Source organism: Ovis canadensis, chromosome 13 (assembly GCF_042477335.2).
Source record: "Ovis canadensis isolate MfBH-ARS-UI-01 breed Bighorn chromosome 13, ARS-UI_OviCan_v2, whole genome shotgun sequence".
In the NCBI taxonomy this organism is placed as follows: domain Eukaryota; kingdom Metazoa; phylum Chordata; class Mammalia; order Artiodactyla; family Bovidae; genus Ovis; species Ovis canadensis.
In genome coordinates, this window is record NC_091257.1 from 21,566,575 (window position 1) to 21,638,663 (window position 72,089).

The window sequence follows — 72,089 nt, forward strand, 5'->3', positions numbered from 1 at the left end:
CTGCTGGGAAAGGCTGTTTGATAACAGAACGTGAGGCTGTGCTGTGGCTCCTGACTGGATGCCTGGCCTTCTGTCGGGAGAGAGTCTCCCTTAGAGCGTGTTGACACTTCTCTGAGCCTCCACAGGCGTCGAGCTGGGCTCTGGCCTCCCCAGGGGTCCACCAGCCATTCCCAGGAATCAGAGCCCTTGGTCTCCCAATGAGCGCTGTTACTGAGCATGCAGGTCTCTCCAATAATGAGATGCCAGGAGTTTAGGGATCATGCTCAACACACAAATGCCACCAAGCCAAGGGATGCCGAGCATGAGAGGGTCGTCCGTTCTGGAGGGTATTCCAGGGAGGACCGTCACATCCTCCCCAGCAGCGGACAACTACATCTTCAGAGCGATCTCATAACACATGGCATATCCCCCGTATCTTCTGAAAGCAATACCACTCTCTGTCACTTCTCCAAGAGTACTGGTGTGTGTGCCTTGGTGTGAGTGCAGGCATTATGTTGTGGTCACATACCTGGATTTCATTTTTGAAGTTTTGTCCTTGGTCACTGGTTTTACTTGAGAAGGACTGGATCTGAGGTGAGCACGGACAGCACATGACCAAGAAAGGAAAACTGCTACTCGGCCCCCAAACCCTGACTTTCTATAAAGTCACTAAAATGTCTGCAACAACCTTAAATTCCAAAATATTTCCCAATATATGCTCCAATGTCTGTTCCTTAATGTGCACTTTGTCTTACATTTGTTCACACATTTCTTCACTATTGTTTTTGATGGGGTAATATTTTCCTTCATCTTCATACTGCAGGTTGATCAAGTGTATATGTGGTTTGTGTAGACGTGGATTGCATGTATGTATGTAAGTGCACGTGTGTATTCATGAATACGTGCATATGCTGTGTTTGGGGGAGAGTGAATGGGTGTGATTACAGGTGTGCACTCGAGTTGTGTGTGTGTAAGCAGTGTGTTTGTGATTGTGTCAGGTGGTACATGTGTGCATTGAAGTATGTGTATCTGTGCTTGGGATGTGTGTGCTTTATAGTTGGGAGACTATGTGTGTATATGGAGTGTGGCTAGGTATACATATGCGGTGTGGGGTGCAGCATACATGGAATTCATATGTGTTGATGTGTATCTATATATATTATGTTTGGGAGTGTCAAGGGTGTATGTAAAATTTGTGTGTATATGCACTTATGGGTGCCAGTGAGTTTATGGACTATGTGCTGATATAATAAAGAAATAGTTTAGGAGAATAAGAGAACATTGTTTTATTACTTTTTTAAAAAATCTGTGTTTGAAGTAGATTTTGAATATTTGTTTTCATACACAAAGCAGTTATTCTAGTTTTTAGCCAAAGGCAGCTGTCTTGGACACCTGGGAAAATGCCCAAAATAATACTTTCTAAAAGCAATTTAAAATTGAAATGGACATGCCATTTTTTAGGTGTCCAAAGGGATGACAGAAGATAGTTGATGGTGTGCTATTTGAGACAGAAAAAAACTATTAAAATGTTTGACTGTAGCAACAATAAAATACTAATGAACCAGAAGAACAGATGGAAATTGAAAAGCATGTGTGGTGTCAGAACCCAAAATACAGCGATTTGTTAAATTACAGGGTTTGTTCCCCTGAGAGGGGAGCTGCAGTGTGCTGATAACTTGATGACACCCAGGATTCTTCCTGCAACACAGCAACGCCATTTTCTGCCTGCAACCTGCAAAAACGAATTAATTACAGAGCTTTGGTTACCAGGTTAGGACCAAGTGTTGCTGCCCAATTTCCAAAGACTGAACTTTCTAAACTGTCACAAGAACAGCCTTTTCCTAATTGTCTGCTGACTATTGTAGATGGTTACAGTCTGCTGTAAATTGCTCTTAAGGAAAATGTCTCATGATAAATGGCTAGCTTTTTGACCATTTGGAAAGTCTTTTCTGTTACAGCTTTGAAAATTCTTGAGTCATCCAGACTTCTTTAGTGGACTGAAATTTGTCCTATTGAGTTGTACCTCAAAAGATAGTGTGTAAACCAGAGGGGTGAATGGCTCCTGGGAAGGGTTTTACAATAGTGCCAGCTGGGTGTTCCAGGCTAGGTACGTGATGGAGAAAAAATATTTCTCTCTGTTCTAAACAAAAGACCCCAGGCTACTTCTTAAGAAAGATGTGAGATTTTAGAAGCTTCCTGAGCACAATTAAGTGGGAAGTAATGTTCTGCCCATTGCAGGAAAAAAAAAAAAAAAGTATCCTTTTTGTGTTACTTTTTCCCCCAGAAGTAGTTGGGAGTTGGAAACCAAAATGAATGCAGGGAGCCCAGTGGGGAACCGTGAAGGCGCAGACACTTGTCTTGAGGCTCTGGTGGGTTCTCTGGGCAACATTCCTATTGCCAGAGAAACAAGCCCTCTAGTGGCCAGTGGAAACATGAATGGATAGAGCCACACTGGAGAACAGCTTGCTGGAATCTTCTAAAATTGCAATCATAAACAGTCTATGCCCACAGTATCTTGCCTAGAGAAACATCCACAAACCCCAGGAGGATGGTACTAGAGTAGCCAACAGAGCATTGTTTGCAATAGCAAGGAATTGGAAGGGAATTTCATGTTTGCCAATAGGAAGGACTGGGAAATAGACAGTGTCTTTAAGTTATTGAATTACTGGCAGCACTTTATATTGGATGGGTTTATATGAGTTACCATATGACTTCCAGTGTATGGCACTGAGTTAAATAAAAGCAAGTAGCAGAAAAAAAAAATAAAAAGGAGCAGCTCCTCATTACTCATGAGTTCCTCATATGCGAATTCACCTATTCATTGAAATGTATTTTTAATTCTAAAATCAGTACTCATGGAACAGTCACAGACATGCATGGTGGTGGAAAATTTAAGCTGCCTGACATACACGTTTTCAGCTGAGTTTAAGCAAGATAACTCTGCTTTCCTGTCTCAGTTCTCATCCTACAAATCAGTGTCCTAGTCAGTCTATCAAGTGTAGATTTTCGCCACACTTTACTGCTTGTCACTGGTCATTTTGCTGTTTGAAACGCCCCCCACCAAGATAGTGCTGAAGTGCTGTCCAGTGTCCCTAGGTGCAGGATAGCTGTGATGAGCCTTACAGAGAAAAGACACGTTAGATAAGCCTCATCTGGATATGAGTGACGGTGCTGTAGACTGTGAGTTCAGTGCTAATCAATCAGCAGACTGGGCCACCCAGAAAAAAGGAGAGGAAATTCACCAGGCTGTTCATAATTCCACTCCAGAAAGTTGTTATGTTAGTTAAGATCTACAGTGCTATGGAAGAGATAGAAAAGTAGCCAAATTTGTGGATTCATGAGCTGATGACCGTTAAAACTGAGGAGTAGACAGCATTGTTGTGAGGCTGAGAAGCAAAAGACATTGATGGTCCTGTCACCCAGGGTCAGGAAAATGTCCAACCCTTCTCAGCAAGTGCTGGGGGCTTGTGAATTTCACAAAGCAACACCACAGTGAGAAGTGTTACATTTGCAGATGCTGTGAAAGATTTCTTTTTTCTTGCTAAGTGTTATACAGGAAAAAGGGTAAGTAAAAGGGTAGATTTTCAGTGATGCTGAGATTGACTTGTTTTATAAGAATATTGGTAAACAAAGCTATATAGCACGAGTGTCCCTTTGGTTGATCATAATGTTGTGAGCAGAGACACTCAGGAATGTCACCCTGCCTTTCCTCTAGGAACAGATATTTCAGTATCTGCTAATTCAGGGCCCTTGACACCTTGGAAGGAAAGTTATGACCAACCTAAACAGCATATTAAAAAGCAAAGACGTTACTTTGTCAACAAAGGTCCGTCTAGTCAAGGCTATGGTTTTTCTAATAGTCATATATGGATGTGAGAGTTGGACTATAAAGAAAGCTGAGCGCTGAAGAATGGATACTTTTGAACTGTGGTGTTGGAGAAGACTCTTGAGAGTCCCTTGTACTGCAAGGAGATCCAACCAGTCCATTCTAAAGGAGATCAGTCCTGGGTGTTCATTGCAAGGGCTGATGTTGAAGCTGAAACTCCAATACTTTGGCCACCTCGTGCAAAGAGCTGACTCATTGGAAAAGACCCTGATGCTGGGAAAGATTGAGGGCAGGAGGAGAAGGGGATGATAGAGGATAAGATGGTTGGATGGCATCACCGGCACAATGGACAAGGGTTTGAGTGGACTCCAGGAGTTGGTGATGGACAGGGAGGCCTGGCGTGCTGCATTTCATGGGGCTGCAAAAGTCGGACACGACTGAGAGACTGAACTGAATGAATGGAACCTTACAAAATATAACTATGGCAAATGATGAGCATATACTACAAATATTTGTCTCTATGTGTGTTGAAATATCTCATACTAACTGAAAATGATTCCCTAATAAGTGAAGTTCCATTTAATTTATCCTAATTTCTCCAGTCACAAATCTAATACTTCCAGATCAGATAATATTTTCATTACACATCTTAGTTATGTTATATTTTTATAATTTTTTGTTTGGTCTGGTTTGGTTTTTTAATCTGTTAAAGTGAAATCTCTCAGTCATGTCCAACTCCTTGCAACCCCATGGACTGTAGCCTACCAGGCTTCTCTTTCCATGGAGTTCTCCAGGCAAGAACACTGGAGTGGGCTGCCATTTCCTTCTCCACTTAATCTGTTAATCCTTTGCTATTTTTTAATGTCAGCTGTCATGGGAACTGTGACTGATACTTCTTTTTTTTCTAATTGTTTTAGCTATTTTTTGAAGTTTTGAAGGGTTTACTTCTAGAAATTGGCTTTTTGTGTAAAAGTGGAAGGTAATTTGGCACTGACTGTATCCCTGTATGAATTATCGTAATTGGGAGGCATACACTCAAGTGTGAAAGGATGGGATGGCTAAGAATTGTTATTTCCTAAATGAGAACTTGGATTTTTCTTCCTTCTGCAAAAATCTTATAGGGCTGTTTGTCAAAGGAACCATTTGCAACCTTTTTGAGCATTGCAGTGTATGTCTATAATTAAGGCAAAATCTGATAAATAAGTAGGTCTCCTTTAATGCACACAGGTCCCATCCTTTTCTAAGAATCTAAGAATTATTTTTAAATTAACTTGGAATATAAATTGAAAATTGAAGAGTAATAAAAAAACAATAATTTCTATTTCACCTCTGCCCAGATTTCCCATCTCCAACCAACTCTGGCTGTGGTTTAGTGGACTGTGAGGCAGTCTAACTGCTTTTCTTGATTGTAAGTTACTGGACATTCAAGGAGATGATGCATCTACCTTGGCAAATATATTATTAAAATCTTTGAAATATGCTTGCACAGAGCAATGGAAACATTACTGCACAGATAGGAAGGAAATAACCTTATCTGTGTTGTAACACCAATAGGACTGTCATAAATATGCAGTTATCCTGAGATGCTTGGTAAGCAGATGGGGTGGAAGAACAGTGGATGGACCTTCTGGAAAGAGAGCAAGGGTTTCAAATGCATAAATGAAAAGTGATATGCTGCCATCTCTCTGTATTGATCCTATAGGAACTAGGATTCTAGGGACTAGAGACCTGGGAGAAAAAGGGGACGGGGTCATGTAGCAGCCAGTCAGTGCCTCACTTGTACTGACCTCATCTTGTACCACTCTACTGCTTGCCTTCCAGTTTCCAGCATCTGAGAAACCCTCAATCTCCGAAGCCCGCGTGGCTTGCTAGTGCAGCTGGCCAGAAGTCCTATGGAGTGGATACCACCCTACCCCAGCAGTCCTTAGGCAGTGAGTGAGGGCTGCCCGCCTGCACTCAAGGGCAGACCTCTGGAGTATATTCCGCACTGGCCCCCAGGGCTCCCTGACTGGATGGAGCTCAGATGCCCACACTGAATCTCTCTCTCCCTTTGGCCTCTTTTCCTCCCTTGTCTCCCTTCCCTATTCACAACCTCGTTTCCTAGGAATCACCTGTCCCCCTGAAAATAAACCATTTGCACTCACATCCTTATCTCAGTGTCTGCTTCCAGGAAAACCAAGGATATAGGTTTGCCAGGTTCCAGAATCCTCTAAATGAATAGATGCAGGCCCCTTATATTCACAGCTGGTGTCACAAATGATACAGAAAACCAGAAACAGAGATCAAAAAAGTATTGTCAATGAGGGGAGTAATCAAAAAAGTATTGTCAGTGTCACAAATGAAACAGAAAACCAGAAACAGACATCAAAAACGTATTGTCAATAAGGGGGTACTGGGTGAGTCCCAGCTGCAACTAGCTCCAGCCAGCTTGATGTCATTTGCCAATGGGACCTTCGGTTTGCCAGATCTTCTAATAGGAAATCTGATGTTTAAATGTTCAAAACTCATTCAAACTTTTTAAAACCTCAAAGCACAATACAAGTTTGGAAAACTATGAGGTCTGTCAGTGAAAGCAGAGCATGAGCACAACCTCTGACAGAGCAATTTCACTCCTGGGTAGTTAAGAGAACTGCATACTTGGAAGCATGAAAAGACATGTACTAGAATGTTCATGGACGGACTTGAATGTTCATGCTATATTCATAACAGCTCCAAACTGGAAAGGGCACAAATGATCATCAACCGTAGGGTGGATAGATATACCGTGCATATCCATACATATCCATGTGATGGGATACCATGCAGCAAGGGAATGAGTGAATCATTACTACCCACCACAATAGGAATACTCTCAAACATCACATTGAACAAGTTATAAATAGGATCACTCCCTGAATGATTCCAATATATAAACTACATAAATAAACAAAATTAGTCTATGATGCTAAGTGCCAGAATAGGTTTCTCAATTCCAAATCAGTTCTCCTACTCACCAGCCCCATGGTCCTCATGCATAAGGATGGAGACGTTCTTCATAGTTAAATTCTTCCTGCCCCATTTAAGGTGTAATTCTTCCTGGGATGGGTGGTAACATGAATCTATAAGTCATTACACCTTCACATGAATTAGACCCCAACATTGACAGAAGACCTGCTACTGAGCTCATAGTTTTGCTAGGAACTGTAGGCATAGGAATGGAAAAGTCAAATCCCCACTCTGTTGGATGTGCAATGCCTAGACAAGCCACCAAACCATATTCTAGTACATAGGTCTTAGTTACTGCTCACCCCTAAATCAGTTGATGACGACAGGGATCATGCTCATGAGATCACATTCATTTACTTGTGTCATTCAGATGGTACCTTTGAAATGGAAATTGGAATTGGAAATTGGATGCAAACCTTTAAGACTACTTCCATATTACTTTGAGTTCCCTTAGAAACATACTCTGAAAACAAAGATTTAAATGTAAGTAGCCTATCTTGGGAGAAGGCAAAGGCACCCCACTCCAGTACTTTTGCCTGGAAAATCCCATAGATGGGGGAGCCTGGTGGGTTGCAGTCCATGAGATTGCTAAGAGTCGGACATGACTGAGCGACTTCACGTTAACTTTTCACTTTCATGCATTGGAGAAGGAAATGGCAACCCACTCCAGTGTTCTTGCCTGGAGAATCCCAGGGACAGAGGAGCCTGTAGGAGGCCGTCTATGGGGTCGCACAGAGTCAGACACGACTGAAGCGACTTAGCAGCAGCAGCAGCCTATCTTGGGGGTTTCCTAAGTGATTCAGAGGTAAAGAATCCACCTGCCAATGTAGGAGATGTGGGTTCAATCCCTGGGTTGGGAAGACCCCCTCGAGAAGGAAATGGCAACCCACTCCAGTATTCTTGCCTAGGAAATCCCATGGGCAGAGGAGCCTGGCGGACTACAGTCCATGGGGTTGCAAAGAGTCAGACATGATTGAGCAACTAAACAACAACAAGAACCTTATCTTGGAAGGAATTCTGGAAAATTCTAGTAAAGGAGTGAAGAATGAGGCAGACAGGGGAAGGCTGAAGGGCAAGTGGCTGGGATATTTATACACCCTTCCTATCAGTGTTAGATGAGGACTGATTATGATTCAGTGTTAGATGAGGACATTGATTCTCTGTAATTTTCTGTATGGCAGAGAAAGCCCTAGAGGTTAAAGAAAGTTCTCAGAGTACGGAAGGCAGGAACCGACAATCGGAGTCAGATGAAATGAAATGTTGGGCAAAAGAAGCCAGAACCCAGAGTACATACTACACATTATAGGGGCAGAGCATTTACAGCCTCTGCTCTGACCACCCATTCGAGGGAGTTTTTCAAATGAAAATCTGGGTGCAGTTAAACGGAAAGAGACAAAATGAATGTTGGACATTCACCCAATAAGTGTCACTATGTACTCAAGCTACAAGTCTGTCATTAAACAATGAAACAACCACGTGTGGAAAATAGCACCCTTCTGCTTGTCTTGAAGTGCTCACCAAGGTCACCATGCCACGTGTCTACACTCGCCCTTGGGCAGCTAGCTTCCTGATCACACAGTCAATGCTTAGAAGAAAAGTGACCCCAGAATCTGCCTCACTGTGGGATGTCAACTCAAAAAAATCTTCACCAGTGCAGGAATCCAACTTCAGTGCACCTTGCAGGTGGCCTCCAACCTTTCCCACCAGTGGGGAGCACACTCTCTCTCAAGGCAACCTCTCCCGTCAGTAGAAAGTCTTGCCTGTTACATGACTGGCATGATGACTGAGTTCTGCATCCATATGACTTACTCTGTGTTTCTCTCTGTTGCTCTCTGACCCATCACCCCGCCTTATACTTGCCTTGGTCTCTGTTCCCACCTCTGCAATGGCATCTCAGGTCCATGCACAAGGGCCTTGGATGGGCACTATGTTCACAGCATAGACGTTGGCAGGGGGGTGGTATTTCTCTTTCATTTGATCTTCATCATGAGGATTTTTAGATGAGGTCCATGAGATTCAGAAAGTTTAAGTAACTTGGCTGGGATTCTACAAGTGAGAGAAGTGAGATTCAAACACAGAAGTATCTGACTCCAGTATAACACTTCACTCACAGAGTTCCTGGGGGGGGGGGGGGGGGGTGGTGAAGGTGTGTGTGTGTGTGTGTGTGTGTGTGTGTGTGTGTGTTCTGCCTACCACTCCCAATCCAGTCAGCCGCACTCTGTTTCCCACACCCATCACTGACTCCAGATCTACAGTGAAACCAACCTCACATCAGCAGCCCTGACTCTTCCCTTCCCAGCCATCAACATGCTCTTTTGGGGGTCCCAGGCTCCAGAGCCGATGACTTGCCACCAAAAGAGCAATGGGTCTTCCTACTCAAATATTTGGGGTCCTTAGTGGCTGGATGATGCAGAGAGGCAGCTGTGGAGCCATAGGAGAACTAAGGTTCTCTGTGGGATTCGTGGTGCTACCCAATCACATCATGTAAACACAGGCCCACTCACTCAGCCTGTGGCTGCACTCAACCTCAGACCCCACCTACACTGAGACTGGTCTGCCCCAAGGAACCAAGACCTCTGGCCCACAGTGAAGACCAGCATTGCCCCGGGGTCAGAGACCCCTGCCACGACTCCTGTTTCAGATTCTGCGTGTCCTTCCTCTTTTACTCATTTTTTAAGAAATATTGTTTTTATTTATTTGACTACACCAGGTCTCAGTTGTGGCATCAGTTCAGTTCAGTTCAGTCGCTCAGTCGTGTCCAACTCTTTGTGACCCCATGAATCACAGCACACCAGGCCTCCCTGTCCATCACCAACTCCCGGAGTTCACTCAGACTCACGTCCATCGAGTCAGTGATGCCATCCAGCCATCTCATTCTCTGTTGTCCCCTTCTCCTGCCCCCAATCCCTCCCTGCCAGGAGCCAGCGTGAGGAATTCCACCCATGACAAGGTCATGCAGCAGAGCTCTGATGGCAAGGCTAACCAACCTCAGGTTTTCCCCCTGGAATTTCCTGAGCATCCACTCCCCAAAAAATAAGAATCTGCCTGCTTTTCCACTCTTCTGACATTCTCTGGAAAAAGTCAATTCAGGGCTTTAGTCTTCTGCATTTGAAAGAGTGTTTCCATCCAAAAACCCCTCTGATGGCTTTCTAGCCTGCCTGCAGGACTCGTACAGCTGCGCATGTGATTGTTTGAGGCCTCCTGACCACAGGAGGAACAGGAAGCTAAAAACATCCTAGGAATGTAGGGGCTTCCGAAGAGTCAAAATCATTAGAATAGGACTGACTAAAGGTTTCATTTGTTGAGCCAATATTTGCTGCCAAATTTTCATGTCCTTTATTTTTAGATATAGTTGGTATATAGAAAAACAAGCAGTAGACCTGGTATTAGCAACATTAGATCTTTGAGTTAAGTACCTTCTTTGTTATAACCCACTGCACCTTTGTTCTATAGAGATATAACTTTAGTGCTTTAAGGAGATGCAGATTAAAGAAAAACACTTCAGGAGAAACGAGATTAACATTCATTAAGAAAGAGAGCCAAAAAAGTGTTAGCAAGCCTCCTGGCCAGAAGATAATGTAAATCACCTGAGACCTTTTGCATACAAAAAAGATATACAGAAAGGGTCAGGACTGCATGACTCTGTATCTTCCATTATGTAAAATTTAGGGTATATAAACACCTTTTAAATAATAAAGTTGGAGGGGGGTTTTGCACAAGCCTGTCGATTCTTTCTCTTGCTCCCTCCCTCTCCTTTTCAGGCTGATCCCTTGGAACATGGAGGCTCACTGTGTCTACTTACTTGTCCTGGCTTCTAAGATCCATAAGAGAGAGAGCCCAAGGCAGGGCACTCTCCAATATTCAAACAGACCCTGGCGGCCTAACGTAGACGGTGCAAGCTCCTTGTCTGGGACTTCATTGGTTTTCCACGTAACCCAAGTTAATCAGCCTCTTCTCTCCACTTAATTTTTCCTACTTCACTATTTCTTCCTAATCTAATCTTATATTAATAAATAGATAAGTCTTTCCTCGCCGACTCCGTCCACCCTTCGAATTCCCTGGATCCACCAGGGCTGGACCCCAGCACCTCCCAGCATCAGAGTCTTTTCCAATGAGTCAACTCTTCGCGTGAGGTGGCCAAAGTACTGGAGCTTCAGCTTTAGCATCATTCCTTCCTAAGAAATCCCAGGGCTGATCTCCTTCAGAATGGACTGGTTGGATCTCTTTGAAGTCCAAGGGACTCTCAAGAGTCTTCTCCAACACCACAGTTCAAAAGCATCAATTCTTCGGTGCTCAGCCCTCTTCACAGTCCAACTCTCACATCCATACATGACTACTGGAAAAACCATAGCCTTGACTAGATGGACCTTAGTTGGCAAAGTAATGTCTCTGCTTTTGAATATGCTCTCTAGGTTGGTCATAACTTTTCTTCCAAGGAGTAAGCGTCTTTTAATTTCATGGCTGCAGTCACCATCTGCAGTGATTTTGGAGCCCAAAACAATAAAGTCTGCCACTGTTTCCACTGTTTCCTCATCTATTTCCCATGAAGTGATGGGACCGGATGCCATGATCTTTGTTTTCTGAATGTTGAGCTTTAAGCCAACTCTTTCACTCTCCTCTTTCACTTTCATCAAGAGTTGCGGCATGGGGAATCTTTAATTGTGGCATGTGGGATCTAGTTCCCAGATCAGAGATTCAACCCAAACTCCCTGCATTGAGAACATGGAGTCTTAGCCACTAGACCACCAGAGAAGTGCCTCTTTCTTCCCCTTTTAGTATCAATAAAGTCACAGCCCTGCCTTATGGATTCTGCAGACAGATGTGCTAACCAGACTCTACAGTCCAGTTGTCTACGTAGAGAGTTTTCATCCTCCCTGGAAAGTGATGGGACAATCAGAGCTATTTCTGGAAGAGGTTCTTCTTTTCAGGGTAAGAGTGAGAAGTTTTAATCAGACACTATGCACTCTGAGGCTCTGTCTTAAACTATTGATGGGGCAAAGGGCTTGTGTCTCAAACTCTCTGAGCATCAAGCCCCATGTGGATGTGAGGATGACTTTCACCACTTGCCAGGCTGCCCTGAGGATTAAGTGTTATGATACCTGCAGAGGCTCCTTGCATACTCTGCATGACCACTGAAGTCATTTTTCTTGTCTTGCTCTCAAAACAAGTCCCCACGATCATTCCAGTACAGAAAAAAGAATGTTGAGATCAGGGTTCTCTCTCCCTCAATCTATCTTTCTGGCTTACATATTTTTCAAAAGTATTGTATGAGACAGTGACACTAAGCTTCTTTGGCAGAGTCTGCGGGTAACAGGGATGTGTTTTATGAAGGACAGAGAACACCTCTGCTCCCCCTCCTTGTCCCCTGCATTGGTCTTAGCCATTGCTCAAAAGTGTGCTCTATCTACCCATTTGCGGTCTGTTAGACTCCGCTACAAAAATCTGCCTTCGCCCCTGCCCAAAACGATCATTTTCCCTTTCCTTGCTCCCTTCTGGACTCTCTTTTTCTTTCCTGCTGTCAAACGAAGGCTTGTCTTTCCCTCCCCCAATCTATTGATCTTAAATTCAGTCTCTCACTGCTATGATTTTCCTTGAGCATGTAGGTTGTTTGACTTACTGCATGCCGTGGGGGATACAGATACCCCACAGATGTGAGGCTAAGTGGAAGGTGTATTGTGTCAAATGGAAAACGCCTCCCAGTTGTCATGGGGATGGTAGTGTTATTTTCCTGAAGACCTCTGGCCCTGAAACTTGGTTAAAAGTTAAGATTTTTTGAGCATCTTACTGAAGCAGGACTCTCTAGAAGGAAAAAAAAAAAGGGCCCCATCAGGAACTCGTGGATGAAATTCACAAACTGAACACACCTGGGTAATCAGAACCCAGATCAAGTAACAGATCACTGACAGAACTCCACTTACCTGCCCATCATTACTCTCACAAAAGTTACCATCATCTGACATCTGGCAGCATAAATTAGTTTTTGAATCTTGTACAAATGAAACCACACATTAATGTACTCTGTTCTGTCTGCCTTCATTCCTTAAATACTGTTTATGAGATTTATCCATATCTGTTTTATGTCATCCCCTGGAGAAGGAAGTGGCAACCACACTCAGTCAACCCACAGACTGGGTGACTTCACTTTCACCTTTTTATGTCATAGTGGTTCACGTTTTCTCATTGCTGGACCATGTTGCATTGCATAAACATGACACAATTCATTATCCATTCTATTGTCAGTGAGCATTTGGAAAGTCTCCAAAGCAAGGCTTTTATGAGAAGTTATGTTGTGAAGATTCTTGCACATGTCCTCTGTACACACACGCGTTTTCTTGGGTACACAGCTAACAGTGGAATGGCTGGGTCCCGGATATCCCCATATTCAGCCATAGCAGACTGCCAGTTTTCCAAAGTGGTTGGATCATTTTATCCTCCCATTGTCATGACATAGGGGTTCCAGTCACTCTGTATCCTGACTAACACTTGGTATTGTCTGGGGATGTTTTCTTATTTGCTTTTTTTTTTCTTTTGCATTCTGCTGGATGTTTAGTTGTTTCTCATTATGATTTTAATTTTCATTCTTCAAATGAAAAATGAAATTGAGTACCTTTTCACATATTTATTAGCCACTTGGATATTCTCTCCTGTAAAATGAAAGTGGAAGCGTTAGCTGCTCAGTCGTGTCCAACTCTTTACAACCCCATGGACTGCAACCCACCCAGCCTTCAGGCAAGAACACTGGAGTGGGTTGCCATTTTCTTCTGCAGGGGATCTTCCTGACCCAGGAATCAAACCCGGGTCTCCTATGTTGCAAGCAGATTCTTTACTAGCTGAAACACCAGGTCTATTCAAATCTGTTGTATATTTTTTAAATATTGTTACTGTCTTTTTCTTAGTGATTCAAAGATTTAACATGAGACTGAAGTGAAAAGAGTTGGTCACCCTTTTATGGGTTTTTCTATCACTCATCCTAACTTTACAATAACTATAGATGTCTTCAGTCATCTCTAACGGTGTCTCAAGTTGTTAGACATTTCTAGAAGCAGTTTATTTTTTATCTTTTTTAATTTTATTTTTTTACTTTACAATACTGTATTGGTTTTGCCATACATTGACATGAATCCAACACAGGTATACATGACTTCCCAACCCTGAACTCCCCTCCCACCACCCTCCCAATATCATCTCTCTGGGTCATCCCAGTGCACCAGCCCCAAGCATCCTGTATCCTGTATCGAACCTAGACTAGCGATTCATTTCTTACATGATAGTATACATGCTTCAATGCCTTTCTCCCAAATCATCCCACCCTCTCCCTCTCCCACAGAGTCCAAAAGTCTGTTCTTTACATCTGTGTCTCTTTTGCTGTCTCGCAAACAGGGTTATCATTACCATCTTTCTAAATTCCATATATATGTGTTAGTATACTGTATTGGAGTTTTTCTTTCTGGCTTACTTCCCTCTGTATAATCGGCTCCAGTTTCATCCACCTCAGCAGAACTGATTCAAATGTATTCTTTTTAATGGCTGAGTAATACTCCATTGTGTATATGTACCACAGCTTTCTTATCCATTTGTCGAAGCAGTTTAATTTTATTCAAAAAATGTACTCTGAAGCACTCTGAGAAGTATGGAGAATCAGAGACCTGGCTTGGCTGTTTCACTTACTAGCTCTGTGACCAAGGGTAAATCTTTGTATGTCCATCTGAAAAAAATAAAAAATTTGGGTTTGATATCTTTCAATCCTAGGACTCTATTAAATAGTAATAAGATCTATAGTTATGGGGGGTGAGGAACAGGAGAAAAAGGAGACTAGAAACTTACAAAACTTCCACAAAATTGGCCAGCCCTGCTTTTAAGTTAAAAGGACACTAAACACTCTAACCTTAATAATAGTTTCTTCCATGCTCTTGCATATTTTAAATTTTACCAGAATTGTAAGCTTTCCATGTTAACAGAAGAGAAATTATATATCAATATGCTCTGTTTATCCTTCTCCTCTTTTCTTTTACGGAAAATAATACCTAGATCAGAGTTAACTAAAAACAAAAAAGTCAAAAAAACAAAATTGTGTTTTTCTGCATGTGTGTCTGAAATGGAGCTAATAGAAAACACACTATCCCCCATTACCCAGCAGTATGCACTCTCCTAAGACCAGCCTGTGGCATCTGACCTCCATCCTCCACACTTTTACTTAAGACCCTTGTAAACATCTAAACCACAAGCCTGAAACCTACATCTCCTTCCTCCCGCTTCCCACTAGCAGCTTAACTCCAGCTGCCAGATGACGAGCTCTGTTTTGGCCTCACTCTAACCATCAGTGTTTAGAAACTAATATTTAAAAATGTCTTCACAATCTCAGAGAAAAGAAAGGTTACATACAATAAGATACAAAAAGCCCTAAGCATAAAGGAATTTACTAATAAATTAGACAATAAAATTAAGAACTTGGGTTCATGCAAAAATGTATTAAGAAAATGAAAAGGCAAGGCACAGTGTGAAGAAAGATATCTGATACATGTGTAACAAAGGGCTTGTATCCAGATTATAAAATAAAAAAATATTATAAATCAATGCTCCTTGACAGATAACCCAATGGAAAATGGGCAATAGCTTTGAACAAAGACTGACAAAAAGAGGATAAATAAATTCATAAGCAGATACGGCTTCATTAGTAATAGAAAAGTGCTTATTAACACTTCAGAGACATATGTACACCAGCCTAGTTAGTGTTTAAACATATCACAGTACTGAATGTTGAAGAGGGTATAGAACAAAACAAAAATCTCATTCTTTATTGCTGCTGCTGCTGCTGCTAAGTCGCTTCAGTTGTGTCTGACTCTGTGCGACCCCATAGACAGCAGCCCACCAGGCTCCCTGGTCCCTGGGATTCTCCAGGCAAGAACACTGGAGCAGGTTGCCATTTCCTTCTCTAGTGCATGAAAGTGAAAAGTGAAAGTGAAGTCGCTCAGTCGTGTCCGACTCTTAGAGACCTCATGGACTGCAGCCTACCAGGCTCCTCTGCCCATGGGATTTTCCAGGCAAGAGTACTGGAGTGGGATGCCATCGCCTTCTCCGCATTCTTCACTAGTGGAAGCACAAATCAGAACATCCACTAAAAAACAAACAAAACAGCTTGGGAGTATCTACTCCAGTTAAAGATTAAAGATACATACAATCTGTGACTTGGTAATTCTGCTCAAATAGCCTATAGAACTGCATACATATGTGCTCCAAAACCTGTGTACCTGCTAATAGGTTTATCATTTACTATTCCCTGCATTATTCTCTGCAGCAAAAGGTTAGAAACAGCTTAAATGCCTGTCATTAGTACAAGATAAGCTATTCAATATTATGTATTCATACTGTAGAGTACCATACAGTAATGAAAATGAGTGGCTAAAGTTATATGGGAGAAGACAGATGAATCTTTAAAATATGAGAGTAGCTAAAGAAAACAAATGAGGAAGAATACACATTACTTGATTCCACTGACACGAAATTCAAAAAGAGGCAAAATTTGACTCTTTAGGGATTTAGTGACTGAATAACATCAAAATATTAACAAAATAGCACCTGATACAAAGACCCAACTGATTGGAAAAGACTCTGATGCTGGGAAAGATTGAGAGCAAGAGGAGAGAAGGGGACGACAGAGGACGAGATGGTTGGGTGGCATTATCGCCTCAGTGGATATGAGTTTGAGCAAACTCCCAGAGACAGAGGAGGACAGGGAGGACTGTGTGCTGCAGTCCATGGGGGTCACAAAGAGTTGGACATGACTTAGCTGCTGAGCAACAAAAACACTAAAACAGTGGCGACCTCTAGCCGGAGGAAAAGTTATGCAGGGCAGTTTCTGGACCGCTGGCAAAGTTTTCATTCTTGACATGATGGTAACCTTCATGATGAATTCTTACATTGTTTAACAGTATTTTAGGCACTTTTCTCTCTATACTTTATTCCATTACATTATATAAATTAAAATAATGTTTTTCATGTTTGGCATTTAGTAAGCACTCAATAAATATCAATTACTATCATAAACACATGACAATACTATATTTTTATCCTACTTTGTACTTTACAAAGTGTTTTTCATGAAAATCACCTCATATGAAAATCACCTCATTTAAACCCAGGCATTGTTATTATTGCTGTGAGAAATCTAAGGCTTAATCTTCACATGTGTGCGCACACACACACACACACACACACACACACACATACACAAACGACCATAGAGCATAGCTGGAACCACAATTCTGGTCTTCTGGTTTCAAATCTGACCCCTGCTTTCTAAGCCATGTTGGTTAAAGGGAGAAAGATGAGTAGAGAGCTTGACAATTTAAACTCCATCAAGAGCTAGTACTTTTTGACTGTGTAACCTGAGTCAAAGACCTTGATGTGTATGTGTTGGTTTTCCCATCTGTCAAAGGGACATAAAGACTTCCTACTCTGCACAGAACTTCATGAGAAGCTGAGATGGCAGAAATGCATTTGTGTTGTGATGTGTGTAAAAACGCTACACAAATGTAATGGGTGTTATTTGGATGTACTCTGGCCTATGCTTTGAGGCTGAGCTGAATTCACTGTCAGTGCTAAATCAGCACTGATACAAGTATCTCTCTCTCTCTCTCCTCTCAAGGCTTCCACCTATCTGCCTACCAAAATAAATAAATAATGGGGAGATTAATCTAATTGGAAGGCTTGCACATTGGGCCCAATTGAAACCAAGCCACCCATGCCCAAGCCAGGCAAATGTAGCTGGAAGCAGCAGAAAGCCTACATCTTTTCTTTACTAAAAGTGGATACAAGGCATTTTCTCAATGCATCAGCCTGAGGTTAAAGTGCACAGTCTGGGAAATTAAGCTTATTCTCAGCCAACTTTCATGGAAAACAATCTCTAGGACTATCTCATGTGTCTGCTGATAGAGGGGCATCAATTGGGAAGATTACGTCTGTTATCAAGGGAAGCAATGAACTTTCCATTTACATTGAACTTTTATAATCTGATGAGAGAAAAGGTGCATTTATCTAGTCTTTTAAAAAGGAAAAGGAAACCCTACAGATTTGTCCATTATACCTGCCAAGAATCTAAAGTGAGGTCAAGACAAAAACAGATTACTTTTGAAAGTGTTAATAAGAGTTTATTGAGAGGCCTGCAAGCCAGATCTCCCTCTGTGGGTTTCTGAATGGCTTTGGGAGCTGGGCTATTCTTAGAGTAATGAGAAAGAGCCTTATCTCAAACCATAGGAAATTCAAAGACTCCTACGGCTTCAAAAGTCTTATCGATGCACTTTAGTAGAACTAAAAGCCAGCATGGTTACTAATCACAAAAACCTGTCCAGTGTGGGGCATAGGGGAGAAGCCTTAAGAAGTACAGACATGCAATTTCCAGTACAGCTTATTAACAGCACTGAAAAGGACCCTCTAATTGTTCATGACTAAATCGTGTTCTAAGGCAGTACCAGCAATATAAGTACTAGTGAGTTAGAGTTATGGGTTATAGGTAATAGGTATCAGACACTGACTCTGACTTATTTAAGTAATGGGGAATATATTGGAAAAATATTGGGGATTCAAAGAATGAGTGAGTGGTTGGGTTTTAGAGAATGTAGGAGCATAGTTCAGGAAGCAGGAAGCAAGAGGCACACCAGTGGTTTCCAGTCGGAAAACTCTAGTCAAGACACTACCTTATCATGTATGATCTGTCCTCACCGTGTTCTTGGGTCACTGCCTCAAGATTAGCCCCAGAAGAGAACAACTGGTTATTTGAGTCATAAGTAATCTCCCTCTCCCCTAAACAACCCTATAGAGGGCACAAGAGAGATGGAATATGGCTCTACTCAGCTTAAAAAATAGGCACTGGATACCTGAGCTTGCTCTCCCACTAAGACTATACATGGGCTCATAGGGAAAGAAATGGATGCTGTATTGGTCAGTTTTTTGCTTCAGTTATGCTGAATAACAAGCATTCCAAACTCCAATGGTCTACAGCAACCAACATTTCTTTTTCTTGCTCTTAGGTCTGTGAGTAGACTAGGATGGCTTTGCTTTAGGTAACAGACTGATGAGGCTGCCTCCAAACCACAGAGCAGAGTCACATCTGCTCCACTTCTCTGCCTCCTCCTTGGCTACTCCAAGCATGTTACTTTCTCATATTAACAGAAAACCACAATAGCACAAAAGGATAAGTTGCTGCTCGCCTCATCTCTGCTCATATTCCTTTGGTCAAAGTCCATCAAATGCTCAAACCCAAATTTAGTAGGGCAGCCAAATCTACTCCACCCCAAGGAAGCACAGAAGGAAAGTGAATAATATTGGTAACAATAATGCAATCTCACACGGATACTAAATAAGCATCCTCTACACATACGTCTTAGTCACCTCACTAACAACTCCCCAAAGCTTCCATTCTGTGTCTAATCCAAGTCATCAAATAAATATTCATGAAAAAGATCCTGGTCACTGTTGCTGGAGGATACACGCTAATTGTCCCTCTATGTGTCCTTCAGATCTCAGTCCTGCTTTCTTGGTTAATTATAAACATGCTCTTTTTTCCCCCTTTTAGATAATGAATGCCTTTAGGGCAAAGCATGTAGCTTTGTGAGGATCTTTGCAGATGCTTGGCTTGTCGTTGTTTCCCTTGAGTCGCTGGTGAACGAACCAGGGTGACTTTTGCCAGTCACTGTAGTTGCACAGAGTCCCTCAGCCTGAGAAAAGGGTGGCATCTGTGACCCAGGGAAAAACCAGTGATTTGGATAAAAGTTAGTTTAGACTTAACACCAAAGTTTCATAGCCAGCATGGAGGAAAGACAAGTCATTTACCCCCTCAAATCTCATATCTGGCTCCTTATCATCCCAAATCCTGACTCCACCCACTGCCAGTCAAGGTCGAGGGCACTTCAGCAAATGAAGGAATTGCCCAAACCCGCATTTAAGGAGGCGCTTCTGGTCTCTCCTCCTTTGTACTCTGTCTCAGCATCCTGTCCTCACCAAGTGGCTTCCTCCTTCTTGAAGTCGTACAGCATTCTTTCAGGTCCTGTTCACCATGAACACTATCCCAGGCCAGATACTCACTTTTATACCATTTACCATATTCAGTTCTTACAACTTCTACATTAGGCAAGAACAATCGACATTTTTGACTGCTTTGCTTGGCAGCTCAGCCTGGACTTTACCTGTTCTGCACTGCTTACATTGTTGGAGAGGCACATAAAAGTCTGAGTGTTAAAAGTGCAAATTCAGGAGTCGGACAGCTTGAATTCAAATCCGATTCTCCACCCTTACTATGTGTGTGAGCTTGGACCTGGTTCTTAATTTCTGTGTGCCTCAGTTTCCTTTTCTACATGGACACTGTAATAGTACTGAACTTATAACGTGTTGTCAGTATTGGACAGGCAAAAACACCCAGAACAGAACAATGCTTGAAACATTACAGGTGTTTGATAAATGTTTGGAAGACCCATTGACCCTTCATCCATCTGCTTGGCACCTTACCCCATGACCAGACTCCCCCATTAAGGACAACCCCGCAGCTGGGACTGACACATGATTCTGGTAGATGGGCCCAGACAGTTGGATCTGTACCGTGTCATCCAGAATGTTTGTGCTCCTTCCCACCTTGATCAAAAGAAAAAAATCCTTTGTCTCTTCTGTTCAATTTTTCTCTCTCACATTGTAGCATTTTTTGTTCATTCTCCTTCAGCACCTGTCTAGACGTTAGCTAGTTTTTGATTATGGATTTGATGGCTTAAGCCAGTTTATTATTTTTATTATGAGTTTGACAGCTTGGAATTTTTGTTCTTAATTGGGACATTTATATCTCATTTTCTTTATGAGAAAAATCTAGGAATTATAGTTTTAACATCATAATAAATAATATTAAAATAAATGGCAAGCCATGAATTGGGAATTAAAACACCTAATAATTGGGCTGGAGAAATATAAAAATGCTGGGTTCAGTGAACCAGCACCAGTCTAATTTAAATGTCTAATTAAAAGTTACTTGAAGGCACAACATACACAAGCTGCATTGCAATCTTCTAGGGCTGGGAAGGAAGCTTGGTAACCAGAAGAAAAATCAGAATTGCATGAAGAAATGGGGATGGACTGTAATTTTTAAGCAGGGTGCTCCATTTTAATCAAGGCATGTCCTACTCTACATCCCATTACCACTTCATTAAAATACTCTGTCCCCGGTGCTGAAACTGCTGTTAGTTGTTTAACAGCAGAGAAACCATGCTTCAAGCCAGGAAGGGAGGTAGCAACACCCGGCTGCAGGCAGGAGCTTTTGTTAGCTGAAGCACTATTTATCCAGAAATGCCTGAGAGTTACAGAGGAAGAAGAAGAAGAAGGACTGTGATTAGGCAAGTTTAGATGAGAACTGATTTGACAAGAACAAGCCTGCCGGTCTGCAGGCTAATTCACAAAGAGGGCTATTCATAGCAGCAGGCTATTTAGCACGTTGTCAGATATGACATTCTAGAAATGCAGCATGATCATTGGTACAAATAACTAATGAACAGTGACATATTTAGATTGCCTGTGTAAAGGTGGCTGGATGTGTGCAGCTAGACAAAAAGAACTCCATCACCACATGAGGGGATAAAAAAGAAGAAGAAAGCCCAAAAATGTCCGAAGTAAACTTCTGAAGTTGGGTTTGTTTTCAGAAGTTGCCGATTCTGGCACTGTCAGTTTGCCATTGTCGCCTCTGTCTCTCGGTCTCCTCATCCATAGTTCAGGATAATAATTGCACCTACACTTTCTAAGACTCAACCTGAGATCAAAGGGTAAATTCTCAATAAATATTGCCTATCATTATTAGTATTTTTATTGACAAATATTTTTCACTCTTAAGGAAGTATGAAGTGTAATCATTTGTATAGATATCGCTAAACTGAACCTACATTCTAAACTGAGCACCATTTATAGTTAAATGGTACCTCTGCTTCTGAAGGAGGCAATTTCTTTCTCTAAATATTTTTCCTATGTTTCAGAGGTCAAAAATAGATTCCTACATTCCCTCAAAGATGTCTCATGTTTTCTTTTCCTCCCATTTTTTTACTGTCATCAGTTTCCTCATTCATTCATTTATGCATTTTTAAAAATATATGTTTATTTATTTATGTATGCTGTGCTGGGTCTTCATTGCTGCACAGGGCTTTCTCTAGTTGTGATAAGTGGGGCTACTCTCTAGTGGCTGTGTGCAGGCTTCTCATTTCAGTGGCTTCTCTTGTTGCAGAGCATGGTCTTTAATGCACTCAAGCTTTATTAGTTGCTGCATCTGGGCTCAGTAGCTGTGGTGCACGGGCTTAGTTGCTCCTCCCCATGTGGAACCTTCCCAGACCAGGAATCAAACCTGTGTCCCCTTCATTGGTAGGCAATTCTTAACCACTGAACAACCAGGGAAATCCTTCATTCATGTGTTTTTAAAAGCCATTTTTATGTGCCCAGCTCCTTTAATGAATCAGGCATTGTGCTAGGCTAGGTTGCTAACACATGTAAATCAAAGAGTTTAAAGATCTGTCATGAATGAAAAGAACTGCCTTAAATACAACAATCTCCAATATATCTCACATTAACAAGTGCACATACATGTTAAATAGGTTTGTTATTATCTCCATGTTACAGATGAGTAAACTGAGGCTTAAAGGAGAGAGGAGGAAGGATCTGTCTTTAAGCATCTGTCTTCAGGTCTCAGGGCAGATACTGCAATGTCCAATCTGTGCTTATACCTCATTCAAGGGGTTCCCTTTCTCAGGACCCTACAAAGGGAACAGTTTGGGGAAATGGAGTAACTTTGAGACTATGAGTGTCCAGTAAAGGACAAAGTCCCAGCTCCTCCTCCTTCCCCACAAGACACTGCCAACAAAAAGAAAAATCTCTGCAGTCAAAACGGGGTGTACACAGCAGATGAATTATCCCTTATCTTTACTTCAATTCCTTTCTTAATGAATAAATGAGTAAATCAATAGATCCCTAGGTCTTTGGCACCCCTTCTTATTCCATGCAAGTCTTGTTTTTCTTTTTTTAAGCTGAGCAACCCAAACAACCAGAGGCCATTTTCACGGTTTACCATCTAACAAAACACAGCAGTGGTAATTAAAACAATCTGGGGGTAGGGAAAGGAGATCTGTCACTGCTGAGACTATCAAGTCAAGAATAAAGTGCTCTGGGAGTGAGGCAGAAACACTGACAATTTGTTAGATCTAACCCCAGACTGACACAGAATAAAAGGATGAGGCAGAGACTGTTGCTGGCAAATGTCAGCTTTGCATGAACAGCCCATGGAAAAACCCTGAAAAGCCACCCATAGTTTTCATCTTCTGCCAAAGTCAGGAAGGAACCAGATTCCCTTTGCACAAATAAGAATTAGCTACTCTGTAGTCACTGGTTAAGGTCAGCTTTGGAAAGAATGAACATATCCCCAAGCCAACTTAAAATCAAGGGTTAATTAAAAAAAAAAAAAAAACCTTATATCCTGACTTTAAAGTACTGTAACTTTAACTTTTACTAGATTTTAAGAATAGTGCAAGTCTTTCAGGGGCACAGTCTCCTTTTCCTTATTCTAAGGTATTTCATCAAGTCCGCATCCATTGGCTGAATCCTTTTAACCCTCCAATTGGGGTGAAATTGCTCAATAGCTCCCACCTCCAAATTGAACCCCATAAAGTAAAATCAGCAAGAACTACCTGGCAAGACTCCCTACTGCCCTTGATTCATTTTGCAGGATAGATTTCCCCAACCAAGTAAAAATCATGAAACCCAATGAATAATTTTTGGGTCTCTGTATCTCACACAGCTGTAATCTTATGGCAAGGAGATCACCAATGATTTGAGAATGCTCACACAATAGGAAAAATAATCATTGAATTTGGAGCAGTTCTTCTAATATCATTTATTTTGTCATGCTGATTGGCTAAAGGATATAGATTGGACAAATTACAACAATAGCAACAGCAATAATTGTAGATAACCACTATGAGAAAGGCTCTGCTATTTATGGTAAATATTGTCATTATTTTACCTCAAAGCACTCCTGTGAAGTAGGGACATTTATTACCTCTATTTAACTAGTCAGAAAATATCCACATTGATTTAAGATGATGGTGGCATTCAATGCACAAAAAAACTAAAATTAAAACTTTGGTTTTACTGCCTTCACAAAATTTGAATCATTTGATTTACTATAACAAAAATATAAGCATAGTATCAATAGGCAGTATAGGCTACTTGCGTATACAGAGGATTTCCAGTATTTAGAAATTCAATAGTTTTTAGCCAGATAGAACTAGAGCAGTTAATTACCTTTGTCTAGTTCCATGTTGAATAATTTTTGAAGAAAAGCAGTTCTAGTCACAAGAAAACCTTCTCAATAGCATCATTAGATACAGATACTGGAGAACAGAAAATGTTAAGGAATGGAGCCAGATAAATATGCACTGTAAAATTGGCAACTCTAGGAGAGTGGAAGGTGGAATTACATATGCTTCTTTTCCCACACATTTGCTAAATCTTTATTTTATAAAAAGACTAATAAAAATGCAAGAAGCTATTAACTTTGCCAAAGAATTGCAGCTATTTTTGCATAAGCAGTTTGTTCCTTTAAATTCAAGAGTCTAGAGTAAGTGCCTACAAAGACACGCTTCTTAGATCTCTGCTTTCCCTCCTTAACTGTTCCTCCTGGTAATTTAGCCAGAATCTGTTGTTCTTATTGGCACTGTCCAGCCAACCAGTCCAGAGTCAAGGGGAGCAATATCTTCAGAGAACACAAGACAGTTCTAGGCAGGATAACCCCGGATGTACATTTCAGAGCAAGAGGCCCCAGCCTGAGAGAGAGAGAGAGAAAACAATCCAAGGAGGAAGAATGAGTCAGGAAAAAGAGAAAGCAACTCAAGACAGAGAGAGATGAGGTACAAAGTAGGGTAGAGGCAAAGAGGCTCAAAGCTGTGGGACAAAAGTAATTCAGAAGCAAATCTTGCAATTATCAGAGTCTAATCAATAAGTCTTGTATAGACCTAGTTGGCCTCATACTCATTGTGTAGACTATGGGTCATGCTGCCTGTGTAGGGCACCCAAACGGATGGGTCACAGTGGAGAGGTCTGACAGAATGTGGTCCACTGGAGAAGGGAATGGCAAACCTCTTCAGTATTCTTGCTTTGAGAACCCTATGAACAGCATGAATGGGCAAAAGATAGGACACTGAAAGAGGAACTCCCCAGGCCAACAGATGCCTGATTTGCTATGGAGATCAGTGGAGAAATAACTCCAGAAAGAATGAAGAGACAGAGCCAAAGCAAAAGCAGCACCCAGTCGTGGATGTGACTGGTGATGGAAGTAAAGTCTGATCATGTAAAGAGCAATATTGCATAGGAACTTGGAATGTTAGGTCCATGAATCAAGGCAGATTGCAAGTGGTCAAACAGGAGATGGCAAGAGTGAACATTGTCATTTTAGGAATCAGTGAACTAAAATGGACTGGAATGAGAGAATTTAACTCAGATGACCATTATATCTACTATGGTGGGCAAGAACCCCTTAGAAGAAACAGAGTAGCCCTCATAGACACAAAGGAGTCCGAAATGCAGTACTTGGATGCAATCTCAAAAATGCCAGAATGACTTCTGTTCATTTCCAAAGCAAAGCATTCAATATCACAGTAATCCAAGTCTATGCCCCGAGCAGTAATGCTGAAGAAGCTGAAGTTGAATGGTTGTATGAAGACCTACAAGACCTCCTAGAATTAACACCAAAAAGATGTCCTTTTCGTCAGAGGGGACTGGAATGCAAAAGTGGGAAGTCAAGAGATACCTGGAGTAACAGGCAAATTTGGCCTTGGAGTACAAAATGAAGCAGGTCAAAGGCTAACAGAGTTTTGCCAAGGAATGCACTGGTCATAGCAAACACCCTCTTCCAACAACACAAGAGAAGACTCTACACATGGACATCACCAGATGGTCAACACTGAAATCAGATTGATTATATTCTTTGCAGCCAAAGATGGAGAAGCTCTATACAGTCAGCAAAAACAAGACTGGGAGCTGACTGTGGCTCAGATCACGAACTCATTATTGCCAAATTCAGATTTAAATTGCAGAAAGTAGGGGAAACCACTAGACCATAAAGGTATGACCTAAATCAAATCTCTTAGATTACACAGTAGAAGAGACAAATATTCAAGGGATTAGACCTGATAAACAGAGTACCTGAAGAACTATGGATGGAAGTTCATGACATTGTACAAGAGACAGTGATCAAGACCATCCCTAAGAAAAAGAAACGCAAAAAGGCAAAATGGTTGTCAAGGAGGCCTTACAAATAGCTGAAAAAAGAAGAGAAACTAAAGGCAAAGGAGAAAAGGAAGATATGTCCATTTCAATGCAGAGTTCCAAAGAACAGCAAGGAAAGATAAGAAAGCCTTCCTCAGTGATCAATGCAAAGGAATAGAGGAAAACGATAGAATGGGAAAGACTAGAGATCTCGTCAAGAAAATCAGAGATACCAAGGGAACATTTTGTGCAAAGATGGGCACAATAAAGGACAGAAATGATCTGGACCTAACAGAAGCAGAAGATATTAAGAAGAGGTGGCAAGAATACACAGAAGAACTATACAAAAAAGATCTTCATGACCCAGATAACCACAATGGTGTGATCACTCACCTAGAGCCAGACATCTTGGAATGAGAAGTCAAGTGGGCCTTAGGAAGCATCACTACAAACAAAGCTAGTGGAGGTGATGGAATTCAAGTTGAGCTATTTCATATCCTAAAAGATGATATTGTTAAAGTGCTGCACTCTAAATGCCAGCAAATTTAGAAAACTCAGCAGTGGCCACAGGACTGGGAAGTGTCAGTATTCATTCCAACACCAAAGAAAGGCAATGCCAAAGAATGTTCAAACTATGGCACAATTGCACTCATCTCACACGCTGGTAAAGTAATGCTCAAAATTCTCCAAGCCAGGCTTCAACAGTATGCGAACCATGAATTAGCAGATGTTCAAGCTGGATATAGAAAAGACAGAGGAACCAGAGATCAAATTGCCAGCATCCGCTGGATCATCAAAAAAGCAAGACAGTTCCAGAAAAACAACTACTTCTGATTTATTGACTACACCAAAGCCTTTGACTGTGTGGATCCCAACAAACTGTGGAAAATTCTTAAAGAGATGGGAATACCATACCACCTGACCTGCCTCTTGAGAAATCTGAATGCAGATCAAGAAGCAACAGTTAGAACTGGACATGGAAAAAAAAAAAAGAACTGGACATGGAAAAACAGACTGGTTCCAAATCAGGAAAGGAGTATGTCAAGGCTGTATATTGTCACCCTGCTTATTTAACTTATATGTAGAGTACATCATGCGAAATGCCAGGCTGGATGAATCGCAAGCTGGAATCAAGATTACTGGGAGAAATATCAGTAACATCAGATATGCATATGATACCACCCTTATGGCAGAAAGCAAAGAAGAACTAAAGAGCCTCTTGATGAAAGTGAAAGAGGAGAGTGAAAAAGTTGGCTTTTTAAAGCTCAACATTCAGAAAACTAAGATCATGGCATCTGGTCCCATCACTTCATGCAAATAGATGGGGAAATAATGGAAACAGAGGCAGACTTTATTGGGGGAGGGGTGCTCCAAAATCACTTTAAATGGTGACTGCAGCCATGAAATTAAAAGACACTTGCTCCTTGAAAGAAAAGTTATGACCAACCTAGACAGCATATTAAAAAGCAGACATTACTTTGCCAACAAAGGCCCATCTAGTCAAATCTATGTTTTTTCCAGTAGTCATGTATGGATGTGAGAGTTGGACTATAAAGAAAGCTGAGCACTGAAGAACTGATGCTTTTGAACTGTGGTGTTGGAGAAGACTCTTGAGAGTCCCTTGGACTGCAAGGAGATCCAACCAGTCCATCCTAAAGGAAATCAGTTCTGAATATGCTGAAGCTGAAACTCCAATAGTTTGGTCACCTGATGCAAAGAACTGACTCATCACCTGATGCTGGGAAAGATTGAAATCAGGAGGAAAAGGGGACAAAAGAGAATGAGATGGTTGGATGGCATCACCGACTCGATGGACATGCTTTTGAGCATGCTCCGGGAATTGGTGATGGACAGGGAAGCCTGGCATGCTGCAATCCATGGGGTCACAGTCAGACATGACTGAATGCCTGAACTGAACTGAAACATTAAGTCTTGTGTAGACCTAGATGGCCTCAAGGACAAATCATAGTCCTTGACCAAAGAGGCAAGAGGTCCTAACATCTTTACCACCCTCATTTCCCAAAGGGAATCATTTTGACCCTTGCACTGATTGATATTTTAGTAAACCATGTTCTGCCCTGGAAGTCAGTGAAGACTTTGCATTCACAGACAGAGTGACAAAGACAGGGCTTGTAAGTAGTAATAGTGATAGTAATGATAATAATAGTAATAGTTTCAAAAGTAATAATTGTAGTTTTAATAATCATATTTAATGAGAGTTTATGGCGTGATTTCACTGTGTTGCATGCTTTTACTAGCATAATTCACTTAATCCTGACAACTCTGCTGCTGCTGCTGCTGCTGCTGCTGCTAGTCATGTCAGTCGTGTCTGACTCTGTGTGACCCCACAGACGGCAGCCCACCAGGCTCCAACGTCCCTGGGATTCTCCAGGCGAGAACACTGGAGTGGGTTGCCATTTCCTTCTCCAATGCATGAAAGTGAAAAGTGAAAGGGAAGTCACTCAGTCATGTCTGACTCTTAGCGACCCCATGGACTGCAGCCTACCAGGCTCCTCCATCCATGGGATTCTCCAGGCAAGAGTACTGGAGTGGGGTACCATTGCCTTCTCCCCTCAAAACTCTGTTTCACCCATTTTGTAGAAAAGGAAACTGAGCCACAGAGTTAAGTTCCTTATCTAAAAATCTACAATTATCATAGGCTGGAGTCAAGATTAAAATCAAAAACCACAAGTCTGTCTAAATATGGGGACTTTAAAAAATATAGGATGGAGTTCCAAAAGATGGCGGAGGAATAGGATAGGAAGACCACTTTCTCCCTCACAAATTCCGCAAAAGAACATTTCAACGCTGAGCAAACTCCACAAAACAACTTGTGTAGGCTGGCAGAGGACATCAAGCAACCAGAAAAGCAGACCATTGTCTTCAAAAACAGGTAGCAAAAAATATAAAAGATGAAAAAGGAGACAAAGGAGGTGGGGAGGGAGCTCCGTCCCGGGAAGAGAAGCCCGTCCCGGGAAGGGAATTTTAAGAAGAGAGGTTTCCAAACACCAGGAAACACTCTCCCTGCCGAGTCTGTGGCGAGCATTGGAAACACAGAGGGCAACATAACAGGAAGGAAAAATAAATAAATAATTAAAACCAAGAGATTACAAGCCCACCAGTAACTCCCCGACGGAAAAGCAGCACAGACGCCTGCATCCGCCATTGGGAAGTGGGGGCAGGGCAGGGACGCACGGGAGGCGCGGGCTGCAGTGCTTTGTAAGAATTGGGCAGGAACGCCCCACGCGCAACCAGAACGATCTAACTTGGGCTAACAAACCAGACTGTGGGATAGCTACCGCACGAAAAGCTCGAACATAAGACACTGCCAGGACCAAGCACAGAACAAAGGACGGAACGGAAAAAGCCGGCTGCAGACCATTCCCCGCCGGGGACAGGCAGCCAGAGCCGTAAGGACTGGAAAGGGGCAACTGCAGACCTGGAGAGACTCTACTTACCTAACTTCAAGCAGGCTCCTTTGCTAAGACTTCTGGGGGTGCTGGACAGTCACCATCTGCCTCATGGGGGGCGCCAGCGGTCCACCCAGAAAGCTGAGCAGCAGCGGCAGAAAAGGTGACAAGTTGCAGCGATCGCGCTCGCCAAACTCTTGAGCTACTCGGACCTGGGAAGGGCACAAAGCACAATCCCAGCCGAATCTGTGCCTCTGAGGGCTGCCTGAGTGCTGAACCTGAGCGGCTTGGACCGGGGAAGTGCACGCAGCCTAGGGCCGGCCCCAGACGGCTCCCGGCTGAACATCGTAGAGCTGGAGCGGTTTGTGCGCCGCGAGAAGGGACAGGTCAAGCGGAGCAGAGATACTGTGTGCGCACGACAGTGCTATTTGTTTGCAGCATCCCCCCTCCCCACAGCGCGACTGAACTAGTGAGCCTAAAAAACCGGCAAACAGAAGAAGTTAAACAGAGGGAACCACCTTGGAAGTGATCCCACACGGCCCACAACATCAGAGAAGGGTCAGATATATTTTTACTATTTTTAAAATCATTCCTTTTTTTTCTTTTTTTTTTCTAACTTTTTTAAAATTGTTAAGTCTTCTATTTATCTTCTAATTTTTATTTCTATAACCTACTATTACTATTTTTTTAAAAAAAAAGACTTTTTTTTTTTTTTTTTAAGGCAAACACCATATATAGTCTTTGGATGGTTGATGGTGGTTTTTGTTTTTTTTAAAATAATTCCTGGTTTTTTTCTTTTTTTTTCTTTTTTTTTCCTCTCTCTCTTTTTTTTCTTTTTTTTTCTTTCTTCCTTTTTCCTTCTGCTTCTTTTCTTTAATAATGTATTTCTGAAAATCCAACCTCTACTCTAGATTTTTAATCTTTGCTCTTAGGTTTTTGTTGTCAATTTTGTACATTTAAAAACCCAAACTTCACTACCCAAGTTTACCTGAGAGCGAGATTACTGGCTTGACCACTCTCTCCTCCTTTGGACTCTCCTTTTTCTCCACCAGGTGGCCTCTGTCTCTTTTCTCCCCCATCTCTTCTCTATCCAACTCTGTGAATCTCTGTGTGTTCCAGACGGTGGAGAACACCTAAGGAACTGGTTACTGGCAGGATTTGTCTCTCTCCTTCTCATTCCTCTCTCTTATCCTCCTGGCCACCTCTGTCTACTTCCTCCCTCTCCTCTTCCCTGTATAACTCCATAAATACCTCTGAGCGGTCCAGACTATAGAGCGCACATAAGGAAGTGACTACTGGCTAGCTTGCTCTCTCCTCTTTTGATCTCACCACATCTCATTCCAGTTACCTCTAACTACCCCCTCCATCTCCTCTTCTCCTTGTAACTCAGTGAACCTCTCTGAGTGTCTCTCAATGTGGAGAAACTTTTCATCTTTAACCTAGAAGTTTTATCATCAGTGCTGTATTGATGGAGAAGTCTAGAGGCTACTGTAAAAATAAAACTGAAAACCAGAAGCAGAAGGCTTAAATCCAAAGCCTGAAAACATTAGAGAACTCTTGAATTCAGGGAACATTAAGCAATAGGAGCTCATTAAATGCCTTCATACCTACACTGAAACCAAGCTCCACCCAAGCACCAACAAGTTCCAAAACAAGACATACCACGCAAATTCTCCAGCAACACAGGAACAGTCCCCTGAGCTTCAATATACAGGCAGCTCAAAATTATTCCAAAACCTTTGATGTCTCATAACCAATTACTGGTCACTCCATTGCACTCCAGAGAGAAGAAACCCAGCTCCACCCAGCAGAACTCCAACACAAGCCTCCCTAACCAGGAAACCTTGACAAGCCACTGATACAACCCCACCCACAGTGAGGAAGCTCCATAATAAAGAGAACCCCACAAGTTACCAGAATATAAAAAGACCACCCCAAACACAGCAATATAACCAAGATGAAGAGACAGAGGAATACTCAGCAGGTAAAGGAACAGAAGAGTTGCCCACCAAACCAAACAAAAGAGGAAGAAGTAGAGAATCTACCTGAGAAGGAATTCTGAATATTGATAGTGAAAATGATCCAAAATCTTGAAATCAAAATGGAATCACAGATAAATAGCCTAGAGACAAGGATTGAGAAGATGCAAGAAAGGTTTAACAAGGACCTAGAAGAAATAAAAAAGAGTCAAAATATAATGAATAACGCAATAAATGAGATCAGAAACACTCTGGAGGCAACAAATAGTAGAATAACAGAGGCAGAAGATAGGATTAGTGAAATAGAAGATAGAATGGTAGAAATAAATGAATCAGAGAGGAAACAAGAAAAATGAATTAAAAGAAATGAGGACAATCTCAGAGACCTCCAGGACAATATGAAACACTCCAACATTCGAATTATAGGAGTCCCAGAAGAAGACAGAAAGAAAGATCATGAGAAAATCCTTGAGGAGATAATAGTTGAAAACTTCCTTAAAATGGGGAAGGAAATAATCACCCAAGTCCAAGAAACACAGAGAGTTCCAAATAGGATAAACCCAAGGCAAAACACCCCAAGACACATATTAATCAAATTAACAAAGATCAAACACAAAGAACAAATATTAAAAGCAGCAAAGGAAAAACAACAAATAACACACAAGGGGATTTCCATAAGGATAACCCCTGATCGTTCAATAGAAACTCTTCAGGCCAGGAGGGAATGGCAAGACATACTTAAAGTGATGAAAGACAATAACCTACAGCCCAGATTACTGTACCCAGCAAGGATCTCATTCAAATACGAAGGAGAAATCAAAAGTTTTACAGACAAGCAAAAGCTGAGAGAATTCAGCACCAACAAACCAGCTCTCCAACAAATGCTAAAGGATATTCTCTAGACAGGAAACACAAAAGGGGTGTATAAACCCAAACCCAAAACAATAAAGTAATTGGTAACGGGATCATACTTATCAATAATTACCTTAAACGTAAATGGGTTGAATGCCCCAACCAAAAGGCAAAGACTGGCTGAATGGATACAAAAACAAGACCCCTCTATATGCTGCTTACAAGAGACCCACCTCAAAACAAGGGACACATACAGACTGAAAGTGAAGGGCTGGAAAAAGATATACCATGCAAATACAGACCAAAAGAAAGCAGGAGTGGTAATACTCATATCTAATAAAATAGACTTTAAAACAAAGGCTGTGAAAAGAGGCAAAGAAGGACATTACATAATGATCAAAGGATCAATCCAAGAAGAAGATATAACAATTATAAATATATATGCACCCAATATAGGAGCACCGCAATATGTAAGACAAATGCTAACAAGTATGAAAGGGGAAATCAACAATAACACAATAATAGTGGGAGACTTTAATACCCCACTCACACCTATGGACAGATCAACTAAACAGAAAATTAACAAAGAAATGCAAACTTTAAATGATACATTAGATCAGTTAGACCTAATTGATATCTATAGGACATTTTATCCCAAAACAATGAATTTCACCTTTTTTTCAAGTGCTCATGGAACCTTCTCCAGGATAGATCACATCCTGGGCCGTAAATCTAAACTTGATAAATTCAAAAAAATCGAAGTCATTCCAAGCATCTTTTCTGACCACAATGCATTAAGATTAGATCTCAATTACAGGAGAAAAACTATTAAAAATTCCAACATATGGAGGATGAACAACACACTTCTGAATAACCAACAAATCACAGAAGAAATCAAAAAAAGAAATCAAAATATGCATAGAAACTAATGAAAATGAAAACACAACAACCCAAAACCTGTGGGACACTATAAAAGCAGTGCTAAGAGGAAAGTTCATAGCAATACAGGCATACCTCAAGAAACAAGAAAAAAGCCAAATAAATAACCTAACTCTACAATTAAAGCAACTAGAAAAGGAAGAATTGGAGAACCCCAGAGTTTGTAGAAGGAAAGAAATCTTAAAAATTAGGGCAGAAATAAATGCAAAAGAAACAAAAGAGACCATAGCAAAAATCAACAAAGCCAAAAGCTGGTTCTTTGAAAGGATAAATAAAACTCACAAACCATTAGCCAGACTCATCAAGAAGCAAAGAGAGAAAAATCAAATCAATAAAATTAGAAATGAAAATGGAGAGATCACAACAGACAACACAGAAATACAAAGGATCATAAGAGACTACTATCAGCAGTTGTATGCCAATAAAATGGACAACGTGGAAGAAATGGACAAATTCTTAGAAAAGTACAATTTTCCAAAACTGAACCAGGAAGAAATAGAAAATCTTAACAGACCCATCACAAGCACGGAAATTGAAACTGTAATCAGAAATCTTCCAGCAAACAAAAGCCCAAGTCCAGACGGCTTCACAGCTGAATTCTACCAAAAATTTTGAGAAGAGCTAACACCTATCCTCCTCAAACTCTTCCAGAAAATTGCAGAGGAAGGTAAACTTCCAAACTCATTCTATGAGGCCACCATCACCCTAATACCAAAACCTGACAAAGATGTCACAAAAAAAAGAAAACTACAGGCCACTATCACTAATGAACATAGATGCAAAAATCCTCAACAAAATTCTAGCAATCAGACTCCAACAACACATTAAAAAGATCATACACCATGACCAAGTGGGCTTTATCCCAGGGATGCAAGGATTCTTCAATATCCGCAAATCAATGTAATTCACCACATTAACAAATTGAAAAATAAAAACCATATGATTATCTCAATAGATGCAGAGAAGGCCTTTGACAAAATTCAATATCCATTTATGATAAAAAAAAAAACTCTCCAGAAAGCAGGAATAGAAGGAACATACCTCAACATAATAAAAGCTATATATGACAAACCCACAGCAAACATTATCCTCAATGGTGAAAAATTGAAAGCATTTCCCCTAAAGTCAGGAATAAGACAAGGGTGCCCACTTTCACCGCTACTATTCAACATAGTTCTGGAAGTTTTGGCCACAGCAATCAGAGCAGAAAAAGAAATAAAAGGAATCCAAATTGGAAAAGAAGAAGTAAAACTTTCACTGTTTGCAGATGACATGATCCCCTACATAGAAAACCCTAAAGACTCCACCAGAAAATTACTAGAGCTAATCAATGAATACAGTAAAGTTGCAGGATATAAAATCAACACACAGAAATCCCTTGCATTCCTATACACTAATAATGAGAAAGTAGAAAAAGAAATTAAGGAAACAATTCCATTCACCATTGCAATGAAAAGAATAAAATTCTTAGGAATATATCTACCTAAAGAAACTAAAGACCTATATATAGAAAACTATAAAACACTGATGAAAGAAATCAAAGAGGACACTAATAGATGGAGAAATATACCATGTTCATGGATCGGAAGAATCAATTTAGTGAAAATGAGTATACTACCCAAAGCAATTTACAAATTCAATGCAATCCCTATCAAGCTACCAGCCATATTTTTCATAGAACTAGAACAAATAATTTCAAGATTTGTATGGAAATACAAAAAACCTCGAATTGCCAAAGCAATCTTGAGAAATAAGAATGGAACTGGAGGAATCAACTTGCCTGACTTCAGGCTCTACTACAAAGCCACAGTCATCAAAACAGTATGGTACTGGCACAAAGACAGACATATAGATCAATGGAACAAACTAGAAAGCCCAGAGATAAATCCACACACATATGGACACTTTATCTTTGACAAAGGAGGCAAGAATATATAATGGAGTAAAGACAATCTCTTTAACAAGTGGTGCTGGGAAAACTGGTTAACCACTTGTAAAAGAATGAAACTAGATCACTTTCTACCACTGCACACAAAAATAAACTCAAAATGGATTAAAGATCTAAATGTAAGACCAGAAACTATGAAACTCCTAGAGGAGAATATAGGCAAAACACTCTCAGACATAAATCACAGCAGGATCCTCTATGATCCACCTCCCAGAATTCTGGAAAGAAAAGCAAAAATAAACAAATGGGATCTAATTAAAATTAAAAGCTTCTGCACAACAAAGGAAACTATAAGCAAGGTGAAAAGACAGCCTTCTGAATGGGAGAAAGCAAATGAAGCTACTGACAAACAACTAATCTCAAAAATATACAAGCAACTTATGCAGCTCAACTCCAGAAAAATAAATGACCCAATCAAAAAATGGGCCAAAGAACTAAATAGACATTTCTCCAAAGAAGACATACGGATGGCTAACAAACACATGAAAAGATGCTCAACATCACTCATTATTAGAGAAATGCAAATCAAAACCACAATGAGGTACCACTTCACACCAGTCAGAATGGCTGCGATCCAAAAATCTGCAAGCAATAAATGCTGGAGAGGGTGTGGAGAAAAGGGAACCCTCCTACACTGTTGGTGGGAATGCAAACTAGTACAGCCACTATGGAGAACAGTGTGGAGATTCCTTAAAAAATTGCAAATAGAACTACCTTATGACCCAGCAATCCCACTTCTGGGCATACACACCGAGGAAACCAGAATTGAAAGAGACGCATGTACCCCAATGTTCATCACAGCACTGTTTATAATAGCCAGGACATGGAAACAACCTAGATATCCATCAGCAGATGAATGGATAAGAAAGCTGTGGTACATATACACAATGGAGTATTACTCAGCCGTTAAAAAGAATTCATTTGAATCAGTTCTGATGAGATGGATGAAACTGGAGCCGATTATACAGAGTGAAGTAAGCCAGAAAGAAAAACACCAATACAGTATACTAACACATATATATGGAATTTAGGAAGATGGCAATGATGACCCTGTATGCAAGACAGGGAAAGAGACACAGATGTGTATAACGGACTTTTGGACTCAGAGGGAGAGGGAGAGGGTGGGATGATTTGGGAGAATGCCATTCTAACATGCATACTATCATGTGAATTGAATCGCCAGTCTATGTCTGACGCAGGATGCAGCATGCTTGGGGCTGGTGCATGGGGATGACCCAGAAAGATGTTATGGGGAGGGAGGTGGGAGGGGGGTTCATGTTTGGGAATGCATGTAAGAATTAAAGATTTTAAAATTTTAAAAAAAAAAAAATGGGCCAAAGAACTAAATAGACATTTCTCCAAAGAAGACATACGATGGCTAACAAACACATGAAAAGATGCTCAACATCACTCATTATTAGAGAAATGCAAATCAAAACCACAATGAGGTACCACTTCACACCAGTCAGAATGGCTGCGATCCAAAAATCTGCAAGCAATAAATGCTGGAGAGGGTGTGGAGAAAAGGGAACCCTCCTACACTGTTGGTGGGAATGCAAACTAGTACAGCCACTATGGAGAACAGTGTGGAGATTCCTTAAAAAATTGCAAATAGAACTACCTTATGACCCAGCAATCCCATTGCTGGGCATACACACCGAGGAAACCAGAATTGAAAGAGACACGTGTACCCCAATGTTCATGCAGCACTGTTTATAATAGCCAGGACATGGAAACAACCTAGATGTCCATTAGCAGATGAATGGATAAGAAAGCTGTGGTACATATACACAATGGAGTATTACTCAGCCATTAAAAAGAATTCATTTGAATCAGTTCTGATGAGATGGATGAAACTGGAGCCGATTATACAGAGTGAAGTAAGCCAGAAAGAAAAACACCAATACAGTATACTAACACATATATATGGAATTTAGGAAGATGGCAATGACGACCCTGTATGCAAGATAGCAAAAAAGACACAGATGTGTATAATGGACTTTTGGACTCAGAGGGAGAGGGAGAGGGTGGGATGATTTGGGAGAATGGCATTCTAACATGTATACTATCATGTTAAGAATCGAATCGCCAGTCTATGTCTGACGCAGGATACAGCATGCTTGGGGCTGGTGCATGGGGATGACCCAGAGAGATGTTATGGGGAGGGAGGTGGGAGGGGGGTTCATGTTTGGGAATGCATGTAAGAATTAAAGATTTTAAAATTAAAAAAATAAAAGAAAAAGAAAAAAAATAAAAAATATATATGAGGACTTCTACTGGCAGGAAGAAGGATAAGACACACTATGCCCCATTTCTTATGCTAGATACAACTAAACTCCCTAGATGCTATACATTAAAATAATTTTAAAAATTAAAGTACTCTGAAATGCAGAGAGAATAAGGCAGATAAAAAACGAGAAATCCAAAAATGTTAATGAACACAGGCCAATAAAATCCTCCAATAAAAGCCTACTCTTCTAGCCAAAGGACCAGGAAAAGAGAAGCCCAGTAAGACAGGAAACTTTGAAACAGTAACCACATTCCTGCAGCCAAACAACAAAACGGAGGAAAAAAACCCTGTAAACCACTCATGACAGTAAGTACATTAAAAGTAAGCAGTCCAGATACATCAATTAAAAGATGTAGACTGGCAGAGTGGATTAAAAGTATCACCCAACTATGTGATGCTCTCAGCAAGGAAAAAAAAAAAAAGACACTTCAACATGTCTCACACTTGGTACAAAAATTAACTCAAAATGTGTCACTAACTTAAATATATAACATAAAGTTATAAAACTTTTAAAACAATAAGAAGAAGACAAAATCTTTCAAGTTTAGGGCTAGGAAAGAGTTCTTAAAATTTTGACAACAAAAGCATGATCAGTAAAAGGAAAAATTGATAAATTATACCACATCATAATTAAAAATGTCACTCTGTAAAGGACAATTAAGAAGACAAGCTATGGACTGAGAAAATATTTGCAATTCACATATCTGACAAAGGACTTTAACTAGACTTTAAAAGAACTCACAAAAATCAACAGAAAAAATCCAATTAGAAATTGGAAAAAAAGACATAAAAAGATGTATTTCTGGAAAAGATAAGTAGATGACAAATAAGCACATGTAAAGATGTTCAATATCATTAGCTTTCAGGAAAATGCAAATTAAAATCACAATGTGATATCACTATCCACACTGCAGAATGGCTTTAAAAATGACAATATATGCTAGCAAGAGTGTAGGTATATTGGATCACTCATATACTGCTGGTACAGCCATGCTGAACAACAATTGTCCATCTCTTTAAAAAGTAACAATGCAACTACCACACAACCCAGACATTGTTGTCCTGGGCATTTTATTGCACAGAAATGAAAACACGTTCACACAAACACCTGTAAATGAATATATATAGCATTTTTAATCATAGTACCTCAAAAATGAAAACAACTCAGGTATCCTTCAATGGGTGAATGGTTAAACAAACTGTGGTACATCTATACAATAAAGACAGCTCACTAATAAAAGGAAACAAACTATTGATATGTCCAGCAATCTAAATTAATGTCCAGAGAATTGAACTGATTGGAAAAAAAAAAACTGATCCCCAAAGTTATATACTCTATGATTCTATTATAGAAATGGAACACATGATACTCATTTTCAGAGGTTAAGGAGTGGTTGGAGACTAGAAGGAAGCAGACGTGTCTATCAAATGGCAAAATGAGGGATCCTTTGGTGTTGGAAATATTGCTTATCTTCACTGTATCAAAATCAATATCTTGACTATGCTATTTTACTATAGTTTTTCAAAACATTGCCATTAGGGAAAACTGAGTAAAGGGTATATTTACGTGTGGATTACCTCTATGTATTATTATCATATGCACAAATTCATATGCATCTTATATCAAAATTAAAAGTTTAATTTCAAAAACCTCAACATAGGCTGCTCAGAGTTCTGCAGCTTAGCCATCAAAATGTGCATGCTCAGCTCTACCACAACCTGTCAGGAGAAACTGCTCTTCTGCAAGCCTGCTTGGCATGAGAAGCCAGTCTCCCGCTATCGGTACAGACACCACCCCCCAGCCTGCCCACATTCTCATCTTCCTTTGAGACACAGAAGGTTCTGACTCACCTCTCTATTTTGATCTTCCACTGATCCTAAATATACATCCGAACACTAAGTCATGCATACATATGTATAAGTGCTAAGTCATCACAATTCCTATTATCTACTCAAAGCTTTAAGTCAAAGTTATGACACTGCCAAACACTGAGCAGCTACAGCAGCACATGTTCCACAGATGGCTCACAGGTCATGGCTTTTGTCCCCATGTGCTGCCTAGTACACCTAGCAGTAAGCATCTTACAAACAGGTACTGTATGGAATAGGAAGCAAAAGACATCAAGTTTGCTTGGATAATAGGACCACAAAAAAAATTCCAAAACGTTCCAAGTGAGAGTCAGTTATACAGCCTTCATTATATGGATTAAGAAACTTTAGGTTTTGTCTGTCTGTCGTTATTGTTGTTCTTGTTGTTTGCATGAAGGGAGAATAGAATGAAAGTTTTGGGCCCTGTACCCTACCCAAATACACATATGCACTTTTGTCAATTGATCAAAAAAAATCATCACTGCTGAAATTCTTTTCTCTAACCTGTATTAAAGAATGCTTAAGGTATGTTCCTATCCAAACTGCAAATGTCAAATGCTTGAGCCTGTGATTACCAGATTTAGTGTAAGGATCTTTAGGGATACTTGTTAACTATAAACATCTCCACTTTATTGTACTGTTTTATTCTTATATTCAAATTGCTAATATTCCTTATCTAACTGTTAGTCTTTCAGTCATGTCCAACTCTTTGCAACCCCATGGACTGTAGCTCAACAGGCTCCTCTGTCCATGGAATTCTCCAGGCAAGAATACTGGAGTGGATCACCATTCCGTTCTCCAGGGGATCTTCTTGACCCAGGGATTGAAGCCAGGTCTCCCACATTGCAGGCAGATTCTTTACTATCTGAGCCACCAGAGAAACCCCACTTTTTGTGACCCCCATGGACTGTCACCTGCCAGGCTCCTCTGTCCTCCACTATCTCCCAGAGTTAGCTCAAATTCATGTCCATTGTGTCAGTGATGCTATCTACCATCTCACGCTTTGCCACCCCCTTCTCCTTTTGCCTTCAGTCTTTCACAGCATCAGAGTTTTTTCCAATGAGTCAGCTCTTCACCTCAGGTGGCCAAAGTATTAGAACTTCAGCATCAGTCCTTCAAATGAATGTTCAGGGTTTATTTCCTTTAGGATACACTGGTTTGATATCCTTGCAGTCCAAGGGCCTCTCAAGAGCCTTCTCCAGCATGACAATTTGAAAGCATCAATTCTTTGGCACTCAGGCCTCTTTATAGTCCAACTCTCACATCCGTACATGACTACTGGAAAAACCACATTCAAATACCTAAACCAACAGGTCAAAAAGTACTGTTAAAACTAAGATCAATTTTTCTGGTGTATAACTTGGAGGATGATTTCTCAGCCTTGGCATTACTGTTGTTTTAGACAGGATAATTCTTTGGCAGAGGACCTGTTTTGCGCATTGCAGGATGATTAGCACATTCCTGGCCTCTACCTAATAGACATCAACAACATCCCCAAGTTATGAATATCAAAAAAAGATTCCAAACGTTGCTAAATATTCCCTTGGGATCAAAGTTCCCAGCATTCAGTACTATTGCAGACAAATAGTCAGACATTCAAGGCATGGTAAACATTATAATATGGCCAAATAGTAAATATCAGTAACATAATATTTTCTATATTGATATAAATAAATTTGCACTCAAATTAATTCAATTTCATCCTTTTATGCAGTAGACATTAGCTAATCATGCTCTAATTCTTAGAATTACTCTGCCAGGTGGGTGTCATTCTTTCATGCAAACTGATGTTGAAATTGGGCTGCAGTTAAGGAACTGTTCAAAGGCTCAAAGATAAAAAGACACAAAATTGATTTTTTTAGTTAGCTGGATCTTTACCCACTGCTTTCTGTTTTGCAATAGCAGTTGAAAATATCATTATATAGTGTTTTGTGTGTGTGTGTTTTCAGATACACCCTTGAAGCCATCAAAACAATCTATTCCATAAACATATCCATCAGCTCTAAAGCTTTCCCACTGTCCTTTTTATTTATTATTTTATTATTTATCTTTCTTTCTAGTGATCTCCTGTACACGATAGTGCCTATAGTAAACAATACCCTGTTTTATACTTAAAATTTTCCTAAGAAGGCATTACTTGTTGTTGTTCAGTCTCTAAGTCATGTCCAACTCTTTGTGACCCCATGGACTGCAGCATGCCAGGCTGCTCTGTCCTTCAATATCTCCTGGAGTTTGCTGGAATTCATATCTATTGAGTCAGTGATACTATCTACCCATCTCATCCTCTGCCATTCCCTTCTCCTTTTGCCTTCAGTCTTTCCTTGCATGAAGGTGTTTTCTAAGAAGTTGTATCTTATATTAAAACTGATATTTTAACTGAGATTCTCCAACTTATAATCAACCTTGAGTATTAACACATATCTTTATAGCAACTATAAAGATTCCTAATTATTGTAATCATTCCCCTTCTTATTTATTAGATATTTGTTTTACATATAAACTTGTGAAAACCAGACTCAATAGAAATACATCAACATTTATATAATATTTTAACTGAGGACCATTTACTATTCATAATACAAACATTAAATAATAAATTACTCAGAAAGTCTTTAACTTCTAAAAGAAATATTCAGATCATACATACATTGTAAAAAGTAATTTTTTCTTTCTTTTATTGAATTATAGTTGATTTATAATGGGTTAGTTTCACATATACAGATTCAGTTATACATACAAATATATCTATTTTTTCAGATTATTTTCCCTTATAGCTTACTACATAATACTGAGTATATTTCCCTGTGCTATATTGTAAGTCTTTGTTGGTTATCTACTTTATCTAGAAAGTACTTTTGATTTTGTAAACTACATCCTGAATCATCACCATCGTGAAAAGTATAATTTTCAAGTGAAAATCATGCCGATTTACCTTTTCCTTACCAACTGACTTACAGAATCATCTCAAATCAAAACTCCCACCCAAGTGATTCTCTTTGTATGACACTTGGCCCCTGACAGCTGCAGTGCTATGCTGGATTTCTCTACTGAGTCCTGCCAGATCACCTTCATAGCAGAGCTTGGGTCAGACAGCGTCTCACTGTTCCCACCATCACAATCTTAGCTCAGGCCACAGTCTGTCTCCTAGACAACAACGGTAGACCTAGCCCATCTCCTTCTCCACCTTTGCTCCACACAGACTAAGTTCTATGTAGCAGCTAGAGCAAGACTTAAGATAGGTTAATCTAAGAGATGCTCATCACACTCCTACCTAGAGCCTTCCCATCACACTCAGGATTAAACTCAAGAGATCTTTCCGAGAGCTACAGAGCTGTAACAAGTTGGCCCGGAGCCCTGTCTCTGCCCTCACCTACAGCACCCCTCTCCCCCGACTCTGGGCCTTGCAGCCAGCCTGGTCTAGCTGCTCTTCTTCAGACACATCAAGCAAACTCCCAACTCAGGACTTTTAGTTCTGGCTATTTCACTGGCTCTTCCCCTAGTATGATCCTCCCCAGATCTCTTCAGGCTCTGCTCTAGTACTACTTCCTCTGAGAAGCCTTTCCCGTCCACCCTGTGTGAAACGAAAGGGGGTCACATCTCCTAAGTCTTGACTTATTTCCCTTGCTTTATGTCATGTGACACTTCTTAATAATTGATATTCTATTGCATCTGCTTTCTGCTCTTTTGTTGAACTGCCTTTCCCTCTAGAATATAAGCTCTACACAGACAGGGAACATAGCTTGTTCTTTACTCTGGCTCTGGGATCTAAGTTTATTGTTCATCCTCAATAAATATCTGGTGAATAAGTGAATGAATGAAACCTGAATATTGACAGGGGCCTCAAAGTCTTCTGAGATTTAGGTGAGGCTTTCTTAACTGCCCTTCCTACCCCTGCCCCCCCACCCCACCATCACCACCTACACGTACTCTCTACGTTACAGAGCTCTCCTCAAGACTTCCAGGAATTTCTAAAGCCACCTCTTGTCAGGGCACCTGTAGTTCCAACCGCTTGCATTCTTGGTTTGTGAATCATCTTGCCATCTTGTGTGCTCCATCTCTGCCCCACAAAAAGCCTTCTCCCAAAGGGAACCCTCCTACACTGTTGGTGGGAATGCAAACTAGTACAGCCACTATGGAGAACAGTGTGGAGATTCCTTAAAAAATTGCAAATAGAACTACCTTATGACCCAGCAATCCGATTGCTGGGCATACACACCGAGGAAACCAGAATTGAAAGAGACACATGTACCCCAATGTTCATCGCAGCACTGTTTATAATAGCCAGGACATGGAAACAACCTAGATGTCCATCAGCAGATGAATGGATAAGAAAGCTGTGGTACATATACACAATGGAGTATTACTCAGCTGTTAAAAAGAATTCATTTGAATCAGTTCTGATGAGATGGATGAAACTGGAGCCAATTATACAGAGTGAAGTAAGCCAGAAAGAAAAACACCAATACAGTATACTAACACATATATATGGAATTTAGGAAGATGGCAATGACGGCCCTGTATGCAAGACAGGAAAAAAGACACAGATGTGTATAACGGACTTTTGGACTCAGAGGGAGAGGGAGAGGGTGGGATGATTTGGGAGAATGGCATTCTAACATGTATACTATCATGTAAGAATTGAATCGCCAGTCTATGTCTGACGCAGGATACAGCATGCTTGGGGCTGGTGCATGGGGATGACCCAGAGAGATGTTATGGGGAGGGAGGTGGGAGGGGGGTTCATGTTTGGGAACACATGTAAGAATTAAAGATTTTAAAATTAAAAAAATTAAAAACTAAAAGAAAAAAAAAAAGCCTTCTCTCTTAAGCCAACTTGCTGCTGCTGCTGCTGCTAAGTCGCGTCAGTCGTGTCCGACTCTGTGCGACCCCACAGATGGCAGCCCACCAGGCTCCCCTGTCCCTGGATTCTCCAGGCAAGAACACTGGAGTGACTTGCCATTTCCTTCTCCAATGAATGAAAGTGAAAAGGGAAAGTGAAGTCGCTCAGTCTGTCCAACTGTTAGCGACCCCATGGACTGTAACCTACCAGGCTCCTCCATCCATGGGATTTTTCAGGCAAGAGTACTGGGGTGGGGTGCCATTGCCTTCTCTGAAGCCAACTTGGGTGTTTGGCAAACTAACTGAAGTTTTATGGATAGTAAAAGGCAAGGTTTTTACAGAGACTTTATAAAGAAAAACTCTGAGGTACACGTTAAAGTGAAGTGTGAAAGTGTTAGTTGTTCAGTCCGACTCTTGCGGACCAACTCTTTCACAACCTCATGGACTGTAGCCCACCAGGCTCCTCTGTCCATGGGATTCTCCACGCAAAAATACTGTGGCTGTTGCTGTTCCCTTTTCAGGGCATCTTCCCAACTCAGGGATCAAATCTGATCTCCTGCATTGCAGGCAGACTTTTTACCAAGCTACATATTAAACATCCTTCTTTAAAATCCTTCAGTCACTACCTCCTACAAAGGAGTTTTTCATAAGCACACTACCTTGTAAGTTTTCCTAACCCCACACCGACCTCCCTGTCCCTGCTTCACTCCATCGCTCCCTCACGTCACACTCTCCAGAGTAAAAACATGCTCCTCTCCTCATTTCACACAGAAAGCTCATGCCTTCCTTTCTTACATTTGATATTTATGGCTTCATGCTTTAGGATCTCTCCTTCCATCCCCCAAAGCCCTTAAAGGCATTTTCCAACAGAATGTCAAGTCAACTGTTAAGATGATACATCTATGGCTTCTTAAGCTATGAGAGGCTCTATTGTTCCACATAAAAACCACATATTGCCACCTGAATAAACATATCTCATCCTTATACACACTAAAAATCTTTCATATATACATACACATGTATATATATGTACATGAAGATAAGCATAAACACATATGAACATATATACTATATTTGAAATATATAGGTATATATATCATAAAGGAAAGATTATCAGAAAGTATAAATAAATTCACATGAATTCATAGAAACTATCACTCATCTGGTATTTTTGTCAGTTAGTTCAAAACAGAACAACTTTAATCAGGCAGATGTCTGTAAGCCTTTCTGATGTTAAAAACAGTTTCCTCATACTTGAAAAGACTGAGAGTTTATCACCTATCCAATATCTATTTTTGGAAACAGCATTTAGAGTGAAAAGGGACAAAGGTAGCCATATTTATAGATTCCCTTCATGCTTGTCAAGTATTTTCACCAGCAATTTCCACAGGGATGGAAAAAACACAAACACTCTTCATATCTAAATTACATGGACATATCATTAAGTGAAAAAAAAGCAATATTTAGTGTGTCCTCTAAAAGTAAGAACATATTGCTTTATCATTTGATTGTGAGACAGGTCTCACTTACTGGAGAGAAGAAACCCATAGCCCTGTTGGGTGAGAATTACCTGCAACCTCAGGTAGTTAGGTGATGCTGGTGGTGAAAAGACTGGCGCCCACCAATCGTAGTACCCGAAACCCCTGGTAGGATTGTCATCCAGGTCACCTTGCATTTTTTATTTCATTTCCAACAGTTAAAGACCGCTTATCTCTCGTGTCGTTGTATCTGCCATACCTTCCTGGGTCTTGGGAAGAATTGGTAGCCATTACTATGTCCCCTAAAATACTGCTTCTAGTACCTCCAGTATCCAGGCATATTCTAGTGAATTATATCACCCAGTACTCGCCAGTGAAGCTAACTGCCTAATAGGAATCCTAGGTCCTAAGGCCAAGTATACTATGCTGGTACAATCTTCCCCTATTCTAAGATGACAGCATCTTCATTGTTAGTAGGAGTCTGGGGATCCATTCTTGAGGCCTGGATTAGATATTCTTGGCCCTTGAACTGCACCCATAAAAGCCAAGTTTGACAATTCCATATGCCGCTTATATCTACCTCTGGGAAGAAGGGCTACTTACTGACTGTTTAACTGCAATGACTGTATACAACTAGATGTGGACAGGGGTAGAAGAGAGACTTCTCAACATACATATTTGATGTTTGAACATAATAAACATATTACCTATTTTTTAATATAATTAAAAGGAGAGAAGGTTAAAGCAATAATTGCTAGAAAATATATATAGAAAAAACTGCATAAATTAATGCCACACAGTTTCCCTCTCTACTCCAAAGCTTTTACGTGCATTTGAAAATGACATTTTAAGCCACAAAAATAAGAGCACATAGTGGACAACAGGGAAAGCATCCCCAAAGTAAAATAATATCGTGATGGCAAAAGAGAGTTTTACAGCTTTTCTCAAAGAAGACATTAGGATTCAATTTTAGTTAAACCTAAAGAAATGTTTAAAATCCAGAGAGGAAAATTAAAAGTACGGGAAATTTGTACTGTTTAAGAGTGGTGAAATCAACATGACACAGATGGTTCCCCCACTGGGGGTTAGGAAAGCACTATTGATATCCTTTTCCCTAGCTCTTCACGGCCTCACTGGGGAGACAGACAACTAAATGGATAATTAAAATACAGCGTGACATTATACATAAAAAACAATTCCATGTAGATTGCTGATCCAAATACGAGAAGGAAAGCAAGAAAACTTCTAGAAGAAAATATCCAATCTTCTCTACTTTAGGACAGAGAAAATTTTCTTAAACACAACAAAAAAAGAGAAAAATAATAACCACAGAGGAAAACAACTAATACTTTGGGTGACATTAAATATAAGTTTCATTCATCAGAAAACACAGTTAAAAGGTGAGAAGGTGGGTCACATGGTGGGAAAAGACATTCTCACCATGTGTAGCTGGCAAGCCACTTCTACAAATTAATAAGAATAAGAAAGACACTCAAGTAGATGAGCAACTGACATTTAGAAAAGAGGACACCTACAGAACCAGTTAACATCTGGGAAGCTTCCTTGGTGGCTCAGTGGCAAAGAATCTGCCTGCCAATGCTGGGTCACAGGTTTGATCCCTAGGTTGGGAAGATCCCCTGGAGAAGGAAATGGCAACCCACTCCAGTATTCTTGCCTAGGAAATCCCACGGACAGAAGAGCCTGGTGGGGTACAGTCCACAGGGTCACAAAAGAGTCAGACGTGACTTGGTGACTAAACAACAACACATGACCATTAACAGCTATGGAGTACCAAAAGGAAATTATGACCACGATAAGATACCACCACGGACCGTGCAGAAGCACGGCCAAGAGGAGCTACCCCTCGCCCAAGGTTGGGGTGGCGACCAAGAGTGCCAGGCTGCGTCGGCACAGCAGTGGCCGAGAGGAGCTACCCCAAATCTGGGGTCAGGGGCAGCGGCCGAAAGGAGCTGCCCCCCACCCGAGGCCAGGGGCTGTGGCCAGGAGGAGCTACCCCACATAGAAGAAGCGGCGACTGTGCAGGCAAGAGGGCCAAGAGGAGCTACTCCACAATCAAGGTCAGGACGGGTGGCCGTGAGGAGATAACCCTCGTCCAAGGTATAAGAAACCCAGGTAAGATGGTAGGTGTTGCGAGAGGGCATCAGAGGGCAGACACACTGAAACCATAATCACAGAAAACTAGCCAATATGATCACACGGACCACAGCCTTGTCTAACTCAATGAAACTAAGACATGCTGAGGGGACCACCCAAGAGGGACGAGTCACGGTGGAGAGGTCTGACAGGATGTGGTCCACTGGAGAAGGGAATGGCAACCACTTCAGTATCCTTGCCTTGAGAACCCCATGAACAGTATGAAAAGGCAAAACGATAGGATACCGAAAGAGGAACTCCCCAGGTCGGTAAGTGCCCAATATGCTACTGGAGATCAGTGGAGAAATAACTCCAGAAAGACTGAAGGGATGGAGCCAACGTAAAAACAATACCCAGCTGTGGATGTGACTGGTGATAGAAGCAAGGTCTGATGCTGTAAAGAGCAATATTGCATAGGAACCTGGAATATTAGGTCCATGAATCAAGGCAAACTGGAAGTGGTCAAACAAGAGATGGCAAGAGTGAACGTCGACATTCTAGGAATCAGCAAACTAAAATAGACTGGAATGGGCAAATTTAACTCAGATGACCATTATATCTACTACTGTGGGCAGGAATCCCTTAGAAGAAACGGAGTAGCCATCATGGTCAACAAAAGAGTCCAAAATGCAGTACTTGGATGCAATCTCAAAAATGACAGAATGTTAAAAAAAAAAAATGACAGAATGATCTCTGTCTCCAAGGCAAACCATTCGATATCACGGTAATCCAAGCCTATGCGCCAACCAGTAACGCTGAAGAAGCTGAAGTTGAACGGTTCCATGAAGACCTACAAGACCTTTTAGAACTAACACCCAAAAAGATGTCTTTTCAGTATAGGGTACTGGTAAAAGTAGAAAGTCAAGAAACCCCTGGAGTAACAGACAAATTTGGCCTTGGAATACAGAATGAAGCAGGGTAAAGCCTAATAGACTTTTTCCAAGAGAACGCACTTGTCATAGCAAACACCCTCTTCCAACAACACAAGAGAAGTCTCTACACATGGACATCACCAGATGGTCAACACCAAAATCAGATTGATTATATTCTTTGCAGCCAAAGATGGAGAGGCTTTATACAGTCAGCAAAAACAAGACCAGGAGCTGACTCTGGTTCAGATCATGAATTCCTTATTGCCAAATTCAGACTTTAATTGAAGAAAGTGGGGAAAAATACTAGACCATTCAGGTATGACCTAAATCAAATCCCTTATGATTATACAGTGGACATGAGAAATAGATTTAAGGGGCTAGATCTGACAGATAGAGTGCCTGATGAACTATGGACAGAGGTTTGTGACACTGTATAGGAGACAGGGATCAAGACCATCCCCATGGAAAAGAAATGCAAACAAGCAAAATAGCTGTCTGAGGAGGCCTTACAAATAGCTGTGAAAAGAAGAGAAGCAAAAAGAAAAGGAGAAAAGGAAAGATACAAGCAGCTGAATGCAGAGTTCCAAAGAATAGCAAGGAGAGATAAGAAAGCCTTCCTCAGTGATCAATGCAAAGAAATAGAGGAAAACAACAGAATGGGAAAGACTAGAGATCTCTTCAAGAAAATTAGAGACACCAAGGGAACATTTCATGGAAAAATGGGCTCAATAATGGGCAGAAATGGTATGGACCTAACAGAAGCAGAAGATATTGAGATGAGGTGGCAAGAATACACAGAACTGTACAAAAAAGAGCTTCACAACCCAGATAATCATGATAGTGTGATCACTCACCTAGAGCCAGACATCCTGAAATGTGAAGTCAAGTGGGCCTTAGAAAGCATTACTATGAACAAAACTAGTGGAGGTGATGGAATTCCAGTTGAGCTATTTCAAATCCTGAAAGATGATGCTGTGAAAGTGCTACACTCAATATGCCAGCAAATTTGGAAAACTCAGCAGTGGCCACAGGACTGGAAAAGTCAGTTTTCATTCTAATCCCAAAGAAAGGCAATGCCAAAGAATGCTCAAACTACCACACAGTGGCATTCATCTCACACGCTAGTAAAGTAATGCTCAAAATTCTCCAAGCCAGGCTTCAGCAATACATGAACTGTGAACTTCCAGATGTTCAAGCTGGTTTTAGATAAGGCAGAGGAACCAGAGATTGAATTGCCAACATCTGCTGGATCATGGAAAAAGCATGAGATTTCCAGAAAAACATCTATTTCTGCTTTATTGACTATGCCAAAGCCTTTGACTGTGTGGATCACAATAAACTGTGGAAAATTCTTCAAGACATGGGAATACCAGACCACCTGACCTGCCTCTTGAGAAACCTATATGCAGGCCAGGAAGCAACAGTTAGTACTGGACATGGAACAACAGACTTGTTCCAAATAGGAAATACTCCAATAGGAGTACATCAAGGCTATATATTGTCACCCTGCTCATTTAACTTATATGCAGAGTACATCATGAGAAAAGCTGGGCTGGAAGAAGCACAACCTGGAATCAAGATTGCCGGGAGAAATATCAATAAACTCAGATACGCAAATGACACCACCCTATGGTAGAAAGTGAAGAGGAGCTAAACAGCCTCTTGATGAAACTGAAAGAGGAGAGTGGAAAAGTTGGCTTAAAGCTCAACGTTCAGAAAACTAAGATCATGGCATCTGGTCCTATCACTTCATGGGAAATGGATGGGGAAACAGTGGAAACAGTGTCAGACTTTATTTTGGGGGGGGCTCCAAAACCACTGCAGACGGTGATGCAGCCATAGAATTAAAAGACGCTTACTCCTTGGGAGAAAAGTTATGACCAACCTAGATAGCATGTTCAAAAGCAGAGATGTTACTTTGCCAACAATGGTCCATCTAGTCAAGGCTATGGTTTTTCCAGTAGTCATGTATGGATGTGAGAGTTGGACTGTGAAGAAAGCTGAGCACCGAAGAATTGATGCTTTTGAACTGTGGTGTTGGAGAAGACTCTTGAGAGTCCCTTGGACTGCAAGGAGATCCAACCAGTCCATTCTGAAGGAGATCAGCCCTGGGATTTCTTTGGAAGGACTGATGCTGAAGCTGCAACTCCAATACTTTGGCCACCTCATGCGAAGAGTTGACTCGTTGGAAAAGACTGTGATGCTGGGAGGGATTGGGGACAGGAGGAGAAGGGGACGACAGAGGATGAGATGGCTGGACGGTATCACCGACTCTATGGACATGAGTTTGAGTGAACTCTGGGAGTTGGTGATTGACAGGGAGGCCTGGTGTGCTGTGATTCATGGGGTCACAAGGAGTCAGACTCGACTGAGCGACTGAACTGAGCTGAACTGATACAACCACCAAAATGCCTAACTACTGACTATGTCCATTTGGGGTCAATGATGGGAAACTACACACAGTGCTAGAGAGAGAAAATTGGTTAAGATCAAAACTGATCTTAATGATCCAAAAGAAAGGACTTTTCTGGTGGTCCAGTGACTAACAGTTCATTCTCCCAATACAGGGGAACTGAGTTCAATCCCAGGTCAGGGAACTAGATCCTGTATGCCACAACTGAAAAGATCCTGCATGCTGGAACTAAGACCTGGCATAGCCGATAAATAAATATTCAAAAAATGAAAGAACATATTGAAAACTTTTGGAAGTACTGAGGCCAAACATACATCTACTCAGTAACTCCTAGATAAGCACTCCTGAGAATGAGTGCTTATTTCCCCAAGTCAGGAGCGAAAACATTCATAGCATGATTTTACTTACAATAACCCCAAATTGGAAATGACCCAAATGCTTATCAACAATAAATCAATATACATATAACTATGGTTATATACATATACAATGGTACACTATACTGTAATGATTATAAAATGACTACAGCTATATACAATGGGGCTTCCCTGGTATCTCAGATGGTAAAGAATCCACCTGCAATGCAAGAGACATGGGTTCAATCCCTGGGTTGGGAAGATACCCTGGAGAAGGCAATGGCTACCCACTCCAGTATTCTTGCCTGGAGAATCGCATGGACAGAGGAGGCTGGCAGGCTACAGTCTGTGGAGTCACAAAGTATCAGACATGGCTGAGTGACTAACGCTACTACTACCGTACACAATGACATAGAGAAATTTCATAGGCATATTGACAAGAACATGAGATATAAGAAATCAGGCACAACATTATATGTACTACATTATTCTACTTACATAAGTTCTGAAATAGGCAAAGTAATTGTATCAAAAACCAAACAATAATTACCTTTGGGAGGAGGAAGCATACTGATTGGACGGGAGTATTAAGAGGGTTCTTGCATGCAGTTATGTTCAATTTCTTGGCTTGAATGGTGGGTTTATGAGTATATTTACTTCAAGATAAATAAACTGTACACTAAGAGTGTTGTGCACTTTTCTGCACAAATCTAATATTTCAATGAGAAAGTTTTTAGAAATAGAATGTTTCAGAATCCACTGAGGGAACACATTAAAGGAAGCCCCAAAACTGGTTTAGATAATTGGGGAAAGCTCCCTGGAAGGCCACGCTGAACTCTAGAAGATGTGTTGGAGTGAGCTTGATCAATAGCAGGAAGAGAATGTTCCAGAACAAAAGCTGGAGATGAGAGAGAATTGCAGTGCCTTCTAGGAACTGTAGCTATTTCTTATAGCTGAAGCACAGTGTTTGGAGGTTGAGAGGGAGGAGAGAGAAGAGATGGGAGAGCTGAGAGGGTCCGGGTTAGATGGAGTTTCAAGCCCTGCTGAGAAATTTGGACACTGTTCTTAGAGCTGGTTTAAAGGGCTGGTTCTAAATAAGGAATAATGTGATTAGATTTGTATTTAAAACCAGGACTACAACAAAGTATTGAGACTAGAAGATAGGGATTACTGGAAAAATCTAGACTACAGGATATGGAGTGAGAAAGACGGAGAAAAGCAAAGGCTGTTAAAGGGTATTTTGATAGCATGAGTTGGCAAATGATTGATTATTTGTGAGACACACAGAGGAGCCAAGTTCAAAGCTTTAGCCTGTGCCATTTTCTGAGAATAGAACGTGGAGGATGTACAGATTGGGTGGGAAAGATGGAGTTAATAGACCAGCTATAACTCACACTTCTGGAGGGCAACACAGTAGTGAGATTCTAAACAGCCAAGTGGGACTCTCACATTTTATAGCACTTTTCTAATTTCCCTAGGAGTTTCATAATAGTCATCTCATTCTGGTCCCTCTATAGCCTCTGGCATGGTCCACACAGGCATTATCATTCTGCACAGCAAGCTCCCCACCGCAGATCTGAGGGGACATCAGGGCACTCTGTGAGCTTGACATAGGACAGGGAAGGGCAGAGAAGCTCTACCCGTCTCTCAGGACTCTGTGCTTCTCACTCCGTGGCTCTGACCTGGACCTCTGCGATGGTAAGCCAAAGCAATGCATTCCAAATGCTTTCAGTGATGAAAGAAGTGCATGAAGTCGACATTATCATATCTGAAGAGCATCTGTAATCTAAAGAAAACCCCAGATGAGCCCAAGTCATCTTCCCTCACCATTGCTTTCTCCTCACATACTCACCTAAGCCAATCTGAGATTATCCTTCACCCTGACTTGGATTTGTACTCATCTGCATGCCTTCTGAGGTCCAAATATTGATCTTCATAATGAGCAGTTGTGTTCAGATGGGTAGGTGGCCTGGCTATTTGTCCAATGACATTAAGACAAACTCCTGACAACTTTACATCTTTGCCATGAACACCCAGATTCAGGGTCTCATCAAACACTGGGGATGCCTTGGCATCCCATGCTTGAGGCCTCCCATTACCCTCCCAGATACACATTAAGGTGATGAATTCCATGTCAACTCATATTATTTATCACCTTCACGATGGGCGGTTAAAAACCACCATCGTCCTATTTCTCATATATCTGTCACAAGCCAGTCAGGAAAGTCCACAAATCGCTGACACTTGAACATTTTCTTTCTGGAGGAGACATAAATGAAAGTTGCCATTTCTCTATGTTCAACACAATATCAAATTTAAAACTAAATATTTTTCTGCTAATAAACAAAAAAGAGTCTCTTAAATCGGACATATTGGTGTCATCGGGATATTTGATTACAGGTTGATGAAACGAAATGAGCAGAGAGATAGAGTTCAGAAATCATTTTATCTGAATGAAATTTAAAATGAGTGAGATTCAAAGAACTGAAATGGAGAATTAAAATGTTGAAGCAACAATGTCAGGATCTCAGCGTTTGTGAACAGGTCCTCTAAAACAAAGAATCTGAGGCTTGCCACCAAAATGCATGTTATTTATACATTTTCACTTTCTACATTTCATTCTGTTGTTGGGATTCACACAGACATATGGTACATGAGATAATTTAAGGGAATTAATTGTATCATCTGTCACTTATAAACCAATAGAAGAAGCAAAATGACATGCATAGGAACACCTTTATCTGAGACTCAGAAATTGATAAATGTCAGGCATGATGGATCGTGCATTGCAGGAGACTCAGGGAAGGACAAGGAAAGAGACTATCGTCAGGTAGCCAGCGATCAGAGGGTGGATGTACCTACAAGTGAAACCTGATATTCCAAAGAGTAACTAGCATCTTTTCTCGGAGGCTCCCAAGCACAGAATGCAGCCCTATGTCCTCAGCTGGGAAAGACCCTAAGTATTATAGCCTTGCCCTTCGTTTTACAGAAGAGGCTTCAGAGGACTGAGAAATTGAGAAACTGAGCTGGTGTCACACAGCTGCTAAGGGACTATCCTGTGAATAGACCTTGGACCTCTTGAGTCTATGAATGTCCATCTTTCTTCCACCTTGACCTCATGCATTGCATTAACTGATACCATAAGTCTCTATTGAACATTATGTGTAATTAAGGTATTATTGCATTTTGATCAAACAAATCAACTAGTCTTTACCAAACACTTGCTTATCCACCAAGAATTTAATATCACTGAGAATCATGTTTATTCATGTTCTTCCTCTTCAAAAATGATACTTCGAAGTACCTTTCCATAACAGACATCTGCACTTTCTGGTGTAGCTACTGTTGGCAAACTATCTCCACTGGCACCTCCTACACTCAAAACAGGCCAGCTCCCTTTGCCTTCTTGGAAGCAAAGCTAATTTCCAGCAGGTTTTATGAGGATGTGATGTTTTAGACTGTGTTGTCACCAAAGTCAGGTCTTGTCTTTTGTGCTCCTGGTTTCCCCCACTTATGCAGTCATGTCTCAGTCCTGGGCCATCCCGCTCTGTCCTACTTATAAGACAGAGGAGAAGGAGGGCGTGTGGCTACAGGGAAGACCCAAGGGGCCACGGTAAGCCTGACCATCCCAATATGTAACAGTTACTGGATCCTGTTATTGTTGCTATTTAGTTGCTAAGTCTTCTCAGACTTTTTTGTAACCCCATAGACTATAGGGCTCCTCTGTCCATGTAATTAAGGTATTGTACTATCTTGACTGTAGCCCACCAGGTTTCTTTGTCCATGGGATTTCCCAGGCAAGAATACTGGAGGGTGTTGTCACTTCCTTGTCCAAGAGATCTTCCCAACCCAGGGATCAAAACTGTGGATCTTGTATTGCAGGCAGATTCTTTACCACTGAGCCACCTGGGAAGCCATCATTAAATAGTAAGAAATCCCATGATTTGATCATTGAATACACCTTTATTGGGGACTTTCCTGGAGGTCCAGTGGTTAACACCATTCTACCCATACAGGGGGTCTGGGTTCAATGCCTAGTTGGGAACTAAATTCCTACATGCTATGCAGTATGGCCAAAAATAAATAAATAATAAATTGCACATAAAAAATAAATAAATACAATGCATCCAAATATATATATATATATGTATACACCTTTATTTTATTAAGCACTACCCTCTCCTTTTAAATGCAAATACTTTTGAAATGGTTAGTACAACAGATTTGTAGTTTAGAGGATCAGACTGTGTTCCTCTACAGGAGGGAAAAATGAAGCAGAACAGAGCATCCAAGGCAGTGGTAAAGTGATCCCCATGATGACCTCAGATGAATCCAGTCCTGGGAAAGGAGGTGACGATCTAGAGCCATTCTGTGCAGGCAAATTGGCCCCATGCAGTCTTCTCTGGGGTGTTAATAACTGTAATCATCATAATAGTCATTAAAGCAGCTGATATTTATCTGAGGCTTATGATGTTCCAGATATTTAGCTGCAAGCATGATTCTACAGAGGCCACATTCTCCTTTGAGAATCTTAAACCTTCATTCCTGAGCCCTGCTAGTCTGCCAAAATATTATGACAGATCTTAGGATACATCACCTATAAAGTGACTGATGAAATTGCCCTTATGCCCTTATGGAATTGCCCTTATGGCATTGCCATATGAAATAATGAATATATTTTACTTACTAATAACATAATAATTAACAATGATACACTAAATAATATAGTATAATATAATAATATATTTTATATTGATAAAATATTTTACAGATGACCCTTGAAAATGCTGATTTGAACTGCATGAGTCCATTTACATGGAGATATTTTCAATGGTAAATACAACAGTATTACATGGTCTGCAGAGGAATCACAGACAGGGAGAACTGACAATAAATTTTATGCAGATTAACCCTTGACTTGTTCAACGATCAACTTTAATTACAAACATGGTTACTTATTTACTAGGTACAAATTTACCTATAATTTCTAGGTATCCACACAGGAAACAACCACAACTCAAGGATAGATCCTAGAGCTGAAGGGTCAACAAGGTTTGAACCATGGCTCTGTTTCTTCATCAGTAAAATGAATTGTAAAATGTCACCTCATAGGGTTTTTGGCTCCTCTGTCCATGGGGATTTTCCATGCAAGAATACTGGAGTGGGTTGCCATGCCCTCCTCCAGGGGATCTTCTTGACCCAGGGATCGAACCTGCCTCTCTTATACCTCCTGCATTGGCAGGTGGATTCTTTACCACTAGTGCCACCTGGGAAGCCCAAATGACTTAATATTTGTGAAGTAATTAGAAGTGTGGCTAGCACATAGTGCCTACAATCTAAGAATCTAAAGCCTCGCTTTATTTGATATGTATAACATATATATGATATATTTATAATGGCACGGTTATCATTATCCCAGTTTTTCCTCTCTCCCCTTCCAAGAGCAAGGAAATTATTTTCTACTCAAGATGGAAACAAGTGTGGAAACTAGAATGCATTCCATTCTAGTCTTCTTTCTTTATCTTGCTGGCAAATCTTCAATTTCCCCCAAGAGGACAGGGTTTTAAAACAGAAAACCTGGGAGATCTATAGACTATTACTGGTCTCCTGGCCTCACCTTGGAAATTGCTTCTCTGAAACATGATTGGAGGGAAAGGGGGAAACCCAGTGAAAGAAGAAAAGTTTTAAAAGCGAGGTGAATATCTCCATCTATCAGCCTGCTTCATGTAAACAGGAGGGTGGCTTTAACCGGAATCGAGAACATCAAGAACTCACAGAATGCTGGGTCCCCCTGCTTGTCTGTCCCTGAGAACCTGGAAACCTCACCCTCCCGCTGTGGTCAGACTCTCATCCCTCGCCCGGCACCGAACCCTGGTGGGCATTCGAGCCAGGAAAGGGGAGGCTGGGGCCGCAGGCACGAGTGCAGCTGGCTTCCAGCCCTGCAGATGCCAATGCTGGCTTTCTGCAGAACGGGGATCTAACTCCGCAAGGTGGCCTCTGACCACTCAGTCCCTCTAGTCACCACCAGACAACAGAGGCGGGCAATGACGCGAACTGCGGACTGGACTTTGTGCAGGCCGGGGTGCTTCTAACCTGGGTAGAAATACCACAAGTCAAGAAACCATTTCTCACTTCAGCCACAAAATTGAATTCAAGTGAACTGAAGTCCTTGTTCTTCATTTCCTGCTGAGATACCACCCCTCTTGGGGTATATGGGCAGCCCCGTTGGTTCAGACAGTAAAAGAATCCACCTGCAGTGCAGGAGACCCGGGTTCGATCCCTGGGTCAGGAAGATCCCCTGGAGGAGGGCATGGCAACCTACTCCAGTATTCTTGCCTGAAGAATCCTCATGGACAGAGGAACCTGGTGGGCTGCAGTCCATGCCGTCACAAAGACACAACTGAGCGACTGACACTAACACACTCGGGGTGTGTGTGTGTGTGTGTGTGTGTGTGTGTGTGTGTGTGTTACACTGGGGGTTGGATTCCACAGGACATCAGGCACTGGGAAGGGAAGGTGGCTGTGAGGTGGAACAAAGCAAGCACAAAATGGAGCCCACAGGTGTGAGCTGCAAGCCGAGAGGATGGATGGAAAGCTGATTGCCTCTGCCCTTGGCAGTCCAATAACCCCCAGAAGTCAGAGCCTTGGTTATGATGCTGGGCACACACACCTGGCCTCTGGGTTAGAGGAGCTGCGGGAGGACCGCTTGACGGCGGAGCAGCCGCCAGCCTGAGTGCCACCTCCACCCGGGGGGGTGAGTGTCTCAGATACGGCGGGCATGGGGCACAGTGCGACTGCTACCTCCCTCCACACCCGCTTCCCACCCGCGAGTCTCTGGAACCATGCAGGAAGGGGGTTCTGAGAGGCAGTTCAGCCTGGTGCATGTAGCTGACACTCTGCTGCACCGCGCCAGTGCCTCCCTCTCCACCTGCATCTCCTGGATTCAAGGATTCTGTCGCTGGGTGTAAAGACAAGGCAGACTTGGAAAGAAAATGCTAGGGGTGTGTGTGCACGTGTGTGTGCGCACATAGATAGGGCTATGACTGGAAGTATGCTTTGAAATGGTGTATTTCACAACCTTCACCCCTATTCTTCCCCAGAACTGTATACACATGGGTAGAATCACAGCCGTAAGTGAACAGTTCTCAAGGGGGCGAGCATCTATAATAACCAATGAAACCACACCTCTCTCTCATCTCATCTTCAAGACTGTAACTACACTGCCACCTGCCCTTTGATATTTTCTTCAGGCTTCAATCCCAGCGAGAATCATCAGTGGGTGGTTTTACAAAAAAAAGGTATGAAATTTACAAAGGTGGTACCGATGAGGCTATTTGCAGGGCAGGAAGAGAGACGCAGACATAGACAGAGAATGGACGAGTAGACACAGGGGGTGAAGGGGAGGGTGGGCGAATTGGGAGAGCCGGACTGACATATACGTACTACCTTGAGTTAAATAGCTAGTGGGGAGCTGCCCTCTAACACAGAGAGCTCAGCTCAATGCTCTGTAACGAACTGGGGGTGGGACGGACGCGGGTGAACAGCTCAAGAGGGAAGGGATATGTGTATACATATAGCTGACTCACTTCATTGTACAACAGAAACCAACAATATTGTAAAGCAATCATACTTTAATACAAAAAATAATAAACGCACCAGTGTCTAAAGCATGTATCAAAAAGTAAATCAGTAAAGATAATAATATTCCAAAAAAGAAAAAGCTGAACAGATACTGTCATTAGTGCACATAAAAATGAAATACCAACACTGAACATCTTTATGATTTAGCAACATAAGCTATGTTTTGTATTGTTAACTATTTCTATATCTTCATAATTATTACTGGGCAGTAATATAAATTAGTCTAAAACTGATGGAAGAAGCATAAGATAACTGTTCTAATTACTGCATTAAAGAATACGACTATGGCTGATACAATTAGTGATTGCAAGCCTTAGTGTCCTCAGTTGTTGATTTATATTTACATGGTTATATAATGCCTACACTATTTCATGTCTAATTTTTAAACATAAAATAATTTGTGTGAGAAAAAAAAACCACCTATAAATCCAAACGAGAGGGCTTCAGAGGTCTCGGCTGGAGGCCAGGCCCCTCTCCTGTCTCTGAAGCCTTCAGTCTGTTCTGACCTTTGCTGTCAAGTGGACACCACCACGCAGCCCGTTTTCTAGTGGCTCGTCACTCAGGGTCCTGGAGGACAGGGGAGGATACTTAAGGCAGGAACAAAGGAGGTTTCATGGAAGGACTACTCACTGAGGGGGCGGCTGGTTTCCGGAAGCCAGCTGCTTGGGGAAACAGCCACGGGTTAGAAGCTGAGACCACATGAGGGGGCCCAGTGGGACGGAGCGTGCCTGGCAGGAGGAGGCAGCTGCAGCTGAGGAAGGAGGCCTCCCCACCCCGGCTGGCGGTGTGGCCCAGACCCTCCTGCCCCACCCAGAGATCGCTTACCGGTGCCTGCCTCCAGAAGACCTGGCAGGAAACCAGAAAGCGGCGGCGTCCAGGAGCAGTCATGATGGGGGTCAGCTTCCTGGAGCAAAGGGCAGGGCAGGGAATAGCTCTGGGGGGACCATTGGGAACCCACTGGCTTCTCTGGCGTCACTTCTCCTTGACAGTCATGACTTCAGGGACGAAGGACACACGGTGGCCAGCAGCCCTGCAGAGACACCTGGGGCGGCCAGTCCCAGCATCACAGAGCAGGACACCGGGGCCCAGTCCCCCTCCAGCAGGCACGCAGCAAACCTTACAGCGCTGCCGACGGAGGCTGGGCCCTCTCTGACGCTTCCCCGGCGATCCCTGATAGGCCATCCCGGATAGGCGTTCCCTGCACCCTGCTATCAGCTTGATCTCTCTTTTTGCTCTAAGGCCTCCTCCAGGGGAAATTGCGAAACAGGAAAAGCTTTAGGCTCCAGAGTCACCTGCCTATCTCCCAGCAGATGTTTTCCCGCCTCCAAGTTGCCACAAAGCAGTAGCATTGATTTTACTCTCCTATTTAGACGGAGAGGCATAAACATACACAAACGTGAAAGTAGCGCTGTGGTCTATCAGCAACACAGCTCATCTGCAGGGCTAGACGTCTCTGCTGTCCACCTGCGAAGGCGGCCCCCAGCCAACACGACCAGAAACAAGGCTAGGAGGAGCAGCCGGGGGTCTCTAGCCTGGACACAACGGCCAGGACCTGCCCAGGGGATAAGCCACTTCCTGCCTCCAGGTAGAGGACCTGCTATGGCAGAGAAAGCGATGCTTTCATAAGCGATGCCTATGAAGGCAACTGGGAATAGGAGAGAAAAATACCGAAAAGCATGCCACGTACTAATTAAAGAATTGTGTATATATACATAAATACATTTATATATACACATATATATACATAAATACGTTTATATATATATACACATATTTATACATAAATACATTTATATATATATACATAAATACATTTATATATATACACACACATATATATATATTTTTTATACATATACACATATATATACATAAATACATTCCGTCCATGGGATTTTCCAGGCAAGAGTACTGGAGTGGGTTGCCATTGCCTTCTCCATAGACATATGTATATGTATATACATAAATACATTTATCTATATACACACATATTTATACATAAATACATCTTTATATATATACACATATATATACATAAATAGAAGACAATTGCACCCCACTCCAGTACTCTTGCCTGGAAAATCCCATGGATGGAGGAGCCTGGTAGGCTGCAGTCTATGGGGTCGCACAGAGTCGGACATGACTGAAGTGACTTAGCAGCATATATATATATTTTTTTATTTATGTAAAAATACATATATATTTTTATATAATACATTTATATACACATACATATATTATGACATTTAAATATATACACATATATATAAATAAATATACATATATAAATGTATATATACATACACACACACACACACACAGATAAATAAAATGCAGCATAGTAAACCTAAGAAATGCTAAAGAGTACAGAGTCCTAAGGACCCCAACTCAGCCTTGGAGGCATATGAATATATAGTGGCTGGAACATAACAGACTTTCAGTAAATAATTTCTGACTTGTCCCTCATATGCTAAGTATAAAATAAAGTACTAAACTGAACATTCCCAGGTGTCGGTCACTGAGTAGGCAGAGCCCGTTGCCTGCAGTCATTGACCATCTAGCCAGAGGTGGCCTGAGCAGTATGGCCCGTAGGTCCCCAAACACAACCACAGAAACAAACGTCTAGCTCATCCCTGACAGCGCTCTCAGGTGAGAGGCTGGACAGGGGCATGGCCCACACCATAAGATCAGGGTTCAGTCCTGCTATAATGTCCCATCTCTGTTCCCAGAAGTATATGGAAGGATTGACCACTTTGATTCCATCCTAGACACTGATCACCTGAACTCTAGAAGCTCAATGTTTTGCCAGATCGGCAAATCTCTGTCCTTATCCTTATTTATTTATTTTTGTCTCCTAGGCAAACCCCTTTTCTTCTGTGAAAATCAGACCCAGACTGAGAGAAAAAGGGAACACTTAACTTTTCACTCAATAATTACCTCTTTTTTCAGATTTGGTTTTTTTGTTTGTTTTCAAACATTATGACCTTTTCAATTAAAAATTAACTTAAAAAGACCAATCACCTGCATGCTGCCTGCCACCATATTCCTGCCATTATTAGTAGGTGCTAGCTTTGGAGAAGGCAATGGCAACCCACTCCAGTACTCTTGCCTGGAGAATCCCAGGGACAGAGGAGCCTGGTAGGCTGTAGTCCATGGGGTCGCGAAGAGTCGGACATGACTGAGTGACTCCCCTTTCACTTTTCACTTCCATGCATTGGAGAAGGCAATGGCAACCCACTCCAGTACTCTTGCCTGGAGAATCCCAGGGACTGGGGAGCCCGGTGGGCTGTCATCTATGGGGTCACATGGAGTCGGACACGACTGAAGCGACTTAGCAGCAGCAGCAGCAGCTTTGCAGGAACTAAAGAGACTCTTGGGGTGAAAGAAGAAAGTGAAAAAGCTGGCTCAAAACTCGACATTCAACTTCTTGGAAGAAAAACCAGGACAAAACCCTGTGTGCTGTCACATCAGTCACGTCTGACCCTTTGTGATCCCGTAGACTATAGTCCTCCAGGCTCCTCTGTTCATGGGATTCCCCAGGCAAGAATACTGGAAAGTGAAAGTGAAAGTCGCTCAGTCGTGTCCAACTCTTTGCGACCCCATAGACTATACAGTTCATGGAATTCTCCAGGCCAGAATACTGGAGTGGGTAGCCTTTCCCTTCTCCCTTCTCCAAGGAGTAGGTTGCTATTTCCTCCTCCAGGGGATCTTCCTGACCCAGGGATCAAACCCACATCTCTTATGTCTCCTTCATTGGCAAGTGGGTTCTTTACCACTAGCAGCACCTGGGAAGCCCTATGACAAACCTAGACAGCATATTAAAAAGCAGAGACATCACTTTGCCAACAAAGGTTCGTATAGTCAAAGCTATGCTTTTTCCACTCACGAATGGGAGAGTTGGACCATAAAGAAGCCTGAGCGCTGAAGAAATGATGCTTTTGAAATGTGGTGCTGGAGAAGACTCTTGAGGGTCGTTTGGACAGCAAGAAGATCAAACCAGTCAATCCTAAAGGAAATCAACCCTGAATACTCACTGGAAGTACTCATGCTGAAGCTGAATACTTTGGCCACCTTATTCAAAAGGCCAGTTCATAAGAAAAGACCCTGATGCTGGGAAAGATTGAGGACAGGAGAAGAGGGCAACAGAGGATGAGCTGGTTAGATGGCACCATCAGCACGATGTACATGAGTTTGAGCAGACTGGGAGATAGTGAAGGACAGGGAAGCCTGGCATGTTGCAGTCCATGGGGTTGCAAAGAGTTGGACACGACTGAGTGACTGAACAACAAAAACTTTGTGGTAGCAAAACTGGCAGCAAGGGAGAAAAATCTTCTTTGATCCCAGCCTCGGACTCAATCCCCTTTCCTGCAACAAGTTCATCAGTGAGATACAGTGGCAGGACTGATCTCCTTTGCTCTGCGTACTAAAGTGCTGCAAAACCCTGAGCTCCTTGAACTGCTGAAGGACCAGTGTGCACAAAACAGCTCTCTGTGGCCTCTCTGCTGAGTGACTCCCTGACACTGTCAGAGGCTGGCTCAGAGAGACAGATGTCAAAAGAAAAACTCATTTTGGCCTATGCTGCCAACACCTGTGTTGTAAACCTCTTTCCTGATAGATTGGATAGAAAGAAGCCAAATGATACCAGGTAGTAAATTACATAATGATGACCCACTCTTTCATCTAATCCAGAAGTGTCTCTGCTAACATCCCAGAACTTCAAATTCTTCCAGAAGCCCTTTTATGTGGTTGCTTCCTGACTCAGCACCCAGCTATGCTCCCTCAGTTGTCCAAGCGCATCTTCCCTGGTCCTGGTTCACAGTCTCTCTGCTCACTAGACTCCTTCTTTTCCCCAAATCAGCCATGGATCCAACTCTTTCATCCCCCTGGATGCTCAGTTGCAACCCCTGCATTAAGAACACACATGGAGTCAAAGGAAGCAGATGGGGTGTTCAGCATTTCTCACAAGAAGCTGGATGAGAAAACACAGGAGAAAGAAAAGTGGAGGAACGTGAGGCAAATGCTCTTTCCTGCTGGCAAAGATACTTTAGGAAAATGGGCTCTAATTTTGATGGTGTGAAGCCAGGTCTTGCCTCCTGCTATAAAATCAAGTCCATCTTCTGAGTGTCATATCAGTTGAAGCTGGTCTCTCTTGAAATTGAGACCTTGTGTAAGCTCATTTTTATATAAATATTTTAATTAATAGATGCCTTCACCAAGCATGAGAAGAATTAACACTCACCAGAGACCATGAAATTAGATTGATTATCTGCATCTTAATTTGCTTTCTTGACACCACTAATTTATTTTTAATAGGTCTGTAATTTAGCTTTATCTATTTCTTATTCTGCTTGGCAGACTCAAATGCCTGCAGCTTCCAGTTAGCCTCTATAACCTTTAGGCACTGCTATCTGCTCAGTGGATTAATTTTTAAATTATGCAACCCAGCGCAGGGAAGAACTTCAGTTAATTTCCATATGGGAACCAGACCAACACCCCATCCTCAGCCAGAAATAGTGATATTTAAATGAAGGAGAAGGCTGGTTATAGGGGTAATATAGATAAACACAGTACATTCTCACTCTTCCATTACAGAATCTGATGTCCTTGAAATATCTTTCCACTTGAATTAGTGGCATTGATACTATTATTATGGTGAAAATAAATGTTCCACTGTTGACACCCGTTACTGGCAGACTGATTTATGGAATATTGGTGAACAGAGGGCTGGGACCTTTCAAAAGTCTTTTTTGAATTCTCCCCATTTTTAAGTATATACACACTTTAGTATTCTGGAAAAAAATCACCAGAATTTCTCTCAAGCAGGAAGCTGTCTTTGTTTCAGAGATCCTTTGGTAACTTCATAGGGTCAGAAGTAAGATAAAAAAGTAGAAACCCAAACAACAGAGAAAAATGATTGTGTCTCTGTGTGGAAAAACCAGTTAAACAATACATATTGAGGGGTAGATATAAGAAAGCGTGCCATTGGAGGAACTTGTGTAGGGTGAAAAAGCACTGTGATATTTGCACACTAAGATAGCTGCCATGAGGGTGAGCAGGAGGGTGGTTGCATTAATCCAGATAAAGGTCACGATGATCACAGCTGAAAGGCAGGCTGAAGGAGGGGGCGAGAGAGGGCCAAATTCAAGACACTTATTTTAAAAAATCTGCTAGGATCACTGATGGGCACATGTGGGAAGAGGGCAGGTCATGGGTGAGCCTGCACACTTCAGGCTCAAGAATCTGAGTGGCTGGCTGTAAGAGCCAACACTGAGAGCAACAACAAAGGTGAGCTGGAGTAGAAATCCAGCATTCCACTTTAGGCCAGTGTGTCTCAGAGGCTCATGAGATATCCAAATGGAGACAGCACACAGACAGCTGGGAAAGTGCAAATAAAGGCCAAGGGAAAACTCTGGCTTAGCGCGATATCTGGGCACTGCCATTGTAAGACGGCATTTATATTATGAAAGTGGATTAGGTCATCTAGAGAATGGGAGAGAAGAGGGGAAAACATGCCCGGTCTATGTGCGTGAGTGCTCACTTGCTTCAACTGCGTCCTCCTCTTTGTGACCCCACGTACTGAAACCTACCATGCTCCTCTGTCCATGGGATTCTCCAGGCAAGGATGCTGGAGTGGGTTGCCATGCCCTCCTCCAGGGGATCTTCCAAACCCAGGGATCGAACTCGCATCTCTTATGTCTCCTGCATTGGCAGGTAGGTTCTTTACCTGGGACGCCCTCTTAGTCTGTAGGAATCTCAAAATTGGACTGGGTGAAAACAGGAGCCTCCAGTGGGGAGAGAGAAAAGGTAACTCTCAGAAGGGGCGTTTTGGAAAGGAAATGTCATCATGGTTAGGAGAACGCTCCCTGGAGGGGTGCCATGTGCATCCAGGGTAGCGGAAGAACCAGATAACACAGGAACAAAAAATCAACTTTACCGCCGTTACTCTGTTAAATATTTTTAATCCTTTTAAAGGTACGAGGAGAGTGAGTGCTGAACTCCGAGGCAGGACTGGGCCTTTGCTAGCACAGCCATAAAGTGAAGTTGCTCAGTTGTGTCCAACTCTTTGGGACCCCATGGACTGTAGCCTACCAGGCTCCTCTGTCCATGGGATTCTCCAGGCAATAGGTCCTGGAGTGGATTGCTATTTCCTTCTCCGGGGGACTTTCCCAACCCAGGGTTCGAACCGGAGTCTCCCACATTGTAGACAGACGCTTTACCGTCTGAGCCACCAGGGAAGCCAGCCATAAGAGGAGTACAAGCATGCCTGACAGAGACTCCCGAGTGTCCGCAGGGAGTAGCATCCCTAGGGGCAGCCACTCTCTGAGCCCGGAAACAGCTAATGATCTCACCTGCCTGCACTTCAGACACCTGCAGTCCCCTTAATTCTGAACCCCAGGGACTCCATATTAGCATTGTTCTCAGGGCAGCGATTTGGGGATTCGTATAAAAGAATGTTAAATTCTTTTAGGGGTTAAACAAGGCTTTATTCAACTCTGCGTTCTGTGCAGTGCCAGCACAGGACCTAATGCAGAGTTAAGTCTTTAATTCGTGCTTTTCAATTGTGGTCAAGATGTAAAAAAAAAAAAAAAAACTTCTGGAAAGTTTTTAGCATTGTCCAACTCTTTGTGACCCCATGGACTCTACAGTCCATGGAATTCTCTAGGCCAGAATACTGGAGTGGGTATCCTTTCCCTTCTCCATGGGATTTTCCCAACCCAGGGATCAAACCCAAGTCTCCTGCATTGCAGGCAGATTCTTTACCAACTGAGCCACAAGGGAAGTCCAATAACACTGAAGTGGGTAGCTTATCCCTTCTCCAGTGGATCTTTCCCACTCAGGAATCAAACCGGGGTCTCCTGCATTACAGGCTGATTCTTTACCAACTGAGCTACTAGGGAGGCCTTTTTAGGATTGTCAGTGCATTATAAAAGATGGAAGAACCTGGCCCTGAAACTAGCAAAATCAAAAATGAACTAATCTACAAACATATTACTTTTCTAATTTAAAGGAAGATCCTCACACGGGCTAAGTAATTAAAGAAAAAATGAAAAGGGTTAATCACACAAGAGACAGGGTTGTCTGATAATATATTGGTAGTTAGGTAGGAGAAAAGCTCAAAGCCCAGCTCAATATTTCTTTCAAACTGAAAAGCATGGAGTGGGCCAGGAACCAGAACCCACAGTGTCTTCAGAAAATGTGCTTTAAAATAATTTACTCCATTTTTAAATTTTAACATTTTTTTGGAGTATAATTACTTTAAAATGTTGCATTTGTTTCTGCTGCATAATGAAGTGAATCAGCCGTGTATACATGTGTCCCCTCTCGTGCCTCCCTCCCTCCATCCTGCCCCCAGGCTGTCACAGAGCACCGAGCTGAGTCCCCTGTGCTATATAGCAGCTCCCCACTAGCTACCCATTTTATACATGAAAAGTGAAAGTGTTAGTTGCTCAGTCGTGTCCGACTCTTTGGGACTCCATGGACTGTAGCCCACGAGGCTCTTCTGTCCATGGGATTCACTAGGCAATAATACTGGAGTGTGTTGCCATGCCCTTCTCCAGGGGATCTTCCTGACCTAGGGATCAAACCTGGGTCTCCCACACTGCAGGCAGATTCTTTATCCTCTGAGCCACCACATGGGAGAGTACATGTGTTGATCCTCCTGTCCCTATTCATCTCATTCTCCACTTCAGCCTTTGTGTTCACATGTCTGTTGCTCTATTCCTGCCCTGAAAACAGGCTCGCCTGTAAAAAGAAGTTCAATCAACCACCTGGACATTTAAAAAAATAAAAAATTAGAAGTAATATAATCAAGTGAATTCCCCTATCTGGCATACACTTTTTTCAGCCGAGAAAAAAATTAAAATCTTGAGTGATCATAATCAATATTGGATAAATAGTTGCTCAATGAAAAAATAAAATAATTTGCTCCAGAGCTCTCATTTGTAACACTTACTCACTCACATGGACTGGAGATTGGGAGAAGGCCATCTCTATGTATGATGTTGCTTTTATGTCTCACACAGAGTAACTAGCCATGGCCCTTCATTCCCAGCACATCACCCAGTTTATCATCTTAAGAGTAGCAAAGCAGTCTTGGAATTTGTAGGAGAGGTTTACATGCAGAGAATGAGGAACAGAGGGAAGAGGAAGATTTAGTGAGAAGCCTGGAAAGGACTAAGAAATGGTGGGGATGAGGTAAGCAAGATAAAGCCATCTTAACCATTTTCAATAAAGCAGAAGAATATAGCACCCTGTGCAGCTAGAAAAGGGAGTCAGGAACACCTGAGAAGTGATCAAGACAAGACTTCAGCTGCTGACCACAAGTTTCGCATTTGTGTTTTCTGAGCAAAGCACCATGCAGTCCCTTAATTCCTCACTTTTCAAAAGCCCATAATTTTGAGTCCTCACTTTCTCCAGCCAGAACAAGACAGTGTTCCTCGTGGTCCTAACAGGTCCTAACAGTGGAGGTTCTGAGTGGCACCTTGGGCTCCCCCATGTGGACCTGGTCTACCAGATGCATTGACAGGCACTGTGGAACTCTGAGAGTCATCTAGCCTGTTCTTCTGGTAAGAGACCACAGAAATTACAGAAAATACTTGGAATATTAGAGTCCAGACCCTTCCTCCCAGAATCCATGAGAATCCTAGAATCCCAGAATCCTAGTCCAACTCCTGGACAAAGGAGAACGTGAACCAGAGATACCCTGCACGTAGGAACAGGGCACACAGTTTGTTAGCTGCAGAACCAAGACAGCAACGTTGTCAAGGATGAAGTTTCTCACCTTTTGTTTCAATTTGTTTATCTGTAAGTAGGGGTGATCATAGGGCTTCCCAGGTGCTGCTAGTGGTGAAAAAAAAAAAAAAAAAACCACCTGCCTACCAACACAGGAGATGTAAAAGATATGGGTTCAAGCCCTGGGTCAGGAAGATCCCCTGGAAGAGGGCATGGCAACCCACTCCAGAGTCTTGCCTGGAGAATTCCACGGACAGAAGAGCCTGGCAGGCTACAGACCATGGGCTCATAAACAGTTGAACATGACTGAAGTGACTTAGCAAATGCACACACACACAGGGATGAACGTGGTCAACCTGATGGGTGGGAGCGGGGAACAAAATCATGGATGTGTGTAAAGTATCTGACACAGAGATTGCTGTGATTAGCACACAGCCCCTGTTCAAAAAATTATCCTCTCCTTCTTTGCCCTTTCTTTCTACCTGCAACATGAAGCTGTACCTAATGCTGTTGGAAATAACAGATTAAAGAAAATGCCATAAAGAGTGAAATAAATCAGAAGAGAAAAACAAATACCAAATATTAATGCGTACATGTAGAACTCTAGAAAAATGGCATTTATGAACTTATTTGCAAATCAGAAATAGACACAGACATAGAAGACAAATATATGGACACCCAGGAGAGGAAAGGGGGGAGGAAGAATCGGGAGAATGTAACTGATGTATAGATAACTAATGAGAACCTACTGCATAGCACAGAGAATTCTACTCAATGCTCTGTGGTGACCTAAATGGGAAGGAAATTCAAAAAGAGAGGGGATACAGGTATACACATAGTTGATTCACTTTGCTGTAGAGCAGAAACCAGCACAACATTGTAAAGCAACTGTGATCGATTAAAATGAAATTTTAAAAAATGAAAATGAAAAATAAAGGAAACCCAAACCCTTTTCCACTTTTAAGGGCATCTAAGGGAGGGAATTTTCACACACTCCCCTCCATATTTCAAATGAAGTCTGTTTCTCTATGGCTCATCCACAGAGTGTTGAATAACTTGGAAGCTGTTTATGTTGCTTCCCAAATACTGCTTTAAAAGTCCACTTTTCTTTCTTGGTTGTGATGCCCTCAGCTTGGGTCAGGAAGCTCTAGGTAAGAGCTCGTGGCTCTCAGACTCTCAACAGACGCTTCAAGCCAACCCATTCTCCACAGACTAAGCTAGGAGAGATTGCAGCTCCCCAGAGGAGAGCTGAATTCACTTCCTTCTGCAGCTCTGCAGGGGCCAGAATGAAATGAATTTCGTTGATTTGATTTTTCTCCCTTTGTTTCTTGATGAGTCTGGCTAATGGTTTATCAATTTTATTTATCCTCTCAAAGAACCAGCTTTTGGCTTTGTTGTTTTTGCTATGGTCTCTTTTGTTTCTTTTGCATTTATTCCTGCCCTAATTTTTAAGATTTCTTTCCTTCTACTAACCCTGGGGTTCATGATTTCTTCCTTTTCAAGTGTAGAGTTAGTTAGATTATTTATTTGACTTTTTTCTTGTTTCTTGAGGTGAAAGCTCAGAGATAAATCCATGCACCTATGGACACCTTATCTTTGACAAAGGAGGCAAGAATATACAATGGAGAAAAGACAATCTCTTTAACAAGTGGTTCTGGGAAAACTGGTCAACCACTTTGAACTAGAATGAAACTAGAACACTTTCTAACACCATACACAAAAATAAACTTAAAATGGATTAAAGATCTAAACGTAAGACCAGAAACTATTAAACTCCCAGAGGAGAACATAGGCAAAACACTCTCCGACATAAACCACAGCAGGATCCTCTATAACCCACTTTCCAGAATATTGGAAATAAAAGCAAAAATAAACAAATGGGACCTAATTAAAATTAAAAGCTTCTGCACAACAAAGGAAACTATAAGCAGGGTGAAAAGACAGCCTTCAGAATGGGAGACAATAATAGCAAACAAAGCAATGGACAAAGAATTAATCTCAAAAATATACAAGCAACTCCTGCAGCTCAATTCCAAAAAAATAAGTGATCCAATCAAAAAGTGAGCCAAAGAACTAAATAGAAATTTCTCCAAAGAAGACATATAGAAGGCTAATAAACACAGGAAAAGATGCTCAACATCACTCATTATTGGAGATCACTCATTATCGGAGAAATGCAAATCAAAACCACAATGAGGTACCATCTCACACTGGTCAGAATGGCTGCTATCCAAATGTCTACAAGCAATAAATGCTGGAGAGGATGTGGAGAAAAGGGAACCCTCTTACACTGTTGGTGGGAATGCAAACTAGTACAGCCACTATGGACAACAGTATGGAGACTCCTTAAAAAACTGGAAATAGAACTACCACACGACCCAGCAATCCCACTGCTGGGCATACACACTGAGGAAACCAGAATTGAAAGAGACACGTGTACCCCAATGTTCATCGCAGCACTATTTATAATAGCTAGGACATGGAAGCAACCTAGATGTCCATCAGCAGATGAATGGATAAGAAAGCTGTGATATATATACAAAATGGAATATTACTCAGCAATTTAAAAGAATACATTTCAATCAATTCTATTGAGATGGATGAAACTGGAGCCTGTTATACACAGTGAAGTAAGCCAGAAAGAAAAACACCAATACAGCATACTAATGCATATATATGGAATTCAGAAAGATGGTAACGATAACCCTGTATGTGAGACAGCAAAAGAGACACAGATATATTGAACAGTCTTTTGGACTCTGTGGGAGAGAGAGAGTGGGATGATTTGGGAGAATGGCACTGAAACATGTATATTATCATATGTGAAACGAATCGCCAGTCCAGGTTCGATACATGATACAGGGTGCTCAGGGCTGGTGCACTGGGATGACCCAGAAGGATGGGATGGGGAAGGAGGTGGGAGGGGGCTCAGGACGGGGAACACATGTACATCCATGGCAGATTCAAGTCAATGTATGGCAAAACCAATACAATATTGTAAAGTAAAATAAATCAACAGAAAAAATTAAAAAGGCACAGCCAACCCCCCCCCCCCAAATAAAACAATGAATTTCGCGTGCACCATCTGTGGTGAGCGGTAGAGATGGCAGAGCTGTGGCCCTGGCACTGGGGCGCCAGGACGGCAGGGATGCCGGCTTCCTTAGTGTGGCCCACAGAGGAGGCCACAGCCCACCCAGGCCGCCCTTATGCTGAAAAAAAAAAAAAAAAATGAAAGTAGCCTGGGGAATGATGAAG

General features: G+C 41.7%; 1 long non-coding RNA gene across 1 annotated transcript; it reads right to left on the reverse strand.

Moving 5' to 3' along the window:
• Positions 1-1,240: 1,240 nt before the first annotated feature.
• Positions 1,241-60,253, reverse strand: LOC138416915 (uncharacterized). Its single transcript, XR_011247895.1, has 5 exons — positions 59,928-60,253; positions 8,651-8,836; positions 6,799-6,880; positions 5,950-6,049; positions 1,241-1,711 (listed from the first exon to the last, which is right to left on the reverse strand). It is a non-coding gene; the product is annotated as an uncharacterized lncRNA (long non-coding RNA).
• Between the last annotated feature and the right edge of the window lie 11,836 nt (positions 60,254-72,089).